This window comes from Lissotriton vulgaris, chromosome 5 (genome assembly GCF_964263255.1).
Source record: "Lissotriton vulgaris chromosome 5, aLisVul1.2, whole genome shotgun sequence".
Classification (NCBI taxonomy): domain Eukaryota; kingdom Metazoa; phylum Chordata; class Amphibia; order Caudata; family Salamandridae; genus Lissotriton; species Lissotriton vulgaris.
This window is the reverse complement of record NC_141693.1, coordinates 1,538,628,394-1,538,700,482: the sequence shown is the minus strand read 5'-3', so window position 1 is coordinate 1,538,700,482 and position 72,089 is coordinate 1,538,628,394. Positions and strand designations below refer to the sequence as shown.

The 72,089-nt window shown below is 42.1% G+C and overlaps 1 protein-coding gene across 1 annotated transcript; it reads left to right on the top strand.

Annotated features, from left to right (window-relative positions):
• The first annotated feature begins 37,441 nt into the window (after positions 1-37,441).
• LOC147712964 (olfactory receptor 2D3-like) lies at positions 37,442-38,383 on the top strand. Its single transcript, XM_086919748.1, has one exon. The coding sequence runs from the start codon at positions 37,442-37,444 to the stop codon at positions 38,381-38,383; it is 942 nt and encodes a 313-aa protein (XP_086775874.1).
• Positions 38,384-72,089: the final 33,706 nt, after the last annotated feature.

The window sequence follows — 72,089 nt, the reverse complement described above, 5'->3', positions numbered from 1 at the left end:
GAGAGCAGGAACCAGGAGGCCAGGGCTGTCCTTCACGGGTACACCACGGGTACACTGTCCGAACACTGTAAGCACAGCAAAACACCTCTACAACACGGGACTCACCGTTAAATAGAAAACAATAGAAGAATACAACTCTTATAACATTTTGACTGAGTGAGGAATCAATCAGAAATGCGATCAGGCAAAGAAAGAAGTAGGGTAGTCCAAAGAAACGCACCCGAAAAAATTAAGCACCCAAGGCACTAAAGAAATCTAGAGCTAAGGCGGATATGAGGAGAGCTACTCAGACGCTAATCTCACCTATAGCGAGGATGTTTGAAAGGTCTACCAAAATCCCACATAAATTTGACTTCATGAAAGATCCAGCTATGGCACTTATGTCAAAGCAATTAGAACCAGAATTAAAAACACTACAGTCCCCGTACAAACCAATAAATACATCGAAAGAGAACTTGGACCTATCTGACGAAGTTGGGGTGAGTGACCACATTTTAAACCAACAAGTATCCATTGGGAATGGGCAAAGCGAAGGACAATTCTCTGTATTTAATGAATACACAGATGAAAGACCAAAGGATCTTAATGACCTTGATACCACCAAGAAAATACTCAATGAACAAGCTCCAATCCCATTAGAGGCCAAAGTGGTTATTAGGAAAAAACAGGATGATATATCTGAAGAATATCTACCAGATTTACCAGTAGGGCACTGAGAGAACTGCGAGAAGGAAAAAATTGAGTATGTACGAGGTAAACAACAAGCAGACATTGGATTAATCAAACTGGAACACAGCCTAACCTCGCAAATAAATGCTGGCAGAGAAAACATCATTGTGCAAATCCATGGAAGTAAAGAACAATTACAACAGATGAATTTAAACCAATCACAGACACCACTTAACACTAACGACAAAATAGGTAGTAATGACCTACTAGCATCGACAGTTGAATTTGCAACTGTACCTAAAAGTCCCATTAACAAAACCAGGGCCCCAGCTACATGTATCAACAATTCCAGACAAAGAATTTCTAGAGAGAGAATATAACCACAAAGATACCCAAAATACGTTGGAACTTAATGAATGAAACGGGAACTAAAAAACAAAAGAACAAGAAAAACGACGCATGAACAATATGGGACATACACTACCAAACTTCAGTAATAACTCTTGAGGCACTAGCCGCACAGTCAAACAAAATGGACATTCAAATAGATATTCTGGGATTTATGGCCGACGCAGTTGCCGGAATTGATAATAAACTAGCTGAATTAAATAATCTAACAATAAAAGCACAAAGGGCATCAGCACCAAGTTACATCGAATGCTCATGTGCCCCAATAATCTACAAACTGGTAACTATACCGGAGGTCACGAAAACAATCTTGGAGGATGTCAAAGAAAGTATCTGTAAAAGAAAAAAGGACACCTGTACAGAGGACAGTCGTCAATCTAACATTAGTGAATTTACACCAGTAGGAAAACTGGACCAAGTACTACTAAAAATGGGTACTGCTAACGATAAAATATCAAATGGGATCATAAAACCGAATAAAAACCGAGACATAAATACTATTGTAGATGACAAAGTACTGTTGAACTCACAATATGAATTGAATAAAAAAGGATTAAAGGATGAGGACATGGTAGCCTTTGAACCAACAAAAAGATAGAGAAAAAAGCTGTGAAAAGCAAGGAACAAGGCAATAAAGGGAAACACTTCAATTTAATATTGAAATGGCCACATGTAACAAAGAAAGAGGAACAACAACAGACATTAAATCTGACTCATCGCCCACTAGGAATGAAGTAGGAAAAAAACATATACAAACAAAATCAACAGATGGTAATACTAATGGGATGATTAATACAAAAGATAACACCAATAGGAAGAACCAAACAAAATGTACAAAAACTATTGAGGGAGACGATAAATACCACAAGATTTTTTCAAAACCACTAGTTTCTAGTAGTAAAAAATAACTGGTTCAAGCTAACATCGGTACACTAACTGAAAACTCCCATGAAGCTAAACAAAACAAAGTTCAGGAAGAAGAAGTAACGCAAATAATTTAGGGAAATGGTTGCATAGTAAAAGAGCCTACTTATTCCGATATCCGAAGTGACAAAACTAAATGTATGACCAAAGAAAAGGTGTTAGGGACTATACCGGAACCCGGAACATCATCACCTAACGAGAATACTGACAAAATCACACAAGTCCATTGATGCTAACAGAACGAGATGAAAAACCTTTTTTTGGCATCCTTAGGAATTGTAACCAAAAAGACGATCTGGTGGCAAGGAACGAAACAGGGATTAAGAGAACAAAGTCAAAATATTGGAATGAAAAAGAACCAACAGATGACCTGGCTCACCCAATTACCCAAAATAACCTAATAATTGAAAGAAGAGGCCAGAATAGGCAAATCATTTATACGGAATACAGAAGAAATGGAGACACCAATGGTGATATCACTCACCTAAAAAATAGGTCCACACAACTTATCTCCAAACCACTTTAAGAATCAAAAGGAGCCCATGATGTTCTAAATAGAGGAAATATCCTCCGATTGTTGAAATCGATAACAACGCTTGAAAAGATAACTTCAGAATACATTTTATGTGTGGGTTTTCAGCCTAACCGGAAAGGAAGCCTACCGTTAATGTTACTAACAGTGGCCACAGGACCATTAGCGGACTCAATCCTGAAAGAGCATGGTACCTTTCTTGAATGGGGTATACTAATCAGCCAGCCACGTCCAAAGGTCTATCCAACTCTGCTTCTACAGACAGAAAGTCAAATAAAAAAAATCACAGACTGAAAGAATCAAGAGTGTTTTTTCTATTCTAAAAAACCCCCTTGGCAAAACAAACATTGAAGATAAAAAACGTCTCAATAACCTAAAGAACGACGATTGCAATGAGGTAAACGAAAAATGGATTACGGCAGCCTTGCATGATAACAAGGAACATTGACAACACTCGTCACAAGTTCTATTACAAGAGCAGAGTAAGGCCACCTCTATAACAAAGATATGCTCATGGAACATAAAGCGGATTTGTAGTAAGTTAATTGATGCCAAAATAGAAGTTATCCCGCACATCCTTTGTGCGGGATGACTTTGTCCAATCTCAAAATCAACAATGGGGAATCCCAGATACAATAATGGAACCTAGAACACCTAATAAACAAAATAGAATAGGTAGAAACTTGGTAAAGGACATGGAAGCGCTAGGTCTCAGGATACTAAATGGTAGATACACAACAGACTGTCCACCTGCTTTTTCTTTTTATTCAACTAATGGTAATTCATGTATTGATTACACACTTACATCATTGTGTACTTTCAACAGAGGGACATCCTACTGTCTGTAAAAAGTTTTAAACAGCGACCACAGTCAAAAAAATAATTGAGATAAAACTATTCTGCCCAAAATCTGAAAAGTACTTGACACTTCAAGGTCAGATCGGTACCATCAACTATAAGAAACTTACATGGAAGCCTGAAAATATGGATGAGATTACAGTAATGGCAAAGAATCTATTTAAAGAATGCTTTGACAAACAAATAAAGTCATCTGCCCTCGACCAGTGGGTTGAATTTACACAGAAAGTAGTGACCTACAATACAAAAATAACAGGTTGTTAAATCAATATCCAGGAATACAAATTGTGTAGAAAGTAAGTTTATTCCAAGATAGGAGGCAATCCCCGGCACACATCCGATGGCTCCGTGCAACAGCAGTAACTGATATACATTAACTGAATAACACAGTATGGTAGGTTGCAAACAGCACAGTGTAGTGAGGAATACACATTTGAAAGAATACATGTCACGAGGAATGCACATTTGAAAGGATACATGTCACGAGATACATTTGAAGGTAAATACACTCACGAGCTAGGCGCGAGTCTGTGCACGTGAATGCCAGCGCGAAACAGGCAAGCACGAGATGACATAAGAACTCAACACACCTTCCTCCCTTATAAAATGAAACACATAAAGGAAAGAAAAAAAAAAATGTGAAACTCAACATTTTCCCGCCATATAGGCAACAAAATCTGACAACCACCTTGGTTTTTTTGTGGCTCTTTTCTGTAAAGAAACATTATCACCATGGGATTGGGGAATACTCTGATTGAAATTGCTGGTGTTGGAACAACAAGGTGTCACATCTCCACCATGATTGGTGTCGCTAGTGGTGGAGCAACAAGGTTCATCAAATACAGCATCTCTACTCAAATCCTCATCTAAATATGAAAAATCAGAATTTTCCAATGTAGATTCTTTACGATAAACATCTTTATCAGCCTTGAGAATAGCAATTCTACTGAGATTCCAAACTTTATTGTCTGATAATCTTACAGAGTTTTTTAAGATTTCAATGACTTCAAAAGGACCCATGAACGCACTTTCCCCTTTCTTGACCTTCCAGGGTTTTTTAACTTTCACCATCATCCCAATTTCTACCTTTGGATCTGTTTTAGAACCACATTTCTCATCAAGATACTTCTTATTAGAACAGTGAGTACGAATAAGGTTCTCTTTGACTTTTTTCAGATCCACACTAGAAGAGGATGACTTCACTAACCATGATGGATTCACCTTGGTCCTAGGAGTTCTCCCCCTCATGATTTCAAACGGGGAATAACCAGTCATTGAATTCATGGTTGTTCTATACATCCAAATTTTTTTAAAGATTTCAATCTCCCATTTCTTATCATCTTTGCCAACAGACTGTATGGCACTCTTGAGAACTCTATTGAACCTCTCTATAACTCCGTTGCCACTGGGATTATATAAGGAGGTGGTAGAGTGTGCTATGCCAAGCCTTGCAAAATAATCGTTGGCTTTTTTTGAGTTAAATTGAACTCCATTGTCAGATATAATCCTTACTGGCAGTCCTTCCTCAATGAAAACTCTATCTAAGAAACAAAGTACTGAATCAGTATCTATTCCTTGAACAATTTTGATCACAGGCCACTTAGAGAAAACGTCAATCGCTGCAATTACATACTTAGAATCATAACCAACGGGGCCCATAATATCAATAGCAATGGTCTCCCATGGATTGTCAGGAATGGTGTGCTCCCCCATATTTGGTTTCAGAGTGACTAATGACTTGTCAGAGTTCGCGCAAACAACACAATTCCTAACCATTCGCTCAATAAACATATCCATCCCAGGCCACCAAAATAAACGCTTAACTAGCTGTTTAGTTCTGACCATGCCACTATGCCCTTCATGACTTTGTAAAACAATAACCTTCCTCACACCGGTAGGTGGGACAATGCGTTCACCTCTCTTAATGATGTCTTCACAACATGAAAGCTCTGATCTTACTTCCCAGAAGCTCTTCAAACTAGAATCAAGATACCTTTTATCAGGCCAGCCGCTTGTAACATATTTTGTCACACTTTTTAAAGTTTCATCAACTTCAAATTTCTCTCTCCACAGAGTCTGATCAATAGAAATAGGGCCTTCATCATGAATCAAAGCAATTTGAAAATCATCCCACTCATTATGCAAATCTTCCTGAATAGGTAAAGGCATCCTTGACAAGAAATCAGCAGAAACATTTTCTTTCCCGGGTACATATTGTATGTCATAAATGAAATCCTGTAAGCGCATGGACATACGTGCAATGCGAGCAGAGGCTCTTAACATCCCTTCAGTGGTAAGAAGACGAACAAGTGGTTTATGATCACTCCTCAGTACACACTCTTTACCCCAAATAAATACTTTAAAATGTTCCAAAGCCCATATGCATGCTAAAGTCTCCCTTTCTATTGTGGAGTATTTTTCTTCAGCAGGAGTAAGAGCCCTAGAAGCATGTGCAATAATGACCTCTTTTCCTTCCTTAGTCTTTTGAGTAAACACAGCTCCCAGGCCCTTCGAACTAGCATCAGTGGTGATGATGTTTTGTAAAGATGGATCAAAACAGGAAAGAGCATTGGCAGAACAAATGGCACCTTTCACATCACAAAACTCCTTCTCACATTCATTGGTCCATTCAAAAGCAACTCTATTCTTAATTAACTGCCTAATGCTGTATGTCCTGCATGAAAAATCGGGTACATACCTGGCGTAAAATTCCACTAGCCCTAAAAATGATCTCACATCATCCTTTGATTGAGGATAAGGTGCAGACTTAATGGCTTCTAAAAGAGAAGGTTTAGGTTTGATACCTTCTTCACAGAGTTCATGTCCCAAGTAATTCACAGAATGAACACCAAATTTACACTTTTCATGCTTTATAGTGAGCCCATGTGCATTAAGTGCACCTAACACCTCTTCTAAAGCAGAGATATGTTTGTCTTTGTCATCATTAAACACCAGAATGTCATCTTGAAAACAGATGGCATTTTTACAGTCTTTCAGAATATCTTGCATTACTCTTTGAAAAATGGCTGCCGCAGATGCCAAACCGAAAGGCATCCTGTTGAATCTGAAACACCCAAAAGGTGTAATGAATGCGGTTAAGTCCTTGCTTTTATCACTAAGTTCTATCTGGTGGTAAGCCGCAGATAAATCTATGGTTGAGAAAAACTTAGAACCACCAACCACAGATAGCATCTCTGAAATACGGGGAAGGGGAAACTGATCTACAATGATATTATTGTTGAGGTGGCGAAGATCAATGCAGAGTCTCACTTTACCATTGGCCCGTCTGGCAACCACTATGGGCGAAACCCATTCAGATGATTCGATTCTTTCTATTATGCCCCCTTCCACTAAACCATCTAACTCATTTTTTACTTCTTCCCTGACAGCAAAAGGTATATTTCTTGCTTTGTGCACTTTAGGGCAAGAATTCTCTTTTAACCGAATTTCATGTTTAAAGTTGGTTAACCTCCCAATACCTTTCGAGAAAACATTAGGAAATTTACTTAACATTAGTGAAGAAATCCCATTCTGTTCATCAACTAACATCACAGGATTGGGACTATTGGGATCAAGTATGATATCAAGCTTACCAAAATCAAACCAACTCAGCACTGAAGGACCTTTCTTTGAAACATATAATTTTGCAATGCATTTCCTATTTTTGAATCTGAAGACTAGAGTCCTGAACCCTAAAATATCTATCGTTCCACCAGAATACCCTTCTGGGTTGATGTCACTTTCCTCTAGATGACTGCCTAATCTAGGAACAAACATTTTATTCCAAACGGATTCACACACAATAGAATAAGGAGATCCAGAATCTGCATACATGTTGATCTTTACACCACCAATAATCATATCACATAAAGGTTTTTTCTTAATAGTGGTATCATTTACATTCAGGATGACAGATTCTTTTATATTAAGAACAAAAGAACAGTTGTTAGAATAATTAGTGAGATCTTCATCATCACTATAGTCGCTTAATTCAATGCACTTCACCTTCTGGTTAACTTTACTCCTTCTACATGCAGAAGTGAAATGACCCATTAAGCCACAGTTTGAACATTTCTGTTTTAGACCAGGACAAATTTTGTTATTGGCTAAATGAGACTTACTGTTGCACCTAAAACACCTTAAATTATTCTTGGAATCTTCAGAATTTCCTTTTGGAGGAAATGTTTGTCTCTTTTTAGAAGGATCTCTATTTTTGTTATCATACTTTTGGTTAATCTTTGACACAATGTCTTTACTGACAGAGACTTCCTTCCCTTTGACTTGTTGTGCACTCCTACAAGAGAGTTCTGCTTTTCTTACAATGGATAAAATGAAATCTAAGTTCTCATCACCATTGATCCACAATCTCTCCTGTATAGTTTCATTTTTTGAGTGCATGACAACCTGATCTCTAATTAAATCTTCTTGTAAGTTGCCAAATTTACAATCTAATGCAAGAGTTTTTAAAGAAGATACAAAATTGTCAACAGATTCCTCAGTTAACTGTTTTCTCTGGAAAAACTTGAATCTAGAAATTCCTATACACACTTTAGGAGAACAATATTTGTCAAAATCATAAATAGCTTTATCAAAAACATTCATATCCCCACTGGCTTGTGAAATGGGTAATTGATTAAATGCTTTCAGACCCTCTGGTCCTAGTGAATGCAAAAAGATACCCTTTTTTTCAGGAGCTTTCATCTTCCCATTTGCATCTAAAGTTTCTATGTAATTTAAGAAGTATGCCTTCCATTCTATCCATGGCATACAAGGAGAACTACCTGCCGACCAGTAACTTTGTGGTGGAGAAAGAGTATATCCTTGTGCACACATAATGAAAAAGAATAAAGGCTTAATCAATATTCAATGTAAAAGTACAAGCACTTTGCTCTCAATTTAAGAAAATAAAAAAAAAAAATTAAATAAATGTTAATGAAAATGAGATGGTAAAACTCAATGAAGATAAATCAAAGTACTTGTGAATAGTTGATGAAGGAGAAAAACGAGTAGTTCCAAGTTCCTTCCAGAAAAACAACGTTTTGCTGTATAAACTCCGTGTTTGTTAAAGCAAAATCAAAGAATTCACCTTCCTTTCCTTTCTTCCTCTCACTCCGTAGGCTATGAAATGACTTTTGCCGTTTTTTTTTTTTAAGTAACTGGTAGAAAACGGAGAAACGAGAAGTCACCTCTTTACTTTTAACTAAAATAGACGAAGAGTAGCGTCTCACGGAAATGCGCTAATCATTTTCCGCCCACAATCCTCTTCCGCCCACAATCATCCACACGGAGAGTGTATGCGCATACAGAATGCGGCAGAAAATTGGAGAGAAGATAAGTAGAGGTGCGTAGGAAAGGTTAATTAATTTAAAATCAAACCACAGTAGATCGGTGACAGTCCGACTTGTAGTAGTTAAATCTCGTTGAATTTGAAGAGATGAGTCACGTATTAGTATTCAGTAACGTGTTCAAAATCCATCGAAGATTAATAAAGTAAAATAAAATGTCAGGAAATGCCTCCAAATGGTCCGTAAATGCTCCGTCCCTCGTCGCCAAATTGTTAAATCAATATCCAGGAATACAAATTGTGTAGAAAGTAAGTTTATTCCAAGATAGGAGGCAATCCCCGGCACACATCTGATGGCTCCGTGCAACAGCAGTAACTGATATACATTAACTGAATAACACAGTATGGTACGTTGCAAACAGCACAGTGTAGTGAGGAATACACATTTGAAAGAATACATGTCACGAGGAATGCACATTTGAAAGGATACATGTCACGAGATACATTTGAAGGTAAATACACTCACGAGCTAGGCGCGAGTCTGTGCACGTGAATGCCAGCGCGAAACAGGCAAGCACGAGATGACATAAGAACACAACACAGGTGAACAAAGGAAAAAGAGTAAAACCATGGAATCTAGAGAAACTGACATTTTTCTTCCATATGCTGTAAGAAAAATTAGAAGCACGAGAAACAGTCTTAGGAAACAACTAACCAAGTCCCCACTGAACGAGGAAATACTGGCATCATTAAAAAATACAAATTGCACTTTAAGAAAACTAATTAGGAATGAGAAAAAAACAAAGCCAAACAAGAGCTCTTGACAAAAATCTTCCATGCAAGCACTTTAACAAACTCGCGGGAGTTTTGGAGACTAATTGGTCTAGCAAGACCAAATAAAGCTGCTAGCAAGTCTAGCAAGACCAAATAAAGCTGCTATAGGATCTAGCTTATCTGAAGAAGAATGGGTGACGTTCCTAAAAAATCATCTAAATTCGGAATCCGCAACACACAAACAATCGGCTAACAATCCGATGTACAGAAAAGCTGATCAAGAAGGCGATTGTGAAATCTTAATAACAAAAACTCAAGTGGCCGGACTAATTAGGAGACAAAAGGATGGGGCCCTCGGTCCTAATGGCATTCCATTTGCGCTATACAAGGAAGCACCTGATTTCTGGTCTACTTATCTTACAGATGTTTTTAGAGCAGTAGTCGAAAGTTGCCAAATCCCTAAATCATGGAAAGGATCGCTAATAACACCCATCTTGAAGAAAGGAAATTGGCAACTACTGGAAAACTATTGGCTAATTACACTGCAGGATACGGACGCAAAGTTGTTTGCTGGAATCCTGCTGAAGAATTTAACGGACTGGGCAACGGAGAAACAGGTATTGCCCTCGAACCAAACAGGCTTTATCAAAGGCCTTGGTACTTCCACAAACATTTTAATACTATCAATACTAACTGACAAGGCAACTGAAGTTAAAGAACCATTATACCTGTGTTTCGTAGACTTTAAGTCTGCTTTTGACTGTGTCGACAGAGATCTCCTATGGGAAAAACTTAACAATCAAGGAATTCCGCATAACCTGTTAAAGATGATCGGGCTCCTGCACTCGGAAACTTGGGTAAGGGTAAGGTTAGGTGAGGGAAAAACACTAACGAATACAATTTCTACATTGAGTGGTTTGAAACAAGGGTGCGTTCTGTCCCCCTTACTTTTTAATTTATTTTTAGCTTATCTATCTACTGAGCTAAACGAAATGAATGCACACCCTCCAAGGTTAGCTCACAAACCGATATCTAATCTATTATATGCAGACGACGTTGTACTTTTAAGTCAAACCAAAGTTGGCATGCAACGATTAATTGATAGAGTTTTTAGGTATTCACAAGAAAATGGTATGCGAATAAATGAAGCTAAGACCAAGGTAATAGTCATCTCAAAAAATGTGCACCTTAAATCCAAACATAAATGGTTTTTGGATGGCAAAAAATTAGAGCAAGTAGCTGATTATAAATACTTGGGAGTTACTTTTAACGACAACGGCAACTTCCAGACACCAAAAATGGATATTACAAGAAAAGCAAACTCCCTAGTAGGGGCATTTAAAATCATTCAGAATATAACAGGAGAATCCTCGTATCATCCTTTATTAAAAATTATTTCTGCAAAACTATTGCCTGCCGTAACTTATGGTAGTGAGGCACTCAATGGTGAAGATGCTGAGATTATTGATATTGCTGTGGCCAAAACTTATAGATCTTTATTCTCTCTCCCGAAGAATGCCTCACAAGCCCAGGTGAGATTGGAGTTGGGGCTAAACAACTAATGCTATGCAAGGAAAGGGCACATACTAAAAGTATGGAACAGAATAAAAAACAATCAGGACAACGAAATGTCCCATTTATTGTGGCAAGAAGTAAAAAATAAATAAACACAAAAGTTGGCTCCTACTTAAATAGCGCAATTGCAGAATTTGGAATAACACCCATCTGGAAGACCACAATTACATCGGAAAGCTTAAAAAAACAATAAACAAACTTACTAATTATCTCTCCCTGATTAAGGATAAAGATATTTTGGTTAAACGCAGCCTTGCATGGTCAATTGTCTATGGATTTGAGAATAAAAAGGTTCAAACTTACCTTGAGGCACCATGGTCTAAGAAAAATAAACACATTTTTACTAATGCTAGATGTGGCACCTTTCCAGGTACATGTCACTTAGCTCCATGGAAAAGATTACAAGAAAATAAGTTATGCAGGCTTTGTAAACTAGGAGAAGAAAACATTTTACATCTATTGTGTCTTTGTCCGGATCTGGAAATTGAAAAAAAAAAAAACTATGCTTAAAAGAATGTTTAACAAGCGTGCTGTAAGGACATGAAGCCAGGTCTTGATTGCAAGTCTAAATCCAGAAGATCTGACAATGAGTTCTGCACTTGTCAAATTCTATGGGAATATGGATTTTATATAAAACTGTTTTTTTTAATGTAAAGGACAGGCTATCAGACAATTATATGTGTACTAGCAACCCGTCCCGACGTTGTCCGGGAGCAAAAGGCTGCTTCTGGGCCCCCGCCCGCCCCAACGTTAAGGTTGCTTCAGGGCCCCCTGCAATACTGACACCCGTCACAGTTTTTATTTCGTGCAGCAATTGTGCCTGCCACCAAATGATGCCATAACAAACTAAGCAGCGGGGACAGGACCACCTTGAATAACGCAGCGTCGCGCCTCCGTCTTGCTTTTTATGGAGCCCATTTGCTGCCTGGAAACAATCACCACGCTCACATGGCATTGCGTCTTCGAATGTGCTGCCAGGCCGCGTTGCTATGAGTGAACACCAGCCAAAAACAGGAACGGCTTCAGTGACCGTCCTTCCATTATGTAGACTTTTTTCTGTATCGGGCCCATAGGAAAGGAAACAGCTCCCAACTCGAGAGTTGCAACGGTTGCACTGCACCCAAAGAGGGTATCAGAGGCATTGGCATTTTTTATCACCATTCTTGTCTGCTCCTTTCCGCGCTCCAGGAAGTCCCTTACCTCGTGTCCCCACTGTCGCCGCCGCTAGGTGCAAAGTGAGGAATTATGTATATTTAACAAATTGTGTGTTCCTTTCCGCGCTCCAGGAAGTCCCTTACCTCACGTCCCCACTGTCGCCGCCGCTGTCTTTCGTGCTCCTCCCGCCGAACACCGCATTAGTTTTCCTCCCCACGACTCCACACATTTCAGTGAACCGGATGTCGGTTCCGCGCCGTCTTTACTTTTCCTCCCCACGGCTGTACTCCTTGCGCTCCTGATGATGGCAGCACGTTCGCGCACACGGCCGGCGCTACTTCCAAGGGACTACTTTTTTTTGTAAGGTATATTTTTTAAAGAACGTATATTTTTGGGGGGTATATAGCCTATGTCACTCGGCAGACCAGTTCTTACTTTATAATAGTAGTGTAGATGGTATATATTTTACTCTCTGGAAAATAATTGAAAAAAACGATTGATTTATATCTTTAAAAGTTGGTGAAGTTTTATCTGCTTTTTTGTAAGATTTTAATTAATCAAACAAATAAAAATAAACTTGAAACTTGAAACTCTTCACCCAGGGGTCCAGCAACATGTTTCTTGTGTGGCAGCCTCTCAGTCCAGACGTGGATTGTAGGTTGGGTTTCAGGGGGCATCTCTAAGATGCCCTCTGGTACATTTTACATTAGATCTCACACTGACATCAGTGTGGGTTTAATGTGCTGAGAAGTTTGATATCTAACTTCTCAGTCTTCAGTGGAGACATCATGGTACTGTGGAGTTTGTAACGACAAACTCCCAGCACCATATACTCTTAATGGCAGCACTGCACTTACAGTGCCCAGGAATGGCCCTGGGTACTTTAGGGGCATGGAGCTCATGCACCTTAGCCCACACCACAGGCATAGGGCACCCAGCTAGAGGGGTGACTGATGTATGCCAGGGCAGTGGGTGTTGTGGGCATGGCACACAGGGATGTGTACCATGTCGACTCTCTGTATAGTTCTGTACTGAGACACTCAGCCTGCAAAGGCAGTGTGTAGGTGTCAGGGTACAAGGCCCCTAAGGGTGGCACAATAAGTGCTGCAGCCCTCAGGGGCCTTCTCTGGTCACCATGCCCTGGGTAACTAGGGTACCATTTACTAAGGGCTGATAGGTGGCCAAAGGTGCGAATTGGGTTTTAGTTTCAACAAAGTTGTAGGGAAGGAACACAGACACTGGGCACCTGGTTGGCAGGAGACCAGGACACACTCAGTCAAATCACATAAGCAGTTCAGCAAAAAGTGGGGGCATACCAATGCATTACACAATCATTACACAAAAAAAATACATCTGCGAATGTCACACACAAACATAGGATAACGAGGTAACACCAAAATAGTACCAACACATGGCCTCCCAACACAGTCAGAGTTCTTGCAAAGACAGTAACAACAAGGTGTTTTTGCTTGGACAGCATTCCAGAGTTACACTGGCAAAACCAATGAGGGTAAAGCCATTGCCCATCCAAAACCATGTATCTAGAACATAGGCTCCTTACAATGTAGGTCAATCCGGTCCAAAAATATTCTGCTAGGGTCAAAAGGAGTATTCAGTGTAGCAAGAGCCCTAGTGTTGGGCTAGTGCCCAGGTGTAGTCTGACTCAGGTTATGTCATAGTGCCCAAAGATCCTCATATGATAATCAAAAATTATGCATAGTAAATCTTAACTGGTATGACATCTCAGGAGTAACGATGAAGAAAAGGGTGTGGAACCCATGCTGCTGAGTGAGGTGAAAATTGTTCCCTTCCTATTCATCCTGCAAAGAAGAAACTCAAAAGAAAGATATCGGTATCAAGAAAATAAAACTTATAAACAAAGCGATACAGGTTATGAATGTAATTACATTTGGTTTCAAAGTATACAAAAGAAGAGCAGAAACAGAGTTGAAAACTATTCCACTTTGAGATGGACAGCAAGTTCCTCATCCTGGTTTAGCCCCTCCAGGGATTATCATTTGGAAGTCAAACTTTATTTTGACTCCCTCTTCCTAAGCTTGAGAACTCTATCTCCCCCTCTGAGTTCATTATTGATCTGTTCGATGGCACAGTGATGAAGTTGGGATGCATCAGAAAAATCCCTGTCCTGAAAGTGTCAGGCTACTCAATACCGAGTGTCCCTGTTGATAATGGCCCGCATGTGTTCCAGTATCCTCATTTTGGCCATCAGAGTGGTGCTCCCTATGTACCACAATTTACACGGGCATTCTATGATATAAATAACAAAAGTGGTAATACGCGTGAGGAACTGGGAAATTACTCAGCTGGTTGACCCACGTGCTACTTCCTTGCGAATCAGGTTGTTTCTGCATGGCTTACAGTGGCAGCATTGAAAAAACATGGAGGTTGTGTGCGTTGCTACTTGGTGAATGGGTGATATCACTGTAAACAAGCATGTGCCTGGAGCTACATCCTCTCCTGTATGTGATGTGGGTGTGTCATCAATGTTGTTACCAATGACACTGTCACACTTGAGTATGTTTCAGTTCTTAACCAGGATCTTCCTGACATTGCTAGCATCACAATTGTATGGTAAATTGATCCTGGTGCTGCCTCACTCTTTTCTGACTCAGTGTTTACTTTATCAGAGAGAGTCTCCTGTCTGCTGAGGCCATCTGCTCTGTCACTGGCCTTATTGAGAACCCAGATCGGGTAACCTCTCTCACTGAATCTGTCAATCATAATCCTGATCACTTGAAGGTATGCTTCCTTCGCGTTATAATTCTGGTTATCCCTTAGTAGGTCTCCAAACGGGATGCTCCATTTGAGGGTCTCTGGGTGACCACTAAGGGCATGTAACAGGCTGTAGCCAATTGTGCTCTAGTGGAAGAGTTCCATGTGTATTTTGTTCTAACTGATCTATATCTTGATGTCCAAATATTCCACTGTGGTGCTGCTGATCTTACTAGTCAGGTGTATGTTGCGGTTATTGGTATTGAGTTTCCTAATGAAATCGATGGCTATATGTTCTGAGCCCCTCCATATGATGAACAGGTCGTCAATGTACCTAAGCCACACCACGACCCACCCAACATCTGGTGCAGCCTCGGAACAGCCAAAGATCTCCTCCTCCCACAGGCCCATGAACAGATTAGCAAAGCTGGGAGCGAAGCACAAACCCATGTCAGTCCTGGTTATTTGTCTGTAGATGACACTGTCAAACAAAAGATGTCATTGCTGAGACAATGCTCAGTCATGTCAAGAATCATCATAGTGTGGTCTCTGAATCTGACTTGTCTTCTGCGTAGCAAATGTAGACATGCTTTCAATCCTTGTTTGTGGTCAAAAATTGTGTACAAGAAGTTAACATTGAGGGTGATAAGGAGGAAATCTTCCTCCCAAACAATGTCCTGTATTTTACCCAAAAAGTCTTTGGTGTCCCTAATGTATGAGGTGAGCTTAGCCACGAGGGCCCTAAGAACATGGTCCAAGTATTTCGACACATGTTCCATTGCACTACTTATTGAGGACACAATGTATATATATATATATCTATATTACCTACTGACAGTCACCAGTAGGTAGTTATAGTTAGGACCTTGTTTCTATTCAAAAAGCATTTTATCCTTTGCCAATATCTTTGGCGCCATTTGAAGAATCTTCACACAATTTTCAAAACTAACAGCCTGCTCAGGTCAGCTCCTGTCTTAAATGTTTCAGGGGGGTTTGCCAAGCAGGGGCAAGAAAAAAGGAGGGTACAAAAACTCATTTTCTCCATGTTAATTTCCATAGGAAACCTTTGTCGCAGATACAGCCTGAAGTGCTGAATGGAAGTACACCAAATTTGTCAGAAAGGTACCTCTTGGTTCAGGGTGCACTCTTTTTTTAATGGTGTAAATGCGTTCAGTAGTTCATGAGAAATTCAGATAGTTTGAAACATTAGTATCGTGACCTCTGTAGATCCGCAAACCCTCACGATGTCTAACTTGGCTTTGATTGGCTGTCAACACACTCTATCGTGGAGCGGTACCGGATGTTCCTCAATGCTGCGGATCCATTTGTTTAAAGGATCAGATTGGAAGAATATACCGTGATATAAAATGCTTGATTCAGGGTAATTTTAAACCCCTTCATAGGGGACGGAGGACTGATTTGCCTCTTGTTAGAAGATTGTTGCAATTTGAGGGCTGACAAATTCCGATTACATTGGCAGCCTTTTTGATACATAATGGCATGTGATCGCCTAGTCGTTTAGCGGTTTATACCTTGTGAAACAAAGGAACATCCAAGCTTCAGAACCTACAATCTCCAATAGGAAGATTTCATATGCCAGTACTACTTCACAATTGAGCCCTTATATCTTCCTGATGGGAAAGTGCAATCATGAGACACATATGATACAGTGCTAACTCTAGGAGAGATGTTCATTTTAAAAGTCCTGATTAAGGTGGAATAGAAATACTTAGCACACCGAAACGCATTGGCGCTTTTTTCTAATGTTAAATTCGTAGAACTTTTGAGTCTAATTTTAAAAAGGATTGATAAGCTCCACCGCAACAGATTCAATCGAATTAACATATTTATGATGATTTTTTATGTGTCACTTTTTTTTCTGTCTCTATTGTATATTGAAATTGATTTGTTATATGTATGAATTTGTTTTATTATACAAAAGTGGTCTAGATAAAATTGGTTACATTATTGTATTTTACATCATCGATTGTGTTTTTAATAAATGAATTTTTTGTAATGCTTATGTGAGATTTCCTTGTGTTTATAATTGGCTTATCGGTTCATAAACAATAGTGGATTTACAACATGTCTACATCCAGTATATGATTGAATGTGGTAGATTGACTCTCTGTGAGTTGTAATCCAAGACACATTTTTGTTTATAAATTAGTCAACACTTTATACCAGGAAGTGTTGGCATCCATCTAGTGACTCGGTTGAACAGAGTCACAAGAAAAACAGAAAAAAAACAAGAACATTGCAATTATGTAGAGAGTACCATTGTAATAAACCTATCACCTATCTAGTACATATGCAAGTAGAGAGCCAATCGTCTTGCCCTAATACAATCACCCCAGCAGTATACTTACTTGTATCTAATCTCTCAAACTTTAACAATGGTCACTCATATACTAGTCATGCACTCATCTAATTCGGTAGGCACTACTGATGCACTCATTCAATTCTCTAGACACTATCCATGTAGTCATGTAAGCATCCAGGCACTACCCGTTCAGTCAACCAAAAAGACATGGGTAGTATCCAATCAATGAAATGCTATTTACCCTGTAGGCTAGGTTCTATGCAAGGACTTAAACAACCATATATGCACTATCCATGAACTGCGTAAATCACCTGTATACTAGTTATGCACTCTTGCAATCAACCACGTACTAAAGTTGCACTCCTTTAATCATCCTACCACTATCTATGCATGTATTGAATTATTGAAGCATTAGTCACACACTTGTTGAATCATTCAGGCTTAACACATGCACTCATGCAAACACCTTGGGCCTTATTTATGAAGGCCTTGCATCAGTTTTGCGCCGCCGGTGCGTCACTTTTTGAGTCCATGAGGGTTACTGTCGCTATTGTTGTAGTGGAGACATAGGTAGTCAATCCACCTGATTGCCAAACCTGCTAGTCCTTGTAGCTGGTGTGGCAAAACATGTGTAGCCCTTGAAGTGCTTTGGATCCTTGAGTCAGGTTTTTTGAAACATTATTATGTCAAAAAGGGAGACATAGTGCAGAAACTCCGGATTGTCTATTTTTGTAGTTAAGCCATTGACGTTCCACGAGCATAGGCCTAGGATTGGTTCCTTTCCCCTACTGCAAGCACTATCTTGTAGGTAGCGTCAGTCCTCCTCAGGGCGTATGGTGATGGTGCGAGACAATACTTCCCTTGTTGGACCTTGATATGGCTGAGCAGCTATCTTCGACTATAGGTCTGCTCAATTTCATTGGCTACTAGTGCTCCTTTTTGGCGATCTTCCCAGTGTGCCTCTAAGTACACTGTTTGAGGGTGCCTGGTGTGTCTTTGTTGCTGAGCTTGTCATGCTCAGGAATGGGAGAGGGTAGGCTGCTTTTTGAAAGGGGGCAATGCTAATGTCCCAGTTATTAAATAGCTCCAGCTCAGCTAAAATCATGTCTGCATTTTTTCTTAAGGTCCAAGTTGTTTTAGTTGCCTCTGAGCTTTGGGGATTAGCAGTGGCTAAAAATTCAACAGAAAGTAGATACTTTGACCTTATACCATCGAACTTTGAGATAGATTTCATTAATCTGAGGATGTTACCACGATTTAGCAGGTCTTGTTGTCCCTTTGACGTATATTCAGGATAAAAGACCAAAACCTCTGTTGACTGGTGTCTATTTTCTGGTATTTGTTGTGTCACTGGTTGTAAATTTGTTATAGCCATTAGTCCATTGTTTGGTTTTTCTACCTGGGTTTCCAAAAGCTTGCTTGCTCCTACTGCCATGGAGATCTTTATATTTGGTTTTGATGTTGTATGTTTTAGAGGAGTTTGTGTTGGTTCCTGCCCCTTATCATGTACCCTTTTTTCCAGTGGCTTCCACATAGGACTCATTGTGGTTTGTGTGCTCATCGTTTCTGCCCCCCAATGCGATAGTTCTTGGTTTGGCTTAATTGTTGGTCCATTGATTTTTCTTCTGTCCCCTGTGTTGGAACTTGGAGTAGGGATTTTTTGCTTACTTTCAAGTAGGCTTATTGCCTCTGAGTTGCACATCTCTCCACATACTTGCCCTAAAAGTTCAGGTTCATTGAATGAGAGACTTGGTTCTCCCCTTAGATCTTGACTGTTTTTCCACTGACTGATCTTGCCACTGTCAATTTTTAAAGACTAACGCATCTTACTTTTTTCTTGATTTTGTTCTTCATTTTGTTCTGTTTTCTCCCTTGATGGCAAATCTTGCCCCTTTATTTCTCCATGTTGCGTACTTGTTCTGTTTGCTATTTGCTGTGTTTCGGAAGTAGGTGGGAACAATTTTGCCTGATGGTTTGGCCCTACATCTCTGTCATTGGTTTCATGTTTATTCTGGGCACCTGAGAAAATAGAAAAATATTTTTTGTGTTTGTTTGTAACTTTTGATTTTGGCCTTTACTTTTTTGTTGAGGACGTTGTTTCGCATTATGTTTTTGAAGTTTCCCATTTCCAACTGTGCCATCTCCTCATTATGCACCTCAGCATTGTCTTTTAGCCCATTGCCAATTTTTTTTCTCTGAGTATTTCCTCTGCGCTTTCGGTGGTACCCAGGTATTTTGTTGCATTTTTTGCTGTTCAGATTTTAATATTGCTTATAAGACCAGTTAGCATTGAGGGCATTGTAGATAATTTATCGACAACCTGTTTGCAGTTACAAGTAAGATAGTTGTTTGTTTGTGCTCTTGTTATCAAGCCGTCAGGTTTCCCAACTTTTCGTCAATACCGGCTGTGAAAACTGCCAATGTATTCAGAAGTGTTAGTTGTTACTCCATCTTTTCTGATTGGTATTGCAATGCTTCGACGGCTAGTTGGATTGTATTTAAAGGAGGAGTCCAGGTACCAGTGTTTTGTTCTTTTTTTAGCACTTTCTCGTTCATGCTTTGGTTGGTGTTATGTTCTGCCCGGGGAGACTCCTGTGGGGAGTCTTGGTGAGGGTGCTCTTTCTGATCTGAGTTGTAATTTGCAAGCATGTCTTCCCATTCTAGTGTGGTTAGGTAGGACACAATTGCCCTGCCTTCTTCTTTCTGGCTTTGGTCCTGTGACCCTACCCCTGATCCTCGGTTGTATAGGCACACTACCTTGGGCATGACCTATGTTGATCTGGAGTTGATGATGATCTTTGATCAATAGATCTGTTATCTCAATCGGCGTACTGTAGCTTCTGGTCAGCATGCTAGTCGGGAGCTGAAATTAAATTCCCTGATTTGTTCCTCTTCTTTTGTCCTTAGTTCTGCCCCAGGTTCTCGCTTGGGTTTAAGCCTATCGGTGGACCAGTTTTCCAATTTAGCATCTAGTTGTAGTGGTGTGATAGCTGTTTTTTGCGATTTGAGTTCTACAGATGGAATCCTCGGGCTACTGCCCAGGCGGCTATATTCCGATCTGCCAGCGGATTGTGGTGGAGGTAGTGCAAAGCAAAAACTGTTGTTGGGGGCTTATCTGCTTTGGTCGGGCTCCTATGGAAGCTGCCCTGGTTTCTGTGTTTTGAAGGCTCGCCTTGATGCTGTGGTGCCGTCAGTTTGTATGGTGGCAAAGGGCTTGTGGCAAAGGCTAGCGTTTGTGAAGGTGGTAGTACTGGTAGCAATGGCATTTTCAAGCCTTGCAGGAGTTTGTTGCTGGAAAAAATTGCTGCGCATGCGTCCTTTAAAAAGATGAACTTTGTGTAGATCTTTGGTTGGTAGCAGCATGTTGCGCTTGTCACTTGCAATTTTGCTGTTGGCGTATCCTGATCCTGGACCGGATCCTGGGCCAGATCCTGCTCGGTTGTTAGGAGTTTCGGCTCAGCAGTATTTTTTGCACTGGGGTTTGACTTCTTCCCTTTTTTTCCCTTTGGTTTAGGTGCAAGGGTCTCCCTAGTTCTTCCCGACCTCATGAGTTCGCCTGAAGTCCGCCTGAAGGCACAAAGATTGTATGTAAATTAACAACCCTTCAGCTCTTGCAGCCTTTTAACAGGTCTTTCGCACTCCAGACACTCCAGTTGCTTAGGTGAACATGCGCTTGGAATGGGATCAAAGAGGCACCCAGGGCCTTGAAGGGGGTCTTAGAGAGCTGCGGGACTGAGGGACTGGGGCCTGAATAAAAAAGCTGGTGTTTAAAGGTTTCAGGGTATCAGAGTTTTGCAGGGTTTTACGGGAGTTGCTGAATGCCCAGGTACCTGACCTGCTGACTTGCTCTAAGTAATGCTCTGAGGGTTACTCTGGAGTTTGCTCAGAGCCAAGGTCCCAGCTCAATTGGCTTTCTCCTCTATTTCAGTTTCTTGAAAGTGTAGACAGGATCCACTATAACCGGCCAGCGTTCATCATGGCATCACTGAGGTGCAGGGGGGGGGGGAGGTTAAGACCCTATTTGAGCAGAAAGGTAGAAACCCCTTGTGACCAGCCAAATGCCTGCTCCTCATCGATTCTACCACCCTGCTGTCCCCCTTTTGGCTGAAGTTCTCCTTCTCGCTGGGGGGGACCCCTTACCAGGCTTACCAAGCTTGTGTTAGTTGTTCCTTGTGCTGGGCTCCTCTTTTATCCTGACTTAACTTGATTAGGTTTGCTGTTTGCTATGCTGGTACCGTTGGGGACACAGTGAGCACTGTGCAGTGTGGATGCAGTAGATAAGCGGAGGTGAGTTGCCAGCTTGAGGCGCCCGGCACCCGGCTCCTCGCTAAACGCTGCAATGTGACTGGGGCCCTCTGCCGCTCGTCTCTGGCTCCCCCGCTTCTTCCGCGTCCTCTCCCCTCCAGCCACAGGCTGCGGTACGGACGGCGCGTCTATTGCGCTCAGGGTGGCGGACACTAGAGCTGCACTGGGCAGTCCGCGCAGTCAGCATTGCACAACTCGGCGGTCCCAGCTACACTCACTTGTGGTAGCTGCACTCACTTGCGGTAGCAGGTTGCAAATGCCGGGGATGAGCTACCAGCTCCTGGCTCTCTCACCCACTCCTACTCCGCTCCTCCGCTCCTCTGCTCCTCCGCACTCAGCTTGTCAGTCCCAGCTTTCCAGCTGCGACAACTGCTTCCGGCCCATCCAGACTGTGATAGGAAAAAATGAAAAATATAAACAGGAATCGGATTAGGACCCAGGTCAAGGTGGTGGCAAGGCAGGGCCTACCGGCAGGCTGCGCTCACTGGGAGTTTCAACAGGTATGTTCTCCATTAATGGGGAAGAAGATAGACATATGGTAAATTTATCCTGCGTATTTTCCGGTACTTACCGTTCATAAACAGGTAAAGGTGTCCAGATGAGGCACATCGGATTGCACAATAATATGTGTGGGATGTTCTGGAAATAGAACTGTAAACAGGTGAGGGTGTCTACCTGAGACTCTGGGAAAGGCTTAAAAGCCTCACCACATGTTTCAAATAACATGTTCTCCACTGATGGGAGAGGAAATATGTATGGGGTTAAGTTGTCCGGTATATTTTCTGGTGTATGCCATTTATTCTAGTCAGGATTTTGCCATTTTCTGTAACAATAAAGTACGTCTGTAGGCAAAAGGCAGCTCTCGTGAAGAATAGTCAGCATCTGGGGGGGAGGGCGAGTGAGCCGGGAAGCTTCTCACCCTGTTGCAGAACGCTGACAGTTAACAACAAAGACGGATGCACAACAATGGAGGTGCAGCCATTCCATGGACCCCAGGAGGGCATAGATTCAACGTTTACATTGGTTCGGCGGGGAGGAGGGACTGACCTGCCGGTAGTCCTGGATTTTACTGCTCTCACCCACGACGGATGGAGTGAGAACAATCTTGGGGATGCTGCCTGTGGGCAGGTACCCTGGTTGCCTGTGCATTATGCTGTGCCCTGGATCTCAAGCAGTGCAACTGTTAGCTGTAGCACGTTAGGGCCTGCCGGCACAATGTGCCAAGCAGAGTGGTGGCCGAGACGGCCACGTTCAAATTTACGGCCAAGTTCTAGTGTACGGCCGAGTTAAAAAGTTAAAGTGTAAAGTTCAAATGTACAGCCAAGTTATTCTAGTGTATGGGCAAGTAAAGTTCAAATGTAATATCATACTTAATTTCCTTTCTGCCGTTAACATGTTGATGCAGCTAAAGTGAGATGCTGTGAATAATTCTTATATATCCTTTCCTTGGTAATGGTCTGTAGTTAATTCCTTAGCTTGATGTGAATAAAAGGCTACGCCGTAGACAACCTACCTTGATTCTGAGAGTTCTTAGGAGTGATGGGGCTAAGGTGACAGAATTTGGGGAGGAAGGAATGTCACTTGTGCGCATACTATGACAGGTGCCACCTGTGCCTAGGGTAGGGGCGCCCATAGTAGTGCCACAGGGCTGAGCCTCTTCCGGGGCTCCTGTACATAGAAGGGGGTTGGCTGGCCTGGGTGACGTAGAAATGAAACTGGTAAGAAATTAAACCTAGCAGGCTATTTAAGGCTGTGCCACAGGTGGTTTTATTCTCTTTGTTCCCTTGGTTTACTGAATGGATTAAAGGAGCGTCGTCGAACATCCACCCTCCCAGCAGAATAGTAAGGCATTGCGGAGCGCTGAAAGTTAACAACAAAGATGGATGCACAACAATGGAGGTGCAGCCATTCCATGGACCCCAGGAAGGGGTAGATTCCACGTTTGCATTGGGTCGGCAGGGAGGAGGGACTGACATGCCGGTAGTCCTGTATTCTACTGCCCTCACCCACAACATATGAACTGAGAACAATCTTGGGGAGGCTGCCTGTGGGCAGGAACCCTGGTGAGCCAGTGCATTATTCGGTGCCCTGGATCTCAAGTAGTGCAGCTGTTGGCTCTAGCGCATTGGGGGTCTTCCGGCACAATGTGCGTATCAGAGTGGTACATTGGTGGCCGAGACGGCCAAGTTCAAATGTGCGGCCAAGTTCTAGTGTACGGCTGAGTTAAAAAGTTAAAGTGCAACTGTTGGCTGTAGCACATTGGAGCCTGCAGGCACATTGTGCGCAGCAGAGTGGTGGCCGAGACGACCAAGTTCAAATGTACGGCCAAGTTATTCTAGTGTACGGCTGAGTTAAAGTTAAAATATAATGTTGTACCTAATTTCCTTACTGCCTTTAACATGTTAATGCAGCTAAAGTGTGATGCTGTGAATAATTCTTATATATCCAAGAAGGATCCTTTCCTTGGTAATGGTCTGTAGTTGATTCCTTGGCCTAATGTGAATAAAAAGCTACACCATAGACAACCTACCTTGATTCTGAGAGTTCTTGGGCGTAGTGGGGCTACGGTGACAGAATTTGGGGAGGAGAGAATGTCAAGTTGTGTACATAGTATGCATCGTGGAAAACAGTGGCACGGCTCTGGCTGTGGAAAGTAAAAAATAAACAGGTAATAAATGAATGTTATTGCCTTTTTATTTTTCACCTTTGCTGCGCTGGCAGCAGGGGGGTGACACTCTTCCGCCATAATGGAGGGGCTGTCACTGACTCTGATGACGACTTTCAGGCAACTATGTTGCATATACAAAGGTGGATGGATCTAAACCACCTCAAGCTCAATCCAGGCAAGACAGAATTAGTTTTGCCTGGGAAGAGCGACCTCAGTTGGGGCCCCCAATTTTGGCCATCACACTTGGGTGATACGCCCAAGGCTTCCCAGTCAGTCAAAAGCCTGGGGGTCATCCTTGGGGCCGACCTGTCACTCAGAAGTCAGGTGGGAGATGTTGTGTCATCCAGCTTCTTCCAACTATGAAAAATTAGGAAAATTACCCATCTGCTCACCCATTCTGCACTTGTACAGGTAACAATAGCCTTAGTGCTCTGATGTAAATATATAATTTACCGTCTTAATTTCTATGCAGGTAAGTACTTAATCAATAATAACTCAAATCGGAAAGAAAAAACCAGAGTCCGTGGTGTTAGAGTTCTTAGGGGTTTTATTCCTCAAAAAGGAATGGTCAAGACCAAGATATCATGTTCTTCCCACCACAGGGGTGGAAGAAGGGATAGAGCGCTACATTTTATTGACAGTACATAGCTTATATACTTAATTCATGTCGTAGAAAGCAATACAGTAGGCGTAACAGCTGAGAGAAGACAAGATAACAGTATCCACGTGTTACTAGTACGTAATCAGAAGGCGTGGACTAGGCGTGAACTGGAGGTGTGTGCTAGAAACGTCACAGGTAGGTGTCACAAAAGGGGTGGCACTAACAGAAATGTTGTAATGTCAGCAGAAATCGGAAACTTGGATGCGCGCGCAGCTGCATGACGTGTGATTGACGTGAAACTGGAGGGTGCAGGGGACTTGACATTTACACTGATGGAAAGAGACAGAAGTCTGGCATGTCAGATCAACTTGTACTTCTATCATATCTGATATCTGATGTTTGGGAACCATATTATCTGGACGGAAAGGTCTCTGGGGCAGAAGCTATTCTATACTGACTGTGAGTGCGTGTATATGCGCCTGAGTGTCTACATGAGAAGCGTGGGGGCATGGGGCCTTCCATGGGAGCATGGTAACAGAGGCTATGAATTACTTGCACTGAGACAGGTCGGCCCTTTGGCTCTGTAGCCGAGGGGGATGTTTACTGAAGCTAGTAGGCAGGAATGTGTTTTCGAGGAGCGGAACAGATAACTCGAAGGTTATAGTCAGTCTTGGCAGGCAGCAGGCTGAGCTGAGCGCGGTGGGCCACGCTGGAAGTAAGTCAGAGTTCACGGGTACAGAGGCAGCCTGGGCTGAGGCTTTCAGAGTCAGAAGCCAGAAAAGAAGGCTCGATGGCAGAAATTCAGGGCCTACTTTGCCAGAGCAGAAAAACATGTAAGGTACACTACGAAAAGACGTTGGCATAGCATACTTAGGAACGGACTAATTAACCCATTCAGGGTGGGTCTGAAAGAGGACATGTTAACGTTGGACGCAAATGTATTTGCGTCTTCATAGCTGGCACAGGAGGGAAGTTACATGCACTTTAAGCTGGTACATGGAGACGGTGGGGTACGCGCTAGGGAACACATCTTGACCATAAAATTTATATTTCCTCATTCCCTCCTTGTTCCCTACGGACCCTTCATGATATATCGATCCTCATGAATCGATCAGTTTGTTCTTGTAACATCATTTGCTCCTCTTTCTTTCTTTTGCGTTTTGAAAGGAAACTGGAATGTTCAATGCATGACGTGGCACACAGTCCACAAATCGCTGGCCCACACTGCAGGCACAGGCAGCAACTGAATACTAGGACTAGTCCAATGCCTAGGAAGGATAGGATCTTCCATCCCCAAGCGGTTAACGTTGTCCAGAACCAACCGGACCAAGTCCAGGTGCCTGGATTCTGATGTATCTGTTTTGCAATTTTATGGAGACGGGTAATAGCTTGATATACAGATGGTGCGTTTTGTGGAATGAAAACACAGCAACTTGACCCGATGACCTTACAGGCTCCACCTCTATCTGCCAAGATGACGTCAATAACAAGACGATTCTGAAGGACAACAACCCGCATGGCGGACTGCTCTTCGGTTAAGTTACCTAGGGCGGAGGCAGTTTCATTCACTACTGCTTCAAGTGTTCTAGTTAATCTGCGTATTAGTTTACTATTTTGAACAGGTCCTAAAAAGAAAAAGAATCCTTTATTAAAATCGGTGTACTGTTCCCATGCCGTTTCTGTGTAGTCGACAAGTGGGGTATCTCTTCTGAGTCTATTCTTTACTAGATTTGTATTTCTGTGGTAATCAGGAGGAGCTAGAAAAACAGGTGGCAGAAGGAATGCAATATAACAGGTACCATCCCAGTCGGGAGGTAGGCGTATGTATGCGGTGTGACCACAAACAAAATAGGAATGACGGATAGCTTTAAAGGACGATTTACCATGATCACTGAATTCGACCACAGTAGTACATTTACTATGACCTAAGTGTACTGAACCTTTCTTCCTGACACATAATTCACCAGTGACGGGTAGTACTGACAGAACGGGCAGAACTGGTGCAGCTTCGGACTCAACAGTAAGAATCACAAGGTTAATTGTGTAATTACCTAATCCATACACTTCATTTTCTAGATTAGTTCCTATTCGAGTGGGGAGTCCCTCTTTATCAGGGTAACAGACGTCGAGCAGGACCAAGTTCAAGTTTCCCCAAACCCAGCCCCCATCGAAAACAGCAATATCAGGATCTAAGGAATTAATTATTTTAAACCATGCACCACAGGAGCCATTGTGAGTGAACGGGTACGGAAAGAGGGGCAGAGCTCCCTTGTAATTCTGGTAGGGAGGGAGTCGGCCACATATCCAGCAGTTTGTAGCATTGTTAGTCTGATGGGAATGATGTAGCATACTAATGAAAGTGTTGTTGCGCAGCGCAAGTCTGTAGGAGAGTTCATGTGGAGGTAACTCGCTAAAAGTGTGCTCAGCAGAGACATTGTAAGCAGATTGTTCACGCTTGAAAATAGGACAATAGATAGGGAGAAGTATACTTGCACCTATTATCAGAAGACTTAGAAAAAACATTATTAACAATGTCACTATACAGTGACTACGCAGTGATTTGCAGTATGTACGTTTCTTGACTTCTCTCTCTCTCTCTCTATCTCGATCTAGGGGATACATGTCAGAAACTATTTAACCGATTCACCTAGGGGAGGACTTAAACAATTAAACTGTCTGACTTGCTAGATCGAAGCTTGCGTCGGTACTCCTCTTGGGGAGTTTTCTCTCGTTCGGAAATTTTAAAGTCACTGGGCTCGATACAGTCTTTGGAAGGGGTGGATGAGCCTGGGTCGGATTTCAGTTCATTGCACAGTTTAACATGGCTCATGTGGATCCACCCCTTCCTGCCCTCTACTTTCACCGCTGTCCTTGTAGTAAGTAGAACGGTCTTCGGCGATTTCCAGCGGGGCTCCAGCGGACTTTTCCTGTCAAAATTTCTTATGAGAATCAGGTCGCCTGGACGGACATCATGCGGCTTTACATCAGTGTTGTCAGGGAAGGCTGCGGCAACCTGTGAACGACATGATTGGAGTGCAGACATCAAGGAGGCAAGGTAATCTGTCAACATATTGCAATCAACATCAGTAATTTTCTTCGGAATGGGCGTCCCCCACATATTCGGTGGTCTGCCAAAGACCACTTCGTACGGGGATAGTCCTGATCTCGAATGGGCAACCATTCTCATATAGAACAGTGCCACTGGCAGGGCGACTATCCAGTCGACCCCTTTCTCTTGACATATTTTAGCAAGACGGGTCTTTAATGTCTGATTATGCCTTTCTACAAGGCCTGCGGCTTTAGGATGTCGGACACAATGGAATTTCCATTGATATCCTAGCAGCAAGGAAACCTGCTTCATTAATTCGGATGAGAATGGCTGACCGTTATCTGAATACACGACACGAGGCATGCCGTACCGTGGGAAGAATTCACGAACCAACTGCCTGGCAGTGGTCGGGGCAGTATAATCTGGGACTGGATATGCTTCGGTCCAACGGGACAGAGCACAAACAATTACGAGGACATACTTGAATCCTCGACAACGGTCCATCTGGATATAATCCATCTGGAGGACTTCAAAAGGGTGATCGGGAGGATGAAATCCACCTTGCTCTACAGGGACGCTTTTACCTGGATTGAACTGACAACAGATCATGCAAGTACGCACTTTCTGTTTTGCTGCTGCTCGTAAGTGTTTATTGCTCCAAAGATTTTGTAAACTGTCTAACATCGCTTTTTCTCCTAGATGTGCTGGACTATGTGCTGTATTAATCATGACTTGAACCATAGAGTCAGGGAGAAACCATGTAGGTTTTCCCTTCATCATCCAACCTTGATCTGTCTGGATCCCTCCTAGTTCAATCCATTTCTTTATTTCTTCTGGGGTAGCATGTGTCTGAATATCGATAACATCTAGTGTGGGATCCCTGACTGTCATACAATTTGTCGGTCCTATTGTCTTTGTCATGTCAGTTGTCTGAGTGTGAGTCAATGCTGTATGTTTTGCTGTCTGGTCTGTCAGGTCGTTACCCTGGGAAACAGAATCTGTAACTTTAGTATGTGCTTTACACTTCATGACGGATATGCCTGAAGGCAGATGTATTGCTTCTAATAGTGCTTGAATGAGGGGACCGTGTTGGATCTTGGCACCATGAGAGGTCAGAAAACCTCGTTCTTGCCATAACATGCCGAAGTCGTGTACAACTCCGAATGCATAACGGGAATCAGTGTATATGTTGACATTTCTGTTCTTGGCTAGAATACAGGCTCGGGTCAGAGCAATAAGCTCTGCTGCTTGTGCAGACAGTGTGTCAATACGATGTGTTTCTTTTACTTCGTTTTCAGTGGTCACGGCATATGCGGCCACTAATTCTCCTGTACTTGTTCGCATACATGAACCATCCACATAAAGTGTCAGGTCTGGATTTGTCAATGGAACATCTGTTAAGTCTCGTCGGGGCTTTGTTACTGCATTAATGATTTCTATGCAATCATGCGGGGCTGGATCTGTCATAATTGTAGGTAACAGTGTTGCGGGGTTCAGAATGCTGCAGCGTCTGATTTCTATGTGTGGCTGGAATAGCGTCAATTCGTAACCTGTCAATCGTGCTATAGTCAAGTGTTGAGTCTGGGTTCTGTTTAACAGAACCTCCACAGAGTGTGGAACTTGTACTGTCAACTGATGTCCTAAAACAATTGAATCGCTCTGTCTTATTGCTAACGCTGTTGCTGCTACTGACTTTAAGCACGCAGGGAGTGCCTGGGCTACTGAATCCAATGTACTTGAAAAATAAGCGCAAGGCTTATGTGAACCTGCTTGGTCTTGAGTGAGGACAGACAATGCTGTACCATCACGTTCTGTAACAAAAAGTGTAAACGGTTTGCTGTAGCATGGTGTCGCTAAAACTGGTGCTTGACATAATGCTTTCTTTAATTCCTCAAAGGCTTGTGTATGTTCCTGAGTCCAAGGGAGGACAGTCGAAGTCGCTGCCTCCTGCGTCGTTAACTGGATGAGTGGTTTAGCTAGAAATGCATATTGAGGAATCCATTGTCTGCAGTACGAGGTGCGGCCTATGAAGGCCCGCACTTCCTTTTGTGTCTGGGGTCGTGGCATATTTACAATTAACTGAATGCGATCGGGAGTGAGCTGTCTCCCCACTTTGGACAGCAAGTGACCCAAGTACACAACTTGCTGAACACAGAATTGAAGCTTCGAAGGAGACACCTTGTGTCCCTTGTCTGCCAGAAAATGTAAAACTGTCAGTGATGCTTGTTCACATTCGGGCTCACTTCGTGCGGTGATCAATAGATCATCGACGTATTGCAGTAAAGCTGTGTTAGCTGGCATTTGAATACAATCTAGTTGTCTTTTCAGTGCTTGACTATAGATGCTGGGGCTTTCTGTGAATCCTTGTGGTGCGCGGGAAAATTTGAAGCTTCGTACATTTAAACTGAATCCGAAGAGATATTGGCTCTCCGGATCAATAGGTACACTGAAGAAAGCGTTCTTGAGATCAATTACAGTAAAGAACGTTGCTTCTGAATCAATAGCAGTCAATAGGGAAGAGATATCGGGGACCACAGGGTACTGTGGTACAATACATTTATTCAGCTCTCGAAGATCAATCACCAGCCGATATACTGCCGGTGCATTTGGGGTCAGTACGTTTAAGAATTGGAATGATGGGTGAATTACAGATATTGGAGTCGGTCTCTACGACCACTCCTTGGGCTATGAGCTCTTCAATGATTTCCAGTAAAGCCACTACAGCATCGGGTGGTAACTTGTATTGTCTGATTCGTGGTAGAACAACTCTTGTCTTGAGTGTAACACGGTATGGTGTGATATGAATACAACCTACATCAATTGGGCCTTTTGCCCACAGGTGATCTGGTACATTTTTCAATCTGACATCAAATTCTCGCAAAACATAATGACCCTTGAAATCCCGTAGAAAGAGTCTAACTCCCTCCGGGGAACAGCAGATTATAGCTCCTAGAGCCTTCAATGTTTTAATTCCTAACAGATTTTCTGGGCATGATTTCGTAAGTAACAAGTCTGTAACTCGTGATAATGGACCCACAGCCAGGGGTACTGGTTCTGATACTTCATTTACAATGGGCTGTCCTGAAAAACCAAGGGAAACATTCTGTGAGCCTGAGAGGGGTGCCCCTGGGACTTCATTATGACTGATCGTTGTGCGGCTTGCCCCTGTGTCAATTAAAAACTTTCTATCTTTTCCCAATACTTGACTGTGTACATAAGGACCTTCTTGATCTACAGGAATTTCAATAAGAGGCAAGGCATACTCCCTCTCTAGGCTGTTTCATGTGTATCGTTGATACTCAGGGTAAGCAGATTGGGCATACTGGTACATCTGTTGGGAAACTTGTTGAGTCGAGGCAATGGGCTGTGGTACCGCTACTGTCTGTGCTGTATGAGATGTAGCATGCATAGGCTGTGTGTTCTGCATGGGCTGTACATTCTGTGAAGTCTGTTGCTGAACCTGATCATGTCTAGGTGGATGCGGTCTCTCTTTAGTTTTACCTGTTGCTATGTTATGTTTCAGAACTGGACATTCATGTACGTAGTGACCTGGCTGCTTGCAATAATTGCATGTCCCTTTAACGGGACCTGCGACGTGACCTGTCTGGTTCGTACCCTTTCTGTTTCCGTCGGTATGGACCGACTGGGCTACTAACATTTTCATTTTCGTGTCTTTCATACGTTTCTGTTCTTGATCCTGTTCTTCTCTAATTCTATTCTGATGGTATTGTAACATTTGTAACATCTGGGATGGCGTATTTGCTTGCCATGTACTCTCAACCTTGTATACACGATTCTTGACTGCTAACAGGGAATTCTCAACTAACTTGGATACAAAAAGATGCGGATACGATTCGCTACTTGGTTTAAGACCACTATTAATAATAAAACATTTCTCGAATCTTGAATAAAAGTCACTAGTATCTTCGTCGGGTTTCTGTTTACATGCTGAGATTGCATCCCAGTCTTCTTTTCTAGTTGTCAATAATCTTGGCAGAACCTGAAATATTAAACCTGGTAATGCTTTAGTTTTGTCCCCAAGGCCTACCCCTGGGACACGTTTGTTCTCTTCGTCTTCTATTTCTGCCCATACAATCTTTTTCTCTCCTACCTCCCATTCCTTTTCCTTCAGTTTCTCGTAGATGCCCGTGGGCAGCAGTACCTTTAACATTTTCATGATATCTTCATAGGTGTAATCCCCCATCAGTAACATGTCTTTAAGCTCTCTGTGAAAACCTGCAGGGTCTTTATCATGGCTCGGGACTAGTTTCTTCATTTCTAACAGTTCTAACTTAGTCAGTGGCGTGTGTACATATACACGTTTCAAGAGATGATCCTCACCCATAACTGGGTGCACTTCTCGTAAGGGGTTCTGACTTTCAATGCCACTCAGGCGTTGCATGTGATACATTTTCCTTTCTGGGGGCGGAGCGGGAACATATTCAGAGCTTATGAAAGCGTTATATCTATGTCGTTGTTCTAGAATTATTTGTATTAACTTGGTACTGAGACCTCTCCATCTATCCATGAGTAGTGCTTCTAATGTTTCATGTAAGGGACCTGGATCAGAATGTTGGTTTCTGTATTTCGTGAGGAGGTGCTGAATCATGTATACACCTACTAATTTCTGCTCGTCTGGGGAGAGGTTCAGAAATGTCTGCGCTACTGTGTCATCATTATACATATCCGGATTTTCAGCCCATAATATGGCTGACCGAGCTAGTTCTTGTTCATCCATAGAATTGAGTATGTGGTACCCCACTCGGTCTCGGAGTCTTTTATCAGTCTCCTGGAACTGATGTTCAGAAGAATTCGGGTTTGTTAAGGCAGAGAGGAAAACTCTCTTGCTTTCCGGACAGACACCTTTCCTAAGGTAAGTTCCCTTACCTACATACGCTATAGTATCTGTAGTCTTTTCTGGTTCTTCAAGTTCTTCTTCCTCCTCGGAGGAAGCCTTTTCTTTCTCTTTTTGGTGTATTTCTATCACTGTTTTTCTAATTTTCTTGTACATACTGGCTATGCAAGTCCCCTTATCATGTTTTCCTTCAGATATATTTTGACCCCACTTGTTTAGTGCATCTAATTCACTCTGATCTGTCCCAGGCCTGTCTCGTTCTCTTATTAGGCAATTTATAAAAAAACGTAGTATCTGTGCTTGAACGTCAACTTTCTGACGCTCCATGGCCTCCTGAATACTGTCAGGGTCTTTCCCCGTCTGAACAAACTCATATATTCTATCTAGGCGCTCCTTCATTCCTGCATAACACAGCAGGAAATCAGTAGCAGATCTTAACCGTAGTGATGCCATCATCATTATATTGTCTTTACCGGGTACTGGATCATATCTGCAAACTGAAAGGTTTTCCTTGAATATGTCAAGGCGGGGTGACTTGAACGTAAAAGGAGCCCGCAAATCCCCGAGCTGTAACCTGCGTATTAACGGCGGTGTTTGAAAACCCCCGGCCGCACCCCCTGAGGCGGAAGCTTGGGCATTATCGCTCGGCGGAGTCTCTGTATCTGAACTTGAATTTGTCTTTTAGTAGGATCAGGTAGAAGTGGTTTCGGTAGATCAATTTTAGGTGCGGGAAGTGGTGGAGGTGGAGGAACAGGAGCATTCTGTTGTGGTACTGGCGGAATATGATCTTGGGGCGGGTTACCACCCCCGTCCCTGTCGTTAGGCAGGGAGCGGACAGGCAGATTGGTGTAAGCGGGTGCTACATCCTCTAGATAGGAATTCAGGAATATGTCTTTAGTAGTCTTATGCATCACTTTAGTTGGAACTAATGGTGTCGGCAGATTTTTCGGTATTTCAGAAATGGCCTCAGGCGAACCCTCGGCCGCGAGATACATACCGTTTACGAGGTTATTTCGTGCGCGGTCTACTTGCTCTGATTTTACTCGAATCCCCTCGGTAACTAACTCGTTTTCTTGGGCCTTGTCTGATTCTTTAAGTCTGTCTTCTCTACGTAGTGCTTTTTCAGTATGCTTATGTGATTCTTTACACCAAAACTCTATGGCGTCTTTCTGAGACTGTCTGGCTTTCTTTTTCCATAGTGCTTCCTCTACCTTCATGATGCACTCGGCATCTCATGTTCCGGTAACAGGCCATCTGTGTCTTTCGTCTAGATGCTTAGTATAGTCGGCCCATAACTCTAGATATAATATGGCATCTATGCCATGCTTGTGGTACATGAAGTTTCCTGGAGTGTCCCTAGGGGGGATAGGAATTGCTTCCTCTAGTATCCCTTTCCTAGTTCCTATCTGCTTTAATTTATCGAAAAACGGCATTTTGCTAACTTAATACTGAGTGCTCAATCCTTACTACTTAATACTGAATATAGCTGGTTATACAAGAACACAATAATGCACAAAAACAGTCACACTCATACCACGACATTAATCACATGAAAAAACATTTCAGACATATATGACTACCCCCTATACTGGATGTACTGCTAAACAGCACAGATACACTGGTAAACAGTGCAGAACTTCAGAACACTAGATATACTGCTAAACAGTACAGATACACTGTCTAAAAACAGTGCAGACCGGACTTGTGTACCCAAACCCGTCTAGATACGTCCCAGCAATGGTACTCACCGGGAAGCACGGAAACAGAAGGCCTCGGAAAACTCGACTGGACTTGACTCGATACTTCGGAAAACTTCGGAAAACTTCGGAAAACTGGTGGGCCTCTTGACACCTCGGACCTTGCTTCTTTCGGCTAGGCTCTGGTCGGGATACTCCGCACTCCTCACCGCCTCGTCTGGGTACTGATCGCAGTCTTCGTCACCTCCGTGGGCCAGAGGGAGATACAGGAAATCCTGCCGGTACGCGTAGTTTCCGTCTAACTGATGGCAGGGGACAGAGCTTGCAACGCACCAACAGGCGCGTGAGGTGGGGGAGGGGTCCCTGTTCGGGCGCCAAAATGATGTAAATATATAATTTACCGTCTTAATTTCTATGCAGGTAAGTACTTAATCAATAATAACTCAAATCGGAAAGAAAAAACCAGAGTCCGTGGTGTTAGAGTTCTTAGGGGTTTTATTCCTCAAAAAGGAATGGTCAAGACCAAGATATCATGTTCTTCCCACCACAGGGGTGGAAGAAGGGATAGAGCGCTACATTTTATTGACAGTACATAGCTTATATACTTAATTCATGTCATAGAAAGCAATACAGTAGGCGTAACAGCTGAGAGAAGACAAGATAACAGTATCCACGTGTTACTAGTACGTAATCAGAAGGCGTGGACTAGGCGTGAACTGGAGGTGTGTGCTAGAAACGTCACAGGTAGGTGTCACAAAAGGGGTGGCACTAACAGAAATGTTGTAATGTCAGCAGAAATCGGAAACTTGGATGCGCGCGCAGCTGCATGACGTGTGATTGACGTGAAATTGGAGGGTGCAGGGGACTTGACATTTACACTGACGGAAAGAGACAGAAGTCTGGCATGTCAGATCAACTTGTACTTCTATCATATCTGATATCTGATGTTTGGGAACCATATTGTCTGGACGGAAAGGTCTCTGGGGCAGAAGCTATTCTATACTGACTGTGAGTGCGTGTATATGCGCCTGAGTGTCTACATGAGAAGCGTGGGGGCATGGGGCCTTCCATGGGAGCATGGTAACAGAGGCTATGAATTACTTGCACTGAGACAGGTCGGCCCTTTGGCTCTGTAGCCGATGGGGATGTTTACTGAAGCTAGTAGGCAGGAATGTGTTTTCGAGGAGCGGAACAGATAACTCGAAGGTTATAGTCAGTCTTGGCAGGCAGCAGGCTGAGCTGAGCGCGGTGGGCCGCGCTGGAAGTAAGTCAGAGTTCACGGGTACAGAGGCAGCCTGGGCTGAGGCTTTCAGAGTCAGAAGCCAGAAAAGAACGCTCGATGGCAGAAATTCAGGGCCTACTTGCCAGAGCAGAAAAACATGTAAGGTACACTGCGAAAAGACGTTGGCATAGCATACTTAGGAACGGACTAATTAACCCATTCAGGGTGGGTCTGAAAGAGGACATGTTAACGTTGGACGCAAATGTATTTGCGTCTTCATAGCTGGCACAGGAGGGAAGTTACATGCACTTTAAGCTGGTACATGGAGACGGTGGGGTACGCGCTAGGGAACACATCTTGACCATAAAATTTATATTTCCTCAGCTCTCCCGCCTAGATTTCTCAAATGCTATTTATCTTGGGTTCCCATCTGGACTACTAAAACGACTCCAGATGGTGCAGAACCAGGCGGTCAGACTGATATGGAAACTTCCTAAATGGCAATCAGCCCGACCTGGTATGGAAAAACTTCATTAGTTACCATTGGCCCAAAGGATCACCTTCAAAACTGGTTGCCCAGTTTTTAAAGCATTGCAGGGAAAGGGCCCTAAATTCATTATACAGTTGCTCACCGTCTATAAACCACAGCGCAACCTGCGATCGGTCCATCTTAACTTGCTCACCACCCCTCGCTTTAAAAGGAAGAAGCATGGAGGATGTTGTTTTTCGCTCTTGGCGGCCACTCTGTGGAACTCCATCCCTATTTCACTCAGGAACTGTGACAATCTTTTGATCTTCAGAAAATCCCTGAAAACGTGATTATTCAAACAGGCATACGTTTAAGGAATGTATCAGGATCATTGACATTAGCACCATGAAACCTAAGGGTGTACGTGCGCTCACTAAATAAATATTAACATAACATAACATAACATTTGAGTTTACGTGTGTTCTCCAACAGTGAAGAGGGTTTATGGCTTAACTTTGCGGCTTCATGCCTCTTATGGGGCAAGAACAATACTGATCTTGCTTACATACTACGTGAAATGCCAGAATGCAAAATGTGTGAACTTATCCTTTGCAATGTGCTGTCTTTCTTAAGCAAATTGCTGTTTTGTCATATCAACGCAGTGAGAGTAGACACAGCAAAGTAGTGTAGTTTTGGTTTAGGGTCTCTCGACTTTATATCACAAGTAATAAAGTGCAAAGTAAGCTGTTCTTGAAATACAGTCAATACAATTGATATCCAATAAGGTGAACATTATTTTAAACCCTCCCATGCTCATGACGAGCCACGGTTCCTGTGTGCTCATGACAAGCTGAGCTCGTCACGGCCGTTAGAACGCTCGCACGCTGGGCTAATTCCCCTGCTGTGCTGAACGTTCTATGAAAACGGGTGTTGCCGTGACGAGCTCAGCACGTAATGAGCACACGAGAACCGTGGCTCATGACGAGCTGAGGTCGTCATGAGCACCGGGGCGCTGTGCGCGCCACCGCCCCCCAGCACAGCCGGGGAATCTGCCCCGCAGAGAAGCGGTTAAGGGTTATTTATAGCATTATATAAAAGCAAATTCGATTCCAGGGTTCCGCTTTTTCCACTTATAAATATATAAATCGAGCAAGGACATCCCTCACTGACTTATGTATGACACATGGCTTTCACAGTGGCTGAGCATGCAATGCTTCCAAATTATTTCAATTACAAGAATAAAGGAGCATTTTACTGAAGCTAAAAGTAAAATGTTCGATTTCGAGAAATGTACATTAATTTTGCATTTTTTTCCTAGGTTCAGATGAAGTAATACGACCATGGACTGTGGCAATCAATCCTTTGTCAATGAATTCATCCTGATGGGATTTTCAGAGCTGAATTCTTTTCTACGAATCACATTGTTTGTATTCCTCATTTTTGCCTACCTTGCAGCTGTGCTAGGTAATATGATCATCATATTACTGGTATCTGTGGACAACAGCCTCCATTCACCAATGTACCTTTTTCTAAGAAATCTATCTTTCTTGGAAGTCTTTTTCATCTCCTCAACGGTACCCAAGTCTCTAACTGACTTCCACCTCAAAAACTCCAGTATTTCATTTGGGGGCTGTGCTGTGCAGATGTTTGTGTTTGTTTTTATGGGGGTCACAGAGTGCCTGTTTCTTGGGGTGATGGCATATGACCGGCACGTCGCCATTTGTAACCCTCTGCGATACAGTGTGATAATTACCCCAAGAATCTGTTCTATCCTGATGATTGTTTCATGGATGTGGGGAGTGCTTGTTTCTATTGGACAGACTAGCTTCATCTTCAGTTTGCCTTATTGTGGGTCTAACATCATCAACCACTTTTTCTGTGACATGCCAGCAGTTCTTAGTCAAGCTTCTGTTGATACTTTCAAGAATGGGGTTAGCGTGTTCATTGCCGCTATGGTTGGAGGCATTTTCCCCTTTACCTTGATATTGTTCTCCTATGTAAACATCCTTCGCACCATCCTCAAGATGAGCAGTGCAGAAGGGAGATATAAGGCCTTCTCTACATGTGGCTCTCACCTCTTTTCTGTCACTCTGTTCTATGGCTCCACAATGTGCATGTACCTGCGAATCAGGCAAGGCGACTCGCAGGAGCGAGACAAGCTGCTCTCTCTTCTGTACAGTGTGGTGACCCCCATGCTGAATCCAGTGATCTACAGTCTAAGAAACCAGGATGTTAAACATGGTTTAAAGAGACTAATAAAAATGAATGATTTAGCCCCTTAATAACATGTAGTCAATGTGCATAAAATATGTTGAGATGTTTTGAAGCTGCAGATAACCACGATTTTTAAAGCGAATGTTTTCCATGGCTTGTCACATTTGACTAATTTGAAAAATGCCTATTAGAAATTTAGCATAGACACTTCTAGAGGAAAGGTCCAGCAGTGTTTCCCAAAAAATAACAAAGCAACAAAATGTTTGACTGTAAAATTCCTAAAAAAGACATCAGCTTACTCCAACAGATGCTTTACTTCTGCCAGTATAGTTGTCATTGTTGTTCAGATCTTATAACAACATGCAGATAGACAGTCAATAGGCCAAATCTCCTCAGTGATTGGTTGCAGTAAGCGTCATTCATAATTTTGATGTTCACATTACATTTGAAGTCATTCCTAACATATGGAATGTTTTTCCTTCATCGCTATACAGCTTTGCTTAAGGCTTACATTCCTCTCCCCAGATCACAACTATGGACTGACAATATAGAGGGTCATCCTTGCAGGGTATAGCTATGCTACTTAATACATTCAGTGATTGTTAGTAAATATCGCCAGACCCACAAACGAGAACACGCTCGTTCTTAAAGAAATTACATGTGCTCCAAAAGCAACTGATCTGTTTCTTTGGAAGGTACAACCATGGTGCTTCAACAGGAGAGAGTGTTGTCTTACCTCAAGGCATATTGTCAGCGCTGAGTCTTCCGTGTTGCGCTGTTCGGTCAGCTGGGAAGTATGGTAGGCATGTGGCTGCAGCATGCAGATTTTCACCAGTAGTCCTGTGTCATACATACACTCCAACCCTCATTATCGTCATCCCAATAAAGTAAGCCAGAATGTGTTTTGCTACCTCTCCTCCCCTTACACAGTCTCTTTGGGAGGCTCAGATCTCCACAACTGAACCCCGGTTGCATGAACGACTCTGCCTGATCTATCCCAAGCCCTATATTATGTCTCATACGTGGATTTCTCTTCCCTCTTCGGAAACCAGATACTGTTCTGTTGTTGCAAGCCACCAGTTACAATCCACAGTGCAGGCAAAACATTTTGCTTCATATCTGACATCTTCATCAATACCATATCGAGCTCCACACCATACTCTGGCCACATTCAGAAAGATATTAGGGTGCTTATGTTCACCCTGCTAAAACAAACATATATATGTTGGGGTGAAAAATCATTTGTGAATTTTTCACCCCTGAAATTATTTACTTATTCAAAGATTTTTGTGTGAGTAAATTTACTTATATGGGTTGGAATTGATTCAGCGATTTTTGTGACCTTATAACTCATCCTTGACCTGAATAGTGACCAATGTCCTCCGGAAATAAATGCATTCGGTTGAAACTTTGATGTCTGTAATTGATGATTCTCAACAACACTAGTCTCTCATATCCATTCATAGTTGAGTGAGTTCTAGTATTTGTTACATGAGAAAATGTATTATATGAGGATATTTAAGTACATTGCAACATGTACAGTAAAATGTGCCTAGGAAACTTGCAAAATGTCATAAAGCAGTGAAATGCTGGTGTATGTTTTATCACTAGTAAGTAATAGGGGCCAACAAGGGAATTTGTTTGCAATGAACTTGAATAGGTATAGGGTTATTTAAATGGTTAGTCCATCTGGAACAAACCCTACTGTGTCATTAGACAACTTCAAGCAATGAATAAGCACAAAGAACAAAGAACAAGGGAAAACCTAATTCTTTAAAGGTACAAAATATTTTTTTTAGAGCAATGATTAAGAAGGAGTACAGACATTTACATTAAGTCAGCAAATGATCATGAAAAGAAGTGAAATCAAATTATCCTAACGATTCATGACCAACAACTATTCCACAATGATATATATAACGACAAATCTTCTCATGAAAATATATGTTGATAGAGATCGACACAGTTTCTCCAGAATAGAAGGTGGAGTCGACGTTTCGGTCTTGTGGCTTCAGTCCTTCAGTCCATCTTCAGGACAATAGTGTTCGCTAGAACAAAACTCTTGCATAAGTGATAGAATGCAACCAGAAACCATACAACAAATCAATGGTCGCGAATGTCGATAGTGACACTGATCGCTATGGTGCATGTATATATTTAGGGTCAGCTGAATCAATCATGCGACACAGGAGAGCAATCTTCCATGCGTGAAGAGTCTTCAATATCTTCGAAAGTAGTCAATGGCGTGGCGGGGGAACCAACGTGTGTCCGGCAGTCACGTTTGCAGGTCAAGTGCTAACCCCTCACCTGATGGTTCTGAATGAAGGACTCAGTCTCTGCATCGAGGAAGGCACCCTGCAAGGTATGTCAGATCTCTGCCTGTCGAAGGATCAGCATGCAGAGTCTTGTCCAGCCTGGAAGGAATTCTCCTCTGTGTCTGTAAGGGGGAGTGACAGGCATTCATACTAAATTAGGCACTCCAGGTGTTTTCCCAGAATCGATATGTTTTGAAAAAAATCATTAATCCCTTGCTAAACCTTTTATAAACAAAGACCCTGCTGCATAGCAGGCTGAGGGCCATGGATGAAAAACAGAGGTGACCCTTATACAGAATAAATCTGATGTGCCCGAGAACATGTTTATGCATGTCAGGTACAGATATTAAGATAGGATACCGAGCCACCATTCGTGGCTTTGCCAAAGTCCATCTTAAGCACAAATGACTAACCCAGAACTCACTGTCTTGGAGGCACACGCAACCAACCTTGAGAGCCGAACACCAGAGCAGAAAGTCAACCTGCAAGACAGATGTCTTGCCTTTGTAAGAGATGAGATCAGGTAGATCTCAATGGAGGCCGCTAAGCTATTGTGGAGGTCCTTTAGAGCTAGGGTGTATGGATGGGGGACAAAAATGGGTAGATTCTACATTGACTGGCTACATACCCCATGTCTAATTGAATATTCCTAGAGATTAAAGACTTCAATGGTCTGTTCACTGCTCACCAGTGGTGATGGCCCAGAGTTTTGCTTCCTACTACTCCAGACTTTACTCCAAGAGCCACCCTAGTCGCTCCCTCCCAGAGCTTATCCATCAAGAACACATCTGCCTCCCTCGCCTTAGTGAAAATTAAATGGCTGACCTTGACCTTCCCATCATGCAGTAAGAAGTTAACAACGCCATATTACATACCTCTGCAGGCAAAACTCCAGGCCCTGATGTGCTCCACAGGAGTACTAGGGGCCTATACAGGAACACGTGTTCCCCATCTCGTAGATATGCACGCAGAAGCTGTAAAAAATGGCCCGTTCTTTCCCGAAATAGACGCTGCCACCATCATAGTGATCCCCAAACCACAACCCGGTCTGTAAACTGCTCGGAATATCGTCTTATCTCCCTAATTAACGTGGAAGTTAAAATATTTGTGTCAATCCTGGCTACCCGATTTTGGCCCTATCTTACTACACTGGTCCACCCTGACCAATGTGGATTTATGCCATCCCAGGGCACTAGGCATTGCATTAGATGCCGCCATCTAGCCTTAGAGAATCGTCAGTTACTGACCCCTTACTTAGCACTTCTCCTCATTGATCTTGAGAAGGCTTTTGATTCCGTAGACTGATGATACCTGGAGGATATACTCGTTAAAATGAGTCTAGGTCAACACTTACGCAATTTGGTCAGGGTGCTATACGCCAGACTGCAGGCATGTGTGCTTGTCAATGGAGCACTGTCAGAGCCGTTTCCTATTAGGAGGGGGACGAGGCAAAGCTGTCCTCTCTCACCATTCCTATTCGCCCTAGTGATCGAGCTTCTGGCATTCCTTATGCGGACCAATAATGGAATCAGGTGATGGAAATGGCCAGGCTCTGATGAGGAAAACATTGCTCTATATGCAGATGACATACTGCTCTTCCGAGCTGAGCCAGCCCAATCTGGACTCCTCTGTCTTTGGGCATTGCACTCTTTCAGGCAAGACTCCAGCCTACATTTAGACCCCACCAAATCTGCCCTTGTTCCTCTCCATGTCTCAAGAGACTGCTTTGATTGGCAATCCACAATACCTATTAGAAGGCAATCTTTTAAATATCTCGGAGTTTGGGTGACCCTGCTGCCTGACCTTGCGTGCTTGCTTAACGAGACCCCACTGCAGAGGAAAGCCGGAGCTGACCTCCGCAGATGGCACACGCTATCGCTAAACCCCTCTCGGAAGAGTCTCCCCATTCAAAATGATAATACTTCCTACGTTCCTATATATAATCCAAATCACTCCATTTCAATTCTCATGGACCTGGCTTATAGGACTGGGCAGCTTGACCACTAAATTCCTTTGGGGTGGCCGGAAACCCCGTATGGCCCCATCCCAATGCCGGATCCCGTCCTTTGACGGAGAAATGGGCATGACTAATCTATACCTGTATTATTTGGCTACACGCTTGCTTACGATACATGACTGGTTCAATGGAGGCTGGTCTGACTCGGCATACAGAGTAGAACTGAGTAACTTAGGCCCACTCAGAATTCAGGTGATGATGTATGGGGCTCCCATCTCCAGTTCTCTGCCTATGGTGATGCAAGGGGTTCTCCTTGCTAGGCATGCCTCCTTGCTTCATACACAGTGGTCAAACAAATGGACCCAATACACGCCACTTTGGCAGGCTCCTGGCTCCGAGCGGTCAGCAACTTGAAGGGATTCACAGCCTGGGACCTTATCAGCATCTCACAGCTCGGAGATGTATGGGGAGGAGACCACATGCCCACTTTTCTAGACCTGCAAACCCAATATTCATTACATTCCTCTCAGTTCCATAGATATCTGCAACCACACCACGCCCTCAAATCCACATATCAAATGGCACTTCATCTCCTCAATATAGCCCACCTGAGGCACAAATCTTGACACGGGATCAGGGGAAGGAAGGAATCTCCTGTATCTACTGATACTTGACAAATAACACTCCAAATATGTTGGATCGACTTAGGGACCAATGGGCGTGGTGGATCTGGCTTCTCGAGGAAGAGGACTGGATAGATGCACTGATGGCACCCAAAACAGTTACCACTTCAGCCACACTCCATCTGGTGCAACTGTATTACCTACACGCCGCATACCTAACACCAAAACGCCCTCATAACCAGGTCTGCGATCACATGCATCATGCGACACCGCAACCAAGGTCAGGCAGATTTCATTCACATGGTATTGCTCTGCCTCTTCATTACACAATACTGGGACTCCATAGAGAAGGAACTCAAGGAGGGTCTAGGCTGGGAGTTCCCACATAATCCATTAAATGTGCCCCTGTGAATCACAAATGGGTTAGAAGTGTCCAGAACCGACAAACATTTTTTCAACACAGACATGATGGTGGCCAAAAGAGACATCGCCACCAGATGGATAAACCCTGTGTAGCAGGGTTTCCGTTCTCCCACAGAACTGTGCATAGAGATCTAGAACCTCAGTGAGTTAGGATGATCCAAAACTCATCTCAGTGTCAGAAATCCCCTTACCTAGCTAGCTACAGTGTCTCATGGATCATTATGGAATGATCCATGTCTTAGACAAACCAGAACATGAACTTTAGAATACCTCAGGAATCGTGGAACACATGAACACTCTTTCGTTATATAATCATTTCAAACCAAAACTGAGAGTCAAAGAACACAAGTGCAAGTTTGAAATATTTATTATTCAATGCAAAGTTCTCAAACGCAGTATCTTGTATAATACCAAAATGCAGATTATAAAAATCAGAGTCAGCAGCATAGTCACTAATCCATAGTAAGCAAAAGGTGCTAGCATGTTATAATGCAAAATCTATAGAAATCTATAACACCTATATTTCGCGCACCCTATCTAGCATATTATTTTATATCTAAGAAGGTCTCATTCGGGCTTTAGCAGGGCGGCCCCATACCTCTCAATGTCAGTAGGAGCAGATCACATCAACAGCTACCAGCTCTCTTCATGCGCAGCACCAAGTGTCTACGTTCATTCCGTGTAACTCTATCTTAAACCCGCGTAGAGCCCAAAATGTTGGCATCAACATTATTTGTGTTATGTCTAATGTGGTGCGAGGATCAGGCCTCTCAGCAACCTTGTGTTAGGTTAATTTTAGAGTGTGCAGCTCTCAGTGTGCAGACAGTTGTACCAAGTGTACCAGGCAAAGCTGATAGCATAGAAATAACATATTATTCTCAAATAAACCACCTCACCGCTTCTAGGGTGAAAGCGACAACAACAAGTATGTGTCGTGTGCAAAACTGAAGCCGAAAGAAAAAAGGCTGTTTAAACATGTAATGCACTCATGCTAACTTAACGCAATATATGTAACGAAGTATCCATATGACACCTGCCCCACCCCTCCCTCTTTCTGGGATCCCCGAAATATGTTGTTAACCGTCTGCAAGTCGTCCAAAACGCAGCAGCTCGGTTACTATTAAACACACCCAGACGCCAATCAATGACACCCAGACTAAGGAATTTCACTGGCTCCCTGTTCAGGCAAGATTCAAATTCAAAGCACTCAATCTGGCTCAATGCGCTATGCACGGGAGGGGCCCTGCACTCATTCAAAAACTGGTTACCCACTACATTCCCCAACGACAACTGAGATCCAGTTCAAAATTCCTCATGAAGAACACCATTGCTAAAAGAGCCAGATGGGGGGGTAGGTCCTTTTCCTATCTAATACCCAAACTCTGGAACAGCTTGGACCCCGACATCCGATCCATCCAAAATGAAACCCAGTTCAGGAAAAAAATCAAGACCTGGCTCTTTCCACAAGGCTAGTCTCTCCCTCCTGCGTTCTATGCATCACAGCGCTAAGATGCCCAAGGGTAGTCACGCGCTTTATAAATCCCATAAACATAAACATAAACCTACTATGATGAAATGGCAAAGGGGGGTGGATTGGTGCCCAGCAGAAGAAAAACCTATGTACGAGGGCAGGGGGTGCCCGGATAAATATCAAAAAGTTTGGGGCAAATGATTGGGATTATTAGAATGAAAGTATCCCACTCTAGGGAATGTGAGCTATGTATGAGGGTTTCTCATTTTATTCTCGTCCCGGACATCATGCATCTCAGGTGGTGCCCCCCCTTTTTTTTTTTTGTCAATATGGTTAACATGATGATGTTTTGCAATTTATGTAATATGCTGTCTTTGATTACTGCTGGTTTTCCTTGTTTTAAAGGTTGATTATAAAAAAAAATAGGTTACCAAGAGCTTGTTGACAGAAGAATGCGACTGGGTAAAAGGTCACCTGTGTAGAACCTGTTATGTTGTGTGGGTGGGACAAAAATTATGTAATTTGATATGTACGTGATGGGACTATCCTAAAAGACATGATACCCACTCCTTATCAAAAGGTCAACAAGGTCAGCTAGTTAATGACACAAAATGTTAAAAAAGGCATAAAATCATGTATACTGACACAGACTAAAAAGTCCTAAAAATGTTCATAAAAGCAATGTCTATATCGAAAGCATTCTTCCTTAAAAAAGGTTCATAAAAGGTCCTCTATATATTCGAATATATTGTCATTGTTTTGCTGAGCACATTTAAAGGCACTATGTTCAGATAGAGCAGAGAAGAAAAACAAAATCAGTTCCACCTTCAATTTGGTTCATGTTTAGAAATCGTCCAAACGGTTCCCAGCACAGGAGAGGCCAAATTGTTTAAGAATCCTATGCTGATGAAGACTCAACATCACTGAACATGTCATCCGCAGGAGGCAGTCCATCTAGCGCCTCCAGTATGATATCACGCGAGCAGAGGTGGTCATAACGAGTACCCACGGCAGCCATCAGGGATGAATGTGATGCCTGTGTGCCTGAGACTGATGTTTGCACATCCATGATGGAGCCGATCTCTGTTCCAAGAGGAGCTGAAGCATCCTGAGGAGGCTCTAGGAACGCCATCATCAACATGTGAATACTCTTGTGGAATCTGTGCACATGGGCCCGTAAAGGCGCCAGGAGCATGTCTATTTCCAGCAGCGCAACAGATGGAAGTGTCAGACGGAGGTCCAACATGCGTCCGAATCCACAAAAGAGGTAACAGAATACTGGCAGAATGCAGTCAAGCCAGGCCGGTCTGAAAGAAAAAAACCAATGCTCAATCAGCTCTTGAAGCAGAGGGATACCAGGAAGAACACCAATCGCTCACAACAACGTTGCTCCAGTAGTGTTCACTCCATGTCTCGAGTGATGTTGACATCCATTGACTTAAATGTGTATGGCAACTCCCAGGTTTCCCGTACGTACCCTTCACCCTATGCTTCATACCTGCCCACAGGGTAATATTTCGGGCAGTACTGTAATTAGATTGTTGTGATTGGCAGTGTGATATAGCCATGGATTAACCATTCTGTAGACGGTGGCTCTATTACAGTAAAAGATAACTTCTCTAGTTTTTTGTAATGAGCAGCATGGTGTACTTTGCATCGCTACGACCACGGTCAATTGTCTGTTGGTCAGATTATAAGCAGAACACGAATTTGTATCTTTAATGAATCACCATGGAACGTGGCCAGAAAGCAATGATTTGGGCATCCAGCTTAAAAGCATAATTGCGTGTAACTTGAACTGTCCATGTTGTAGAATAGACAGATATTGTTCCAAAATGTCGATAGCCGAGTACACAATGTTGCATAGTAAATAAATACGAGACAAGAGTGTGGTCATTCCATTGCCTACCACAGCTAAGGCCTTTTCTAGGTCAATTCTATAGATTTAACGTTGTCTCTCTGCAGCTTCCTCTTTGGAGACTTTCGAAACCTCATTATAGATGGTGTATAAGAAGCGATTCCAATGTGGTTTCTTAGGACCAAATAGGAAATCCCTAAGGTCCATTTTGTCTGACAGAAGGGGCAATTGTTGTTTCCGCTCTGATAGTGTTGCATGTCTTTCTTCAGCCAATCTAGGCACAACTTTCAGACACTTATAGGAAGTCACTACCCATGGGTTGTCTGTGTGTACATACCATGGGTCGGCCCTGCGGATACTAAACCCTTCGGTGGTACCCTTAAATCTTGAAGTACACATATTTGTGTCTACAGGACAAACCAAAAAACCCTTCCAATCGGGAGAGGATTAATTGTATGTATCATGTGTCCCTTTACTTGTTAGTATGTTCTTTGAAATACCCTAATAGGTGTGGGTGAAGGGATGTCAGTGTTTTCAGTTTTTCAATTTTTGCAAACCCATAACGGGTAGTCTGTTGCACTGTTTTGTTCAGGAAAATCATCTGTGAAGGTATGAGGCAGGCTCTAAATACTCAGTTCCCTGAACCAGTCACTCTCTTGTCCCAGACGGATTTGGTATCTATGGTGTTTCTCCAGTAGTCGAAACCCTATAGAGACAGTTGAAAGATAAAAGGTGCTGAATATATCATTGTATTAGTATCTGCAAGTTTGTAATAAAATGATTTTAGGTCTGAAGTATAGAACCATGAGAAGTTTGCAAATTTCTGTGCAAATATGGCAGACTTACCCTTTGGTGGTGTCAGGCAATGTTCACATTGATGGTAAATTTTAGTAGTGTGTGGTACACTTACTCTATGCAAAAAATGATGACCATAATGATGGTAACAAAAAATCGTATTGTAATCAGTTGTATCTTCATACCATTCCCCGTAGGAAAATGCACCAGACGTTTCTAAATCTATGAGCATAGTGTTCTCAGTCTCAATATCCCAATCATCAGAGAGTGTACCGTGGGTAATGAAATCATTTAAGGAAATTATGAACAAATGTGGGATTTTCAAATGTTTAGTAGGACCAAATACATCATATGAAACGTTATTCCAAACTATTCCTTCAGGTATGGGAATTGCTGTAATGTTCACCATGGACGAGTCTCTTTGTTCACAATGAGATGACGTATGTGGTTTCAGGACCAAGTTCACAGATTGCACTGCAGAGCTTCCTGGGAGATAATTGTTGTTCAGAAGTAGAAAAAAGACAGTCACTGTGCCAATCCAAATGGACAGGTATACTACCACTATAGCAAAAGATAGCATTGTAGAAGTTTCTCTTTCTTAGAAATTGATGGTGTTTGATCAGGTTCACTTGAATATGAAGAGAAATCATCGAAGTTGATTAACTAGCCGGAAGCAGTTTGATCTATCTTTGGTAGCTCCACAGGTTTTGTACAACTGGCAGCTGTGTCATTTGAAGGCACATTAATGAAGACATCATTCTTCGGCCGACGTGCAACTTGAATTGTAGTTTCTTCTTGATGTTTCAAAATTTCAACTGATGTGATTTGTACTCCATTATTCGTTACTCCTTCACATTGTGCAGTGGAGTCCTGAAAGGTTATCAGTCTTTCCATCTGAGCTTCCCGTATAGTAGCAAGAGGAGATCTGAGGCTACTGAGGACCCCAAGTGGCCTACTGTTGAGAACCGACCACAATATGTGGTTTGATCAGATCAATAGAGACTAATCTTTCTTTTTATATGCCGACAAGAGGTGGAAGAAGTACTGTTCTTGTTCCCACTACCGAATGGACAGGTACAGGTGATCTGTAAGAAGCACTAAACTCTCTTCTGTCCACAATCTTTTCCCTAACTAGGTCCCCAATCTGTGGGACCCAGGAAGGTCTTGCCGGAACTGGTTTCACTTCCCCAGTGGCAGTGCGTTTGACTTGCATGTGACTTTGTAACGCTCGGGATTCATTGAGTTCCTGTAAAACAGCCAAACAGTCATTCAGTTCAAATGGTTTTGCAGCCGCCATTGTCCTGGCACAATCAACATCAGGTACCCACATTCTTGTGCCAAACAGGATTTCATAAGGTATTCGGCCTCCCACAGATTTTCTTGGCATATTTTTTAGTGCCCTCTGGATCCCATTTAGGTGATTAACACAACTACCCCCCAAATACTCTAGTTGTTAGGGATTGCTATAGGTCCCAGTTTTTCCCCTCCACCACCAAATTTCCTCTGGATGGTAGGGAGAGGAGTACTGCAAGGCCATGCCCATACTTTCCATGGCTTACTTGTAAGCCCTTGAGCTAAAAGCAGGGCCACGGTTGGAATGTGACGTGCCAAATGCGTATGTCCAGATTAAGACTCGCAAATCCTTTTTAACAGTTCAAGCGTCAGCCGAGCACCGAGGCCAAATACATTGGAATTTAGAGCATAAATCCACTGCCACCAAGATGTACTGTAAGACCCATTTGAATTTAAGGGGCTGCAGGGGTCCAAATAGACCCGTGCGATAATCCTGTCTGAATTCAGTAGTGGTGTTTGTGTTGGCCTGTGAATGGTGGAACACTTCTTTTGCTGGCAAATATCACACTTCAGGACATAGTTCTTTGTTTTGTCTGCCCCTACCGCTAGTAACACTGCCTCAATAATGAAATTGTTGCAGGGACTCCTGTGCGTGCTGAGCCCAGACCCTCATGTGCAGCTAGAATTAAACCTAATCTGCGATCTTTGTTCAGTATTACTCTATCCCCCACTCCTGAAATTTCAATCAATCAGGGGGTGTGTAAAGCGCTCTACTCACCCATGAGAGTCTCAAGGTGCTGGGGGGGGGGGGGGGGGCAGCACCAGATCAGTCGAAGAGCCAAGTCTTGAGGTCCTTCCTGAACATGTGCAGGGTCAGGGAGTGTATTTGAGCATACAGTGTGTTATGTGCATGCAACTTTGGGGAGTACTTGAGTGGAAAGCATTTTGGCAGTACTGCGGAGCCTTTCTTTGGGGGATTGATAGCTACTAGTATATCTCCATCCATTCTCGTATGTAAACGAGTGATTGAGGCAACAGCAGCAGTTTGCACTGTTGCTTTGGGGGCTTCATCATCCCCGGAATAACCTTCAATGTGTATGCCAATACGCTGATGTCTCAAGGTGTGAATAACTTGAGCCCATGCCAGGCATGCTTTCAGCTTTGCCACTTGTTCCCATAACAATTTATGTTTTATTGTGCCACCCCTGGCATCTTTAAACTCATTCTGGCCCCAGTAGTTAGGATATGCATTGAAAGTGTGTACACAGTAAAATGAATCGTACACAATCAGTGTGCGGAATTCCTGACCCGATACTGTAGTGCTAGTATCAGGGCCTTCAGTTCTGCCAGCTGCACTGGACAATCTCCTAGAGATTGCATAGTTATATTGCTGGGATAAAATTTACCATCCCGCATACGACCTTTCACCATAGCACACAAAGTGCTATAGTGCTGTTTACTTCCTATGGCGGGCTGAGCAGATCCATCAGTGTAAATGATATATTCATACTGATAAATAAGCAAGATTTCATTCAGGTGAGGGTATTTTTGTTCGTGCTGCAGAAATACTTGAGTTCTCAGTGTAGGATCTTATTTATATCTGTTGCAGTGAGAGTATTAGCCCATTGCATCCATTGTGAATGCAGTGCCTTCACATTTGGAATGCTGGCTTTCGTTACTGCTTCTAAAGTTGTATTGGGGTAACAATCATGGTGTATTCCCCCTGTCCTAGTGCTCTTTCTCTCCCTACTGCAATCTGTACTGCATCCGTATATTTTCTGTTGCTGAAAACCGATTTTCAGCATTCATGTACATAATGAAATTTGTACGCGATTGGAACTGTCTCACCTTCATTGAACGTGATGTAAGTATACCCTTATAACCCTGGGACTACATGTATTATCAGGTTGTGGACGTTTACTCGTGTATGCAAGTGTTTTGAAGCTAACATGTCAGCCTGAACTGAACGTAGGGTGTCTGTATGTTTTGAGTCCACTTGTTTAATGTGAAATCTGTTCTGATTAGGTCTTAGAAAGCTTTTACTCTTTCTGCGTAGTCTTGAATGTATGTTCTGCTGAAACTGAGAAATCCTAAAATGTATTGTAAACCATTTTGAGTCTTTTTATAGGCTAGATTAGCGTGCATTTGTTTAAAAAAATTGCAGCCACGCTTTTGCCTTCACTTGACAACTCATATCCCAAAAATAGAATGCTGAGATGGACAGTTTTTGATTTTTTAAGTTAAATTTGTTGCCCAAATTGGCAACATCAACAAATATGTTGTTCACCCTGCATAAATGTTCAAGTAATTCATCGTCCATCAGATAAATATCTTCTACATAAGACAGTGCCTCTTCATTGCAGGTTTGTAATGACTCTGACACTCTTGCAGAGAAACATCCAGGGCTGCACTGATAGCCTTGGGGCAGGCGACAAAACTGACCCTGAGGACAGAAAATCCTGTCAAATATCTGCTTTCAGGGGCTATATTTTGGCAGAAGACTCCAATCAAGATCTCTAGTGTTGTTTTTTAATTCTTCCACACAATCTTTTTCTTTTTCATTAATGCAGCACTCAGTGCTTTCTGAACTGCAAATGTTTTTGTGCATGTGTTCAAGTGTCTATAATCTAAAACGAAACGATATGTGTTGTCAGGTTACATTACGGTAAACAAAGGTTGTTCATTGTTTAGGTGCATGTTTCAATCACACCTTGGTATTCAAATTGAACTAAGATTTCTTTGATCTGTTGCTTCGCTTAATTTTTAATAGGGTACTGTTTCTGTGGAGTTGGAGTAGTTTTTAATGGAATCTCATGGTGTTTGGACTTCACGTCTCACCCTACATGGTTGTGGTATAATGCCGGGGTTAGCACTTGCGCCTACTCCCAAGCGTATGAGTGCTTTAAGGAAACAGGAACGAGGTCAAAAAAAGCAGGCAAAATGACGCTTTCACCTTTTGGGCATTCCATTATATATTCAGGCGGCTAATCTATTTCTGCTAACAGGTTGTCATATCCAAATGTAAAATTTTCCCAAAAGAGACCTTTAATTTTTCATGAGCTGTCCCCCTCTATTTGGAGATTCATTTTGTGTAGACACTCACTCTTGTTTCAGGTGTTTCCACTGTGATGTATTCATTCAATACTGCTGCCACAAGAAATTCCTTCAGGTTCAGGTCCTGGTGAGCTATTGTTACCTCTTCCGCGCTGTCTAGCATCGTCAGAGCCCTTTCCCCGCTCAGAAGCTGAGTCCTCAGTAACCTAGGCATTTCTAATTTTTAAGACGGCTACTTTCTTCTTTTTGAATTGAGTCTTTGTTTAATGTTGCTCTTCCTGTTTGATAATGACATGTGAATTGTGATGTGTTTCTCTTTTTCCCTTTGGTCGATCTTCAATGTTTTGTTCTGACCATCCTCGCCTCTCTGAGTTTTTTGATTAACCCTGAAAGTAATGAAAGAAATGTGTATCAATATCCTGATACCTGTCAGGTTTCCAAATGTTATCACGATTCCTATGGTTATACCTCTTTTCAGAGGAATCCCGTTGGGGAGACCCACTACTTGATCATGCAGTGTTTCTTTTGGATAGATTTTTCTTGTTTTCCCATTTCTTTTTAGAAGAAATGGGTGCTTGCTTTGAGTTATCCTTATCAGAATTAATCACCTCATGTGGTTTGCCTGGTTTGGCTCCCAAACTATCTCGACCTAGCAAAGCATAGGGTTCCTTGATAATGTTTGATAATGCACACTCCTGATTTACAGGAGCTGTTTCCCTTGAGTGTTAGCGTATATCCACAGCTGCTGCTTCCCCCCTGATGTTGCTTAGCATTATTCCCAAGACTTGGTCAAAATTACTCATCAGTTTCATCCCCATGTCCAGGGAAGGTCCTGCCCCGCATTCATTCTGTATCTGTTTAAATACTTCAAGAATAACTGATATGGTTGGGTTACCATGTATTCTAATGTATAGTGCAGCAAATGTTGTTCCCCATGTGGTACAATCCTCAATTGAAGGAACCATTCCCATAGGCAAGCAAATTGTTAACATTCTGTGTTTTAACTGTTGACCCTTATGGGAAATACTGCTTCCATCTGTGCTTTTTTTGAGCAATGCAGAATGGTATCTGATCCCTTTTTGATGGGAACACACCCATTATTACTTTTAGAGCCTGTGGACCAATTATTAGTGTGTGTTGGGTCTGGACAGTTCCAGGTGGAACAGATCTTGCAGGTTGTAATGTGAGTGTTCGCATGATGAACTGGATAATGTGCCTGTATAGCCTGACTACTTCTTTGGAAACTGTGTGTCTATATCAGGATGTGCAGTGTAAGTCGCTAATTCCAGCCATGTGACTCTTCCTATGCTGAGTGGACTGAGTCTTACGACCAAAGTTGTGTGATTTAGGGCGCCTTTAAACCAGTTTTTATGTTGCTGGTAATTTAACGGGACGTCTTTGTCCATGTATTGGATGTATTCATCTGGTCGTTCCACTTCAATGTTTTCATGAAATAAATGTGTCTGTGGATCTGCAGGTTGGAATTTTACCCAAGAATAGAATACCTCTGATCCAAACACCTTGTGTGCCTCAATCACAACGGTAACATGGCTACCTATTGCAGGTAATCCATGTTCTAACAATCTCAGAGTCACTGCCTGTCTGCAGTTCTCTGTAATGTTAAGAGCGTTCAAAAATTGGTCTCCTTCTGCACTTCCACTGCTACTCATAGTTACAGTCATTTTTAAAGGAGAAGAAAGTAAAGGTTTTAGGAGGTAGGGTTTTGCACAATATGGCAACCTTTAATCCTTAAAAGCTTGTCTAAACCTTCAGCCAATACACAGGGGGTGCACCTGCTCAGCTGAGGCAGATTACCCTTCCCACTTCAGACGTCTGTGAAAAATGTAAGTAGGACTTTCAAAGAAAGCACAACTGAACTATTCGGATTTAACTGGTAATATAAGAGCCAAACCGATGTTGGTGGTGCCATGCTATGTAGTTCCTAGGATCCCCCCGGACCTGCGTGTTTTGGATGATGTAAACTGAGGACCCCACAGGATGAATCAGCCATTAGTCCAGCTAGCTCTTCGGTGCCACTACCACCCCCTGTATTCCATAGTGGTGTGTCTAGTTTCTGGCAACCACTGAACATGACAACCCAGATTCCTAAGGTATCGCTCAGTCACTCGTACTTACTTTTCTCAGAATACACATAGAATGATGATTGGACCGGTTTCAATAACTATTTATTGGTCAAGCGTCAGTCTAATGTGAAACATATTAGCTGCGACAATCAAAAAAAGGGAGCAGACAAATGTGATTGCTAGCACCAATATTGTAAATAGCAGATACATTTCTACCATAGTGCTAATAAGATTAATAAAAGGAGATTATATAAAACAATAGTATTGGCATACTCCTATGATATGTAGCCTACATAAATGTACCTAGCCTAGATATGCAGGTGAAGCATGTGTATGTAAATGTCAGGATAGATCCTAATGGAGCCAAGAATCCCCTGGGAAAGTGCTAACCCCTTACCTGACAGTTCTGGATGAAGGACTCCGACTCTGCGTTGAGAATGGCACCCCTCAAGAGATGTCAGATCTCTGCCTGTCGAAAGATCAGCCTGCAGAGTCTCCATCCAGCCTGGAAGGAATTCTCCTCTGTGTCTATAAGGAGGAATGAAGGTCTTTCATAGTAAAGTGGTCACCCAAGGTTTTCTTCCAGAATTAATATGTTTTGAAAACATTCCCTTATCCCTTGCTAATACTTTTCTAAACAAAAACACTCCTGCATAGCTAGCTGTTGGCCATGGATGAAAAAAAGAGGTTACTCATATACAGAATAAATCTGCTGTGCCTGAGGACACATTTATGTATGTCAGGTACAGGGATTAAGATAGGGTACAGAGAGCCTATTGTCGAAAAGACAGAAGTAAGCTACTGGGTAAAAGGTTGCCTGTCGTGTGGATGTGACAAAACGTATGTAATTTGGTATGTACATGATGGGACTATCCTAAAGGACATGACAGGGTCTGCACACCCCCTCTCTCTGAACCTTATTAGGCCCTGGGAAAATCTGACCATCAAAACAGGACTAATGTCATCCCTACCCCCATCTTTCTCATCCAAACCTTACTTCACAAAAAAAGGGTCTGTCAAGGATCTATCATCCCACCCATGATTTTTATCATCTACATGAAGTCATAACCAGCACTGATCAATGAATTTCACACATTTTCAATTGCCTCAGAGCTGTTGATCAATGAATGACATGGAGCTATCTCAAATTGAATGCTTCCGAAACGAAAATACTCACATGTGGTGATTGGAAAAATATGACTCACCTACCCCCTGGCCTGACTATTTGGGAACATTGTCTAAAGTTTTGAAGGAAGTAAGAAACTTCTGAGTTACAAAGCTATCAATGAATGCCCAAGATGACAAACTAGAAAGATCAAGTTTTGTTATCATAAAACCTCTGCAACACATCTTCCCCCACCTGGGATTTCTACACAAGGTCCAGGCTACTATCTCTCTTGTTCTTTATAAACTTGATTATGCCAATAGCGTTTATAATCAATAAAGCAATCAATCAACCAGGGTTTATATAGCACACCACTCACCCATTAGGGTCTCAAGGCGTTGTGGTGGGCAGTGTGCATCTCTGATGGGGTCATTCGAAGAGCCAGGTCTTTAGGTCTTTCCTGAATTGGTTCAGTGTCTGGATTCACTGGAGGTTTAGGGGGAGATCAATCCAGGTCTTGGCTATGAGGTAGGAGTAGGACCTTCCCCCTGCTCTTTTCCTTTAGAAGCATGGGACGGTGACTAGGGAGAGGTCTGATGAGTGAGGTTTCTCTTAGGGGGGTGATAAGAGAGGCGGTTTTTGCGTTACTGTGGACCGATATTGTGGAGGGCCTTCTTGGCATGCATGAGCAGTTTGAAAGTTATTCTTCTTTTGATGGAGAGCCAGTGGAGGTTGCAGAAGTGTTGGGTGATGTGGTTGTGCCGTAGAATACAAGAAGTAGTCTGGCTGCAGTGTTCTGGATGGTCTGGAGGTTAAAGAGTAGTTATTGATTGCTTTCAGCCTAGAGGGCATTGCCGTAGTCCAGTTTGCTTGTGATGAGGAGGATGTTAAAGCAAATGGAGGTAGTGAAGTTGATCTGTTGATTCATAATGAGTGATGAGTCCAGTATGATGCAGAGGTTACATGCATGGTCTGTCGGAATGGGTGGGTGTCCAAGGGCAGGAAGCCAACAGGTGCCATCCCATGGAGAGGGGGTGGAGATGAGGATTTCAGTTTTCTTTGAGTTGAGTTTAAGGCAGTTATTCTTCATGCAGGTTGCAATCGCTTCCATTCATTCTTGGTAGTTGATCCTGGTGATGTCAGGTTCCTTTTTTAGGGAAAGGATGAGTTGGGTGTCATTAGCGAAGGAGACAATGTGGAGCCCATGATTTCTGGTGATGTTTGCAAGGGGGGGCCATGTAGACGTTGAAGAGGGTGGGGCAGAGGGAAGAATGCTTGGGGTACTCTGCATCTGTTCTCTTTACTGAGAGGAAGGGCAGGAGTCTTATTCTTTGTGTGAGAGGTATCCAGGATGTTGTGGTTTAAATGAAGTAGGCTAGCTGTATGTTGATGGCCTTTTCAATGAGCTTGGCTGCAGAAGGAAGCAGCGAGATGGGCCTGAAGTTCTTGAGGGCTGTCTGGACTGTGAAGGTTTTCTTTAGGAAGGAGTTGATTTCGGTGTGCTAACAGTTGTTGGGGAATGTGTCAGTCTGGAGGGAGCATTTAATGGTTTGGCATATTTCGGGTGTGACAGCTGTGGCAGCCTTATGAAAGATGTGTGGCGAGCAGGCGTCTGAAGGTGCTCTGCAGTGAATACTCTTCTTAGTCTTTAGGGTATCATGAGTGAGGTCCAATTAAGTCAGGTCTGTTGGGTGGCATCGCTGGAGGTGAGGGTTTAGGCAGTGCAGAGGTCTTTGTCATCAAAGTTGTCACAGAGCCGTTTGATCTTGAGGTGAAAGAAGAAGCTGAGTCTGTCATAGAGTTCTTGGGAGGAAGGACATCTGTTATGTCCTGGGCGGGTGGGGCGGTCTTTCCAGGGATGACGGTTGCGATAATGGGTGTGGAGCTGACATTGGTCCAGGTCTCTGTGCGTAAGGTGACGTCGGGCTTGTGAGTGTTGAGAAGGTCCCAGATTTCTATGGGTTGTCTGAGCAGGAGGTGTACGTTGAGGAGGATGCAGTTCAGAAAGGCTTGCCTTTGGTGTGCCATTAAGTAGTGTCAGGGAGGGCGATCAATTGGGAGGCGGAAGGGAAACACTGGGGAAAGGGGCCATGGGGGCAGCAGCATTAGGGAATGCGGGAAGAGGACACAAAATGAGGCAAAAGGGAAAAGAGGCTAAGAGAAAAAAGAGGCAAAAGAGAAAAAAAGAGGCCAGGAGGTCCGAGTTCTTGCGTCACCACAGATCCTCTTTAACCCCTTCGCTACTAATGACGAGCTCAGCTCGTCATCAGCCACGGTAGTCGTGTGCGGATGACGAGCTGAGCTCGTTACGTAACGCAGCTTTCCGTAAATTGCCACACACAGCGGGAAAACCCGCCGCAGCGATGCGGTTAAGAACTATGAAAAGACTAGAACAGATTCAGATCTCTGCTGCCAGACTGCTCTTACTGACAAAGCAACAAACAAACATCTCTCCTACCTTAAAAGCACTATGTGGCGTAATGGTTCCCAGAAGGTCCACATTCAAGCTGCTTTGTTTCACCCACAAAGCAATACATTGAAAATGTTTGCTCTTCATCAGGAATAAAATGACCAAATACATTCAACAAAGGAACCTCCACTCTAGATTGGCACCTTGCCTCAAAACCCCACCATACAAGAATACAACCATAGTTTGCACATCTTTTTCTGTTGAAGCAGCCAAACATTAGAACTCTTTACCCTCGAACCTAACGTCCACAGATAACTACCTAATCTTCAGAAGACTACTCAAGAATTGTCTCTTCCCCATATGACCACCATACTCAAACATAAATATACAATATATCCCTGTGCATATAGCATTTAGTTGGATTATATGTGTGTTCTTAGATATGTGTATTCCTTTGTATAAATGTGCATAATAAATATATCTATAATATATAGATATTTGTTAGTTCTACTTATGGCTATATTATTACCATGTATATATGTCACTGCATAAATAAGTACATGTTTATCATAACTATTTAGCTACAATTGCTTCACTATTGAATTTAAAAAAATTAATTATGAAAACAAAACATTTAGCTTAAAGTACAGCAACACCTGAAAGTCTAAGTTTATTAAATTCAACTTAAATCTAGATATATTACTTTCCTTTTACATATATACCTTGCATGTATTTATGTATCTATATATAACTCCTAATTCAGCATCTCCAATGCACTACCCTATAACTCACCCAATAACTCTCTCAATATATCCTCTACCTCCACTCCCTTACTCTTTCCAACGTTCATTCTTCTACTATCATCCCCAAAACAGCCCTGTTTAGACTCTTCTTTCTTCTACCCCTCCTTGCATCATCTAAAACCTCTTTTAGTATTGAGATCTCCCAAAAACGCCTTTCTAAACCCTTCTCTCTGACTCTTAACACTCCACCTCCCCTTTACTCACCCCTAACCTAGTGTGGCTCACTGGTTAGAGGCGGCAGACCCGAGAGCAGAGGACGGCCCGGGACCAGGGTTCGATTCCCGGCGCGGCAGGTTTCTGGACGAGGTTCAGCGGACTCAATAATTCTCTCGCCTCGGTGCCCACTCTGATCAGCGATCACACTCGGCAACTCTGGGCATTAGCTTGCCTCATCTTCACTAACGGCCCCACCAGACCGCCGGGGATGCCTGGTCTCACCCTGGAGATACCCATTAAGGGACCATCTCTCAGGGAAGCCAGGAAGGGTTTCGCAGCGGTCGAAGCACCTTGGGACCCTCCGGGTAAGTAGTGCGCTATATAAATGCCTATATATTATATTATTATTCCACTGCTATGATCTCCAAATCATCACTTTCAAGAGCCTTCCCTCTTCTATACCTACACTATCTTTTTCTATCAAACTAACACACTCACATGTGCACAGATCAAATTATTTTCCATATTTCCCTATACTAATTCACCACTAATCCTATTTTTAGGTTCCAGAGTAGTGTGCTACTCTTCAGAAAGTATGTTGACACTGCATCATGGGTAACACGCACCATATAAATGCAAACCTTTTCCTCTTCTATCTTTACACTATCCATTTTCAATCCAAATAACAGACTCACGTGTCACCCATTCAAATTATTTAATATTTCCCCATACTTTTTTACCACTAATACTTTTTGGGTTTCGGAGTTTCATGCTACTTGCTAAAAAAACTCTTCCTTACCTCATCAGGGATAGCAAGCGCTATATAAATGCAAACCCTTCCCTCTTCCATCACTCCACTATACTTTTTCAATCCAAATAAACTCACAAGTCCACCGCTTGTGATAATTTCATAGTTCCTTATACTAAATCACCACTAATCCTTTTGGGTTCCCCGGAGTTGTGTACTACTCGCTGAACAGCACTTTGACACCTTTTCAATGGTAGTGGTATATATATATATATATATATATATATATATATATATATATATATATATATATATATATATATATATATATATTACCTACTGGCGGTCGCCAGTAGGTAGTTATAGTTAGGACCTAGTTACTATGGGAAATCCACAACATTCTATTGAGAATAACTTTGGCGCCGGTGGACACATCTTTGCGAATTTCTCAAAGAAGATGGCCTGCTCCGCTCCGCTGCTTCCCTGAAGGTTTGGGAGGGATTTGTCAAGTGGGGGCTGAGATAAAAGGGGAGTCCCAAAATGTGTTTTCCCCATGCTATTTTCCATAGGACGTTTAGACATGGCTACAGCTCGAACGGCTGAATGGATTTATAAGAAATTTGGTAGAAAGGTAGAGTCCGGCTCGCCGATTACGCTTTTCTTTGAATGGTGTAAATCTGTTCAGTAGTTGCTGAGAAAATTAACTTTGAAAAAATTTATATTGGGCTACATTGGGCTATATATATGTTAGAGCCCAAATGTAGCCCAATGTAGCCCAAAGATGGACACCAGAGACAAAAAAAAACAAATGTAGCCCAAATATCAGCAGGATGTAGCCGAACTATAGCCCAATGACAGAATGTCCCAGAGTGTTCTAAAGAACAACTAGAGTGCTAACAGTCTTACTTATGACAAAAGTATGGCACACCTGAAGTCATCTTGATTGGAATAAAGTGTTAACACTTAAAACATTTAATTTGCAAAGGAACAAAATGAGGGGGTTCATTTTGCCATAGAAATTGTGATTAGTGCTGAAGAAAGAAAAATTAGGGCACATTTGGAGTGACTTCTCAAATCCTCTTATATTTCATTAAAAAAATTCTGATATGCATTATTATTACTGTGAACACCTCTGTATTTCATGCCTCTTTATTTCTCTTACCATAAATATTTCTATGCTGTTCCCCTTCCCCCATTTTTCCCTTTCTTCCCTCTTTCTTTCTCTCTTCCTTCCCCACAAAATGAAAAGTTATAAAAGCATTGTTTCTTTGAATAGTGTGTTCCCCTTTTGGGGCCTTTCTTGTTTATTGGCACATTATTCTCCACAATTATTTTAATTCCTATTGCTCTTTATTTGTGCTATTATACTGATGTTTTACATTGTTTTCTTCAACTCAATAAAGCTTTTCAAACTAAAAAAAAAAAAAAATCTGATATGCAGTGTCCCAAGATGGCCACCAGAGACAAAAGAGCCCAAATGTAGCCCAAATATCAGCCAGATGTAGCCCAACTATAGCCCAATGACAGTAGTTAGGACCTAGTTTCCATAGGAAATCCGCAACATTCTATTGAGAATAACTTTGGCGCCCGTGGACAAATCTTTGCGAATTTCTCAAAGAAGATGGCCTGCTTCGCTCCGCTCCTTCCCTGAAAGTTTGGGGGGGATTCGTCAAGTGGGGGCTGAGATAAAAGGGGGTCCCAAAACGTGTTTTCCTCATGTTATTTTCCATAGGATGTTTAGACACGGCTACAGCTCGAACGGCTGAATGGATTTATAAGAAATTTGGTAGAAATTTAGAGTCCGGCTCGCAGATTACACTTTTCTTTGAATGGTGTAAATCTGTTCAGTAGTTGCTGAGAAAATTAACTTTGAAAAAATATATATTGGGCTACATTGGGCTATATATATGTTAGAGCCCAAATGTAGCCCAATGTAGCCCAATGTAGCCCAAAGATGGCCACCAGAGACAAAAAAAAACAAATGTAGCCCAAATATCAGCCAGATGTAGCCCAACTATAGCCCAATGACAGAATGTCCCAGAGTGTTCTAAAGAACAACTAGAGTGCTAACAGTCTTACTTATGACAAACGTGTGGCACACCTGAAGTCATCTTGATTGGAATAAAGTGTTAACACTTAAAACATTTAATTTGCAAAGGAACAAAATGAGGGGGTTCATTTTGCCATAGAAATTATGATTAGTGCTGAAGAAAGAAAAATTAGGGCACATATTGAGTGACTTTTCAAATCCTCTTATATTTCATGAAAAAAAATTCTGATATGCAGTCTCCCAAGATGGCCACCAGAGACGAAAGAGCCCAAATATCAGCCAGATGTAGCCCAACTATAGCCCAATGACAGAATGTACCAGAGTGTTCTAAAAAACAACTAGAACGCTAACAGTCTTACTTATGACAAAAGTATGGCACACCTGAAGTCATATTGATTGGAATAAAGTGGTAACACTTAATACATTTAATTTGATAAGGAACAAATGGAGGGGTTTCATTTTGCCATAGAAATTCTATATATATATATATATATAAATATATATATATATATATATATATATATATATATATATATATATATATATATATATATATATATATATATATATATATATATATCAGTAGTGGAAATGTGATGCAGTGCGCGCAACGAAATTCGTTTTATGTATTTAAATGTTTACTTACCTGTAAAACTCCGTAATCCATACATTATTTCCCCCCACCCTGCCCCTCCTCCTGCCCACGTCACCGCCCTATAGAAACACCTACTGCCGACCGCTACTGATATATATATATATATATATATTCACTGAAAAAACCATAGGTTTTAAACACGTTATAGTTAGGAAGTAGCATTTAAAAAACCTATGAAATTCACTGAAAAAAACATAGGTTTTAAACCCGTTATAGTTAGGAAGTAGCATTCAAAAAACCTATGAAATTCACTGAAAAAAACAAATGTTTTACACACGTTATATTATTATATCACTCATGACATGGTCAGTGACATCACTCACTGATGATATCTGAATTAACATCACTGATGAAATCACTGATGACATCATCCTTGTAAAAGAGTGGTAGACCTCCTCTCAGCGTAATATAACCTTTGATACACATATTTAAAAATAGAAGCTAAAATGTTCAAAGCATGAGTGATGTAATATGTGACGTCATCAGCAGTGCATTGCGGGCGCGCGAGTTATAGTTAGCTGAAGTAACTATAACGGGGGAATTTCATTGGTTTTATATGAGTAAAATGTGACGTCATCAGCAGTGCATTGCGGGCGCGCGAGTTATAGTTAGCTGAAGTAACTATAACGGGGGAATTTCATTGGTTTTATATGAGTAAAATGTCCAGTTAACTATAACATGTGTCAAACCTATGGTTTTTTCAGTGAATTTCATAGGTTTTGTAAATGCTACTTCCTAACTATAACGTGTGTAAAACCTTTGGTTTTTTCAGTGAATATATATACATATAAATATTCACTGAAAAATCCATTAATTTTACACATGTCATAGTTAGCTGGACATTTCACTCATACAAAACCGTTGAAATTCCCTCGTTATTGCTAACTATAACTCACATGCCCGCAATCCACTGCTGATGACGTCACATACTACATCACTCATGACATGGTCAGTGACAGTGACTCATGTCAGTTGAGATGTCATCAGTGGTGTCATCAGTGATGTCACTGACCAGGTCATGAGCAATGTAATATGTGACGTCATCAGCAGTGGATTGCGGGCGCGCAAGTTATAGTTAGCTGACCTAACTATAACCAGGGAATTTCAATGGTTTTGTATGAGTGAAACGTCCAGCTAACTATAACATGTGTGAAACCTATGGTTTTTTCAGTGAATTTCAAAGTTTTGTAAATGATAATTTTTAAATGTATTAATTTTTATATTTCTTTCTTTTTATACTAATTTCCTACATTTCTATTATAATTATGTATAGTTATTTTATTTTTAAGTTATATTCCTTATTCTTAATGTAAAATAATAACAAAACAAATTTTTATTCCTTATTTTTATTTACAATTTATTAAAATGAAATTCTATATTTTTCCTTTTTCATTTTTTTTTCCGGATAATCTTACCGTACGCGTACGGTGATCGCACCATCCTTTCTACAGGTAATCGTACTCTGAGCATGAGCGCCCATACGTTACAAATACGTTTTGAGATTACGTGTTGCATCAGCACTTCCACGTGACGTCACGTGCGTTTGTACGGCGTCCGTACGCGTACTCAACGAAAGTTTCGAATTGTTCAAAAAGATATATTTATGAATTTGTTATAAGGGAAGACATTATCAGAGATAATCATGAAATAGTTTTTTTTTTTACTTTTAAAAAGCGTATATTACTTTTAAAAGCAATCACGCAAATCGCTGCGGTACGTCGAATGTACTCGCAGCTTAAGAGCACCGTAAGCGCACCGTGAGCGTACGCAAAGCCATGTGACTTCAAAACAACAGATTTGATTGGTTCATAAGACTTCCTATTCCAACTGTTGAAAGACCCCACTCACTTTAATCATTTTTCTTTGACTTTCTTAGGAGAACCATCCCTTCTGTAGAGTTCCAGAACCAAACTTCACTATGGCTGCACGTATGGAGTCCACATGCAAAATATGTGACACAACTCTTTCCAGGGACGACCCCAGCAAAAAATATTCTTTCGGAACAGCGAGTATGGTGCGCCATGTGAAAAATCTGTACCCTCATAATTACGCAAGAGCTTGCACACAAAGACTGCGGGACAACCCTCATCCTTCTGTTCTGAGCACATCTTCTGCATCACCTCAAGGAAGCAGTCCACGGCCAAATTTTTGAACCTGATTTTGCGGATCTCGTCATACATTGCAAACTTTGCAATGAAATTTTATGTTATGGTGGACAATCGATTGACTTAATTATCAGGAGGAAACAGGAGCATCGTTGTTCACGTCGTAAATTTTTTTTTATTGATTTGTTCCTGTTGGACACTTTTTTGGTTGCAGTTTCCTTTTTTTTTTTTTATCTGTTAAAAAGATTACAAAAAAATACAAAACTTAAAAAAATACAAAAAAACATTTATTTTCAGAACTACCTTCACTGGTCAAAAAAAGAGCTCTATTTCTATGATAGTGTGTACAAATTTGTTCGAATGAATGTGTAGTGCATAAATGAATGCATTAATACATTAGTAGTGTATGATGAATGTGAAAGTGCAGAACTTTAAGGAAGTGCTACAGTATAAATCTATAAGGTGTTTACTTATAGTATACTGTAGTACTTCCGAAGCACTTGAATGTAACATATGTGCATAAATATGTTACAAGTCTATGCTTCCCTTTGCACTGCTGGTGAAACTGCCTGGGTGAATTTGTAAGTGTTAGGGGCAGATTTGCAACCTCCTTGTGCCTCTTTAACACCGCCATTGCATCACTTTTCTGATGCAGCGGTGGTGCAAAGATGTGCCATGGTTTGTGGTATTTACAATGTGATGTATCTGGGTGGTGCATCAAATTGTAAATCAGAAGGAGACATTCCTACAGGTGTGGGGGGGCGTTCTGTGGCAGGAGCACCTCCTAAAAGTGGCTGAGTGAAATCTACAAGATTTCACTTTGTCACTTTTGGGCTCATGCTGCGTCAAAACCCTGCACTTCCTTGAAGCAGGTGTAAGGATTGACACAGCATTCTGAGCATAGGGCCCCCTGAGCACTGCTGGAGATGCGTTGCTCTTGCAAAGCAACTCAAGCAATGCATCACCTTTACGGCACAGAGACATCACATATCTGGGCCATTTTTGCCCCATGGTGCAGCGCCTTGTAAATACGGTACAAAAGGGGGTGGTAATGGATGGAGCATCTGAACTAATCAAACACTCACACCCAGTCAAAAGATCTGGGTTTAATCCATCACCATTCTTTAGCCCACTCTGCCACCCCAGTTCAGACATGACCATATGCAAATCAGTCTGACCCTGTGCCTCTTGGGAACAGTCCAGCCCGAACTGCCAAGCCATGCCTTCTCTGGACCGGAAACAAGCTTCTAAGGACCGGTTTCTGGCATTCCAGCCATCTTCAGCCCGGCTTGCTTGAATCCAGTGGCAAAGTGAGCAAGGGACTCACGTCTGAGCATACTCTGCCACACTTATGGCGGCCAAAAGCAGTACAAAAGGGGGTGGTAATGGATGGAGCATCTGAACCAATCAAACACTCACACCCAGTCAAAAGATCTGTGTTTAATCCAATACCGTTCTTTAGCCCACTCTGCCACCCCAGTTCAGACATGGTCATATGCAAATCAGTCTGACCCTGTGCCTCTTGGAAACAGTCCAGCCCAAACTGCCAAGCCATGCCTTCCCTGGACCGGAAACAAGCTTCCGAGGACCATTTTCTGGCATTCCAGCTGTCTTCAGCCCGGCTTGCTTGAATCAAGTGGCAAAGTGAGCAAGGGACTCACGTCTGAGCATACTCTGCCACACTTATGGCGGCCAAAAGCAGTACAAAAGGGGGTGGTAATGGATGGAGCATCTGAACCAATCAAACACTCACACCCAGTCAAAAGATCTGTGTTTAATCCAATACCGTTCTTTAGCCCACTCTGCCACCCCAGTTCAGACATGGTCATATGCAAATCAGTCTGACCCTGTGCCTCTTGGAAACAGTCCAGCCCAAACTGCCAAGTCATGCCTTCCCTGGACCGGAAACAAGCTTCCGAGGACCAGTTTCTGGCATTCCAGCCGTCTTCAGCCCGGCTTTCTTGAATCCAGTGGCAAAGTGAGTAAGGGACTCACATCTGAGCATACCCTGCCACACTTATGGCGGCCAAAAGTGGTGCAAAAGGGGGTGTTAATGGACGGAGTATCTGAACCAATCAAACACTTACACCCAGTCAAAAGATCTGAGTTTAATCCATCACCGTTCTTTATCCCACTCTGCCACCCCAGTTCAGACATGGCCATATGCATATCAGTCTGACCATGTGCCTCTTGGGAACAGTCCAGCCCGAACTGCCAAGCCATGCCTTCCCTGGACTGGAAACAAGCTTCCGAGGACCCACCCCAAATAAATACGGCGCATCCATGGTGCTGGTGTCATGGTGCACAATAACTGGCATATTCCTGGGGATATGCTAGTTATTGTATATCTGCACATTAGTGTTTTAATGTAGTGAATGGATTACTACACACTTATGAATGTGTCACTACAAAACTAAAACAGCAGTGATAGAGCGTTTGGTGGAAGTGTAAGGATACAGACTGGGGAATTGAATGTATAAAAGACAAGTTTGCAGGTGCATAGAAGACTGCATTCATAGTCTATAGGGGTTTGAAGCAGTTTATGGCGAAAAGGCATATTTTAATGCATGAGTACGTAGGTAGTGAATGGATGATTACAGTTCTGCAAGGAAAGTGCCTGACTGAATTTATAACAGCTTCAGTTTTACCACAGTACATAGATAAGCACATACTCATGAATGGATCACTACAATACTGAAACAGTAGGGTCAGAGTGTTTTGGTGAAAGTGAAAGGATACAGACTGGGGAATTGAAGATATAAAGGAAAAGTTTGCAGGTGCATAGAAGACTGCAAGCTTAGTCTATAGGGGTTTAAAGCAGTCCATGGTCTAAGGTCTACTTTGCTCCATGAGTAATTGAGTACTGACTGGATGATTACAATTCTGCAAGAGAGTCTCTGGCTGAATTTATAACAGCTTCAGTTTTACCATTGTGCATAGATAAGGTCATACTGCTGAATGACTCAGTACAATAGTGAATCAGCAATCACAGAGTATTTGCTGGAAGTGTAAGGATACAGACTGGGGAATTGAAGGTATAAAAGTCATGTTTGCAGGTGCATGGAAGACTGCATGCATAGTCTATAGAAGTTTGAAACAGTCTATGGCCTAAAGCCTATTTTAATGCATGAGTACCTACGTACTGAGTGGATGATTATACATCTGCAAGGAAAGTGCCTGACAAAATTTATAACAGCATCAGTTTTAGCACAGTGTATACATAAGGACATTCTGCTGAATGGCTCAGTACAAAACTGAATCAGCAATAACAGAGTGTTTTCTGGAAGTGTAAATATACAGACTGGGAAATTGAAGGTATAAAAGACAAGTTTGCAGGTGCATGAAAGACTGCATGCATAGTGTATAGAGGTTTGAAGCAGTCTATGGCCTAAAGCCTGTTTTAATGCATGAGTACTCAGGTACTGAGTGGATGATTATAGTTCTGCAATGGAAGTGCCTGAATGTATAACGGCTTCAGTTTTACCACAGTACATAGATAAGCACATAGGCCCACATGCATCAAGCATTTTTGGAGTCGCAAACGGTGCGATTCCTTAAAATCGGCCGTTTGCGATTCAAAAAGTGCTGTTTGGCATGCATCATGCTATTTTAGAAATCGCAACTTTTTTGCGATTGCTAAAATTGCGATAGCATATAAGAAATCGCAATTTTACGATTTCTGAAATGCTATGCATCATTTCCAAAAAATGTGCGATTTTTCAAATTGGAAGTGCAAATTACAACGAAGTTCAACCTCGTGGTAATTTGCGAAATTGTTTAAAAATGCACAAAAATGCATTTTTTCAACTGTTAAGTTACAGACACATGTCCTTAGGACATGTGTGAATGTAACTTATACTGAAAAGTACATTTCATGGGTGCAGGGGGGGGTCATTTGGACCCCCCACTCCACCCTTGAAATGCATTGATGAATTGCGATTTCAAATTGCGAATTCGCATTTCCCATTCATTCCTATGGGCATTTTGGCCCATATGAATGAATGGGAATTGCGAATTTGCAATTGTAAATTCGCATTTTTTATGCGATTCGGTAAAAATAGCGATTTTTACCGAATTGCAAAAAAAATGCGAAAATATTCATGCATAGGCTTTTGCGATTTCTAAATTGCGAATCGCTATTTTTCGCAATTTAGAAATCGCAAAAGCCGATTTTGATGCATGTGGGCCATACTGCTGAATGGCTCACTACAATACTAAAACAGAAGTGTGATAGTGTTTTGTGAAAGTGTTACGATACAGACTAGGAATTAAAGGTATAAAAGAGAAGTTTGCAGGTGCATAGAAGATTGTATTCATAGTCTATAGGGGTTTAAAACAGTCCATGGCCTAAGGCCTACTTTGCTCCATGATTACTTGGCTATGGACTGGATGATTGCAGTTCAGCAAGGAGAGTGCCTGACTAAATTTATATGAGCTTCATTTTTAGCACAGTGCATAGATAAGGACATTCTGCTGAATGGCTCACTACAATACTAAAACAATAGTGACACAGTGTTCGAAGGATACAGACTAGGCAAAGAATTTTAAAAATGTATAAGTGAATCTATAAGTGCTACACTTTTATTACAGTGAATGTTTTACTACATAGTACTCAGACCATTATTATTATATATTAATAAATGTATTCTTATAACATCTCATCATTTTATTTTAACAGAGCTTCTAAAATAATTTCATCAGGTATTTCATTGATATCAATTTCCTGGTTATCAATTTCGGAATTTATATGATGAAACTTGATATCATCTAATGCTTCCACAAAATCAGCATCCAAGCTTTCGTCTAGGAAATCACAGCTGATATCTGCAGCACTAATTTCTTGTTCTTCATTCTTGCTGCCTGTTAAATGTATGTTTAGCTCTTCTATGAGACTGTTGCTAATTCCCAAAATGTCTTCCATACTGTTCTGTTATTTTTCCATAATGAATTTCTTATGTTGTAGGTCCTTGTACAAAAACATAAACACTTCATTTTATCAGTTTTCCTAATACGTAACACAAAATTAGCTTTATCAACATATTTGACCTTAAATAAATATTATACAAATACCATTGTCTATAACTTTATAAGATTATATAAGTATAATTATTTATATGAATGTTCTGTTTTAAAATTTTCTTAAATTTTCAACCTAGTCACTCCTTATCACTATAGGAAAAAAGTCAGACTGTTAATATAAAATGCAGTACTAAAAAAGTACAATGTGTCTATTCACATTACCTATTCCAAACTAGTTGATGTGTTGTAGTAAAATGCAAAGAATAGTGGTACACTCAGTATATATATTAAGTTTTTCAAATGTCTTTAAAATATACAAACCATCTTTGCACACATATGTACTCCATCCATCTCTTGTTATTTCAGCTTTGTAGAAGCACATCCCATCGACCATTTTTAACAGTTACGTATACTTACCTTAAACATAATAAAAAAAAATATATGTCATAAAATTTGCATCTGTGGAAGACAAAGAAACAAATACAGTTACAATATATATTTTACAGCACAAAATAATTTATAAAGCATTTCATTTGCCTTTTTTGCTGTTCTACAAACAGTGAGTTCAGTACTACTGTCATATAGCTATTTCGTTTCTATATACTGTGTTAAGTTAGCATGAGCTTATTAAGGGGTCGATTAGGATCGCGGACGGACTTGCGTCCGTCCGCAACCCCAGAGCAGGAGGGAACCTCCGCATGGCATGCGGACTTCCCTCCTGTGCAATTAGGATGTGACCGCCACCCTGGCGGTCACATCCTCAATTTTTAACATTGCAGCGGGTGCAGCTTCAAGCTGCACCCGCGGCAATGTTAAAAATGCACGCATTGCATTTGCATGCAGAAAGAGGCAGGCACCGCACGGTGCCTGCCGCTTTCTGCATGCAAATGCAGGGGGGTACCATAGCTACCCCCCATGTGCACCCCCCAACCCCCCTTCACCTAGGGGGCCCGCAACGGGCCCCCGCAGTGACGATCCGTATGCTTTTCCACAGCGGAAAACCCGCCGCGGAAAAGCACTTTTTAAAGCCCATCCTGATATGGCGGACGGTGTCTGAGAGACACCGTCACCATATCAGAGCTTTTCCGCTGCGGTTGTAAGCCGACCGCGGCGGAAAAGCTGCAGACGGAAACCAGGACCCACCAGCCATCCTAATGTGGAGGTGGGTCCTTGGTCAGTCCGCTGCGGTTTTTCCGCATCCTCTGGGCCGGCGGTGGCTTCCGCCGGCCCTGAGGATGCGGAAAAACCGCAATCATAATCGGCCCCAAAATGTTTAAACACCATTTTTCCTTTTTGCTTTCATGTTTTGCCCCTGTTCTGGTCTTAACCTACCTTAATTTTTGACCGTGCTTGGATCATTGGGGGGGGGGGGTGTCCTATAGCTATTTCGTTTCTATATGCTGTGTTAAGTTAGCATGAGCTTATTAAATGTTTAAACGCCATTTTTCCTTTTTGCTTCATTTTGCACACAAAACATAATTGTTGTTTTAGCTTTCAACCCAGAAGAGCTTCGTGATTTACTTGAGAAATAAAATGTTATTGCTCTGATATCAGTTTTGCTTGGTACACTGTCTGCACAGTGAGTGCTGAAGGCTCCAAGGATAACTCGACACAGTGTTGTTGTGAGGTCTGATCTTCGCACCTTCATAGACATAACACACATGCTGCTGCCAAAATCTGGCTCTAAGCGGGTTTTATATTGCTTTGCTGAAAACACACGTAACACACTTGATAGTGCTTCGCATGCAGAGAGCTGGTGTAAGATGATGTGATCCTCTGCCACTGAGATTTTGTAGTATGGGCCAGCCCTGCTAAAACCCAAATGAGACCTTCATAGATATAAAAATACTATGCTAAATGGGGAGGGTAGGAATTAGGTGTTGTTAATTCCTATTAATTTCAGCATCTTAGTATGCTGTCACCATTCGCCTTGTATGGACTATTAACTATGCTAATAACTTTGTTGCTTATAATATGTTTGCTAGTATTGTATAAGATATATAAGATACTGCGTTTGAGAACCCTGCATTAGTAAATAAATATTTCAAATATGTACGTGTCCTCATTTACTCCACGTTCTGGTTTGAAATGATTATATAGCGAAAGAGTGCTCATGTGTTCCACGATACCTGAGGTAATCTAAGTTCATGTTCTGGTTTGTCTAAGCATTGGGAGTTTGTTATGACCAATGAGACAATGTAGCTAGCTCGGTAAGGTGATTTTGGGTACTGAGGTGAGCTTTGGGCCATCCTAATTCACCGAGGTTCCAGGTCTCTAGGCACAGTTCTGTAGGAGAACGGAATTCCCGCTACACTACTCATCACATAACAGGCGAAAAAAAGTTAATCAATAAGATTATCTTAAAAATACATTCAACATTCTCAATAACAATCTAAAAAATAGAAATAAAACATGTTAAATGTTTTTTTCTTAAGACCAATTTCTTCCGTAAGTATGAGATATCCCAAACAATCTTAAAATAACAAAACACTATCATTAATTTTCATACATTGCAAATAAAGTTATTTACAAATATATGCTGAAAAAATATACAACAAATAGTCCTTAATGGTTTTACATAAATTTCCTCATGGACAAATAGTATATCTCCATTACTTAGCTTGGAAGTTCTTCAATAGTAAGCCTCAGCATCCGCCTCCCACCCTTCTGATCCAAAACCACCAACATTATTTGCAGCATCCCCCAGAGCTTATCCATCAACCTGATGCTATTCAATATCTACCTGCCACCCTCACACGAGTGGCCCACCATCACAACCTCAACATTATCTGCTAAGACGATGACACGCAACTCATCTTCTCCCTCACCAAGGAGCCACATAGCACTGAA

Bases quoted from the DNA above. Each gene is read 5' to 3' on its own strand.
- LOC147712964 (XM_086919748.1), top strand. From the start codon at position 37,442: ATGGACTGTGGCAATCAATCCTTTGTCAATGAATTCATCCTGATGGGA.